The sequence below is a fragment of the Coffea arabica genome, chromosome 5c, assembly GCF_036785885.1.
Source record: "Coffea arabica cultivar ET-39 chromosome 5c, Coffea Arabica ET-39 HiFi, whole genome shotgun sequence".
Classification (NCBI taxonomy): Eukaryota; Viridiplantae; Streptophyta; class Magnoliopsida; order Gentianales; family Rubiaceae; genus Coffea; species Coffea arabica.
This window is the reverse complement of record NC_092319.1, coordinates 6,489,432-6,561,520: the sequence shown is the minus strand read 5'-3', so window position 1 is coordinate 6,561,520 and position 72,089 is coordinate 6,489,432. Positions and strand designations below refer to the sequence as shown.

The following is a 72,089-nucleotide window of genomic DNA, read 5'->3' as shown; positions in this document are numbered from 1 at the left end:
AAAAGTCCCCGCGTCGGCCCCTGCTAAGGAAAACAAAAGGAATGGAGTAAGCTATATGCTTAGTAAGTAAACAGGGGCGAAAACATAAATTTCACGTAACAGTTACACAATAAGAGTAAAGCAAAAGCAGAAAAGTAACATCACATAATAAGGATACAGGTGGCTCCAAAGCCAACTCATATGCCATGCGTGATCTCCTGCCGACACTCCGTCGACTGCAAATAATAGTCCGTAGAACTTCACTTGTACACCCACCGACACCTTATCACCCTCACTGGCCAGTCACCTCACAAACTTGCCCCGGCGAACGAAATCACAAACTTGAGCTTGAGTCACAAGCTCGGATCACAAACTTGGTCACCTTCTCGGTGAACCGGATTCACAAAATTGGTTCATAAAATGAACCTACAAACTTGGTGACCTCAGACTAAGTTGGACTGCCTTCGACCAAGCCCTAACCGGCTCGAATAGTCCAACCAGGTCAAGAGTTCGCCCCAAACTCACAAACTTCACAAAATTATTCAAAATCACAAACTTTGTAAACTTCACAAACTTTATTCGAAAGTCGCCCCGAGCCACAAGCTCAAGGGTTTTGGTTCCAAAAGGTTCATATACATATGCCAAGTACAATTATACATTCAAATTAGGGTTTAGGTCGAGTGCGATAAAGTACACCCTCGCCTAAGTGCCCTTTTCACATATCTCAAACACATAGCAAAGAAAACACACCAAACCGGCCTGAATACTTACACAAAGTACAAAAGTAGTACAAACGTGAAAATCACTTCGTGCGTGTTCGCTAGTAGGGCCCACCAGCTCCGCCTAACTCACCACGATCTGAAATAGAAGATTGCATCACATGATGTCATAAACGGCCACTAACGTGCCCAAAACAAATAAAACAGCAACATCGGCACACGCAAGTACGGAAAGGGCACACGCACGCGTGCGGAAACGGCAAACGGCAGATTTGATACTCATTTCTAGTTCACCCATAAGTTGAGCTACGAATATCGGATTAAGGCGGATGAGATGCCAAATCGAAGCTTAAAGGATGAACAACAACTGTTATGAAGACATCCAGAACTGAAACTGGAGGCTTTAGTCCCAAATGAACCAAACACAATCACTTACGAAATCTGGCCAATGCACAAATGGTCAGTTTTGAGTACGAACTGTTTTCTATGCTACGCATGGTCAAAAGAGCTGAAAATTGGCAGTTAGATAGTTCATTCCAAATGGAACAACTTTCATGAAGGTCGGCAATCCAAATTCGGAACGGAAATTGGTCATCAGGACCAAAACAGATTTCTGGTCATTTTCACGGGCAGGCCTTGTTTGTTCGGCTATATCTCAGGTTTTATAAATCCGATTCATGAAATTCCAAGGGCGTTAGAAAGCTCTGATATAGGGCTATAAGTTTGGTGTTTTGGTCAGAAGCCCAAACAGCTTGTAACTCAGTCAAATGTGAAGCCAAAGTTCCAGCCATAAACTTTCCAAAAACGTACTAGAATCACAAACCGTATTTGACCTCAATATGCGGTAATGGCACCAAATTCACTACGGTTATCGGATGGGGGTGTAAGACCCACCGTTTCGAAGCTAAGGAACAGGGGTACAACAATGTAGAAGGCCACTCAGTCCAAATCCTAGCACAACTAGGTCAAATATGCAAAATACAAATCCAGAATTACCAAAACAGGTTTGCAAATCACATAAAACTGTAATGACTATAACTTAGTCTATACAAGTCCAAATGCTGAAATTCCAAAGGCATATGTTAGATAAGACATCCAGCTACATTGCATCAGAAGACACCAACTTCAAAATCCAAACTAATTCCAGTCAAAATAGCCAAATACCAACGCAGTTTTCGCATTCTGACCAAAGCAGAACAGCTACAGTAATTTCGTCATATCTCATTCTACATTAATCCAAATGACCTGAAATTTTTTAGGCACCTCAAACACATCAATACCTACAACTGTCATGTTTTGAGCAAAGTCAAATTCTGCCTCTAACCCTATGATCCAAAACCGGACAGAATTGGGGATTTAGGAACCCTAACTTTTCAATTTTCACACCAAATCCAAAATTGGTTGCATTTATCCACATTTCACACTCACTAGAGTCATTATAGGCTATTACCATTCATCATATTCAACCACACCATCATAATCCAATTAAACCAGAAAAATCATCATAAAATGGAAAACTTCACCAAATCACTTCAAACCAAGATTAAAACCAGAAATTTCAGCACTCTTATCACTAATAAGCACAACATAAGCATCATTAGGTGTAGTAGGGTGTTTCAAGCTTCACTTACCAAGAACCAAGAGAGAGGAAGATGTTGGGCACCTTAGACCTTCAAACAAACTTCACCACAACCCTTACTAGCACTAGAAGATAAGATTTTATGGAGTGAAATCTAGTCTAAGCTTTTGTTTATGGAAGATTGAAGCTTATGGAAGCTTGAGAGATGGAAAATTTCCTCCCTTCTTTGAGCTTAGAGAGCCGGCCACCAAGGAGAGAAAAATGGTGAATTTTGAATGATTTTTGAGATATTTAACCTTTGGTCAAAAAAGTCAAAATTGTGAATAGTAATTCTTAAAGTCCAACCAATCATATTGTGACACTTGTCACACTCATTAATGCATTCTTATCTTCCTTTTCTCTCTCACATCACTCACTTCACACACTCTACTTATCTCTTAACACCCGATAAATTTTACACAGTATCCGGAATTTAACCTAATTGGCCGAATATTTCCGAACTTTTCGCACTAGTGGGTCCCACGTCCGATATACGTTCTTAATTTCTCAAAAACTAACTAATACTAGAAAAATCATCTAAAAACTCTATTTACTCAATAAAAATTATCTGGGAATTTTCTAATAAAGAAAATGTAGGAAAACGGGTTTTCAATCTTAACCGGAACTGAGGGTTTAAATCTTAATCCCTACTTAGGGTTTTCGAAATACTCCCAAAACCAAACGTTACCGCCCAATTAATGAATATATCAACGTAGAACGAACTGGGGCCTCACAATCTCCCCCACTTAGGACAATTTCGTCCTCGAAATTGCAATCAACGAGCTAAGGGTTGAAAAACTCGAAATAATCAAAAGATCAAAAGGTGTACATATATATACAAGTCACGCCAAAATGTACGCAATATAATGCACCATATACACCAAGAGACATTTCAAGTTAGACAAAGTCAAGTGCAGCAAGTACTATAGATGCAGGTATTAACATACCACAAGTAAATGACATGTAGGGACAATACAAGGGCAAATGAAAGAAACGCGACTTGTCGTCCCACACTCAGTGAAAACCACCCTCGTCCGGTTTCTTACTCCACTTCCCAAAGTGCCCGTTGATCTCTTGTACTCACTCTAGCCAGACAAAGCTTGTTCATGTTCCCCAAAATGCAAATCTCAAGTACTTAGCAGCGCCTCAACTCTGGAGTACTCAGGCACAAGAATCCGAAATAAGATAATTCACATCTCAAGCTGCAGTCCCAAGAGTAAACTATCTACAATCGAAATTCCTACCTGACGAACCTACCTATGGTCCTCAGATACCATGAGAAAGATTTAAGGCCTATAACATTTATGATCCATAACTTATGCTTGACCGAGCATCTAGTCCTTCATACTTATTCACCACTTCATCCAGGCTCACCCCGCGCAGAGACCATGCGAAGCAGCTATAGGTTTTATCCCTCAATTGCTTAACTTTCAAATAAAATCAAATCCCACAGTCCGGCATCCTAAACTTTCAGCCTAGGATACACTACAGAGATCTGAAGCCTAAGCTCTGATACCAACTGTGACGACCCCACTTCTCCCAAGGGCGAACCCAAGGGTATCGGCGGGCCGCCTGCCTAGCTCGCGCCAGGGCTCAAAACTTAAAGTTCGAAAGAGCACTAAAAACAACATATACAATCCCAAAAGAGTTATAATTACATTCTCCAAAAGTATCGAGTCAAACCACCAAAACAAAAACAAACATCCTAAATGTTCAACTATTACAAGCCAAACTAACTATACTAGTATACGAGCCAAAAGTCCCCGCGTCGGCCCCTGCTAAGGAAAACAAAAGGAATGGAGTAAGCTATATGCTTAGTAAGTAAACAGGGGCGAAAACATAAATTTCACGTAACAGTTACACAATAAGAGTAAAGCAAAAGCAGAAAAGTAACATCACATAATAAGGATACAGGTGGCTCCAAAGCCAACTCATATGCCATGCGTGATCTCCTGCCGACACTCCGTCGACTGCAAATAATAGTCCGTAGAACTTCACTTGTACACCCACCGACACCTTATCACCCTCACTGGCCAGTCACCTCACAAACTTGCCCCGGCGAACGAAATCACAAACTTGAGCTTGAGTCACAAGCTCGGATCACAAACTTGGTCACCTTCTCGGTGAACCGGATTCACAAAATTGGTTCATAAAATGAACCTACAAACTTGGTGACCTCAGACTAAGTTGGACTGCCTTCGACCAAGCCCTAACCGGCTCGAATAGTCCAACCAGGTCAAGAGTTCGCCCCAAACTCACAAACTTCACAAAATTATTCAAAATCACAAACTTTGTAAACTTCACAAACTTTATTCGAAAGTCGCCCCGAGCCACAAGCTCAAGGGTTTTGGTTCCAAAAGGTTCATATACATATGCCAAGTACAATTATACATTCAAATTAGGGTTTAGGTCGAGTGCGATAAAGTACACCCTCGCCTAAGTGCCCTTTTCACATATCTCAAACACATAGCAAAGAAAACACACCAAACCGGCCTGAATACTTACACAAAGTACAAAAGTAGTACAAACGTGAAAATCACTTCGTGCGTGTTCGCTAGTAGGGCCCACCAGCTCCGCCTAACTCACCACGATCTGAAATAGAAGATTGCATCACATGATGTCATAAACGGCCACTAACGTGCCCAAAACAAATAAAACAGCAACATCGGCACACGCAAGTACGGAAAGGGCACACGCACGCGTGCGGAAACGGCAAACGGCAGATTTGATACTCATTTCTAGTTCACCCATAAGTTGAGCTACGAATATCGGATTAAGGCGGATGAGATGCCAAATCGAAGCTTAAAGGATGAACAACAACTGTTATGAAGACATCCAGAACTGAAACTGGAGGCTTTAGTCCCAAATGAACCAAACACAATCACTTACGAAATCTGGCCAATGCACAAATGGTCAGTTTTGAGTACGAACTGTTTTCTATGCTACGCATGGTCAAAAGAGCTGAAAATTGGCAGTTAGATAGTTCATTCCAAATGGAACAACTTTCATGAAGGTCGGCAATCCAAATTCGGAACGGAAATTGGTCATCAGGACCAAAACAGATTTCTGGTCATTTTCACGGGCAGGCCTTGTTTGTTCGGCTATATCTCAGGTTTTATAAATCCGATTCATGAAATTCCAAGGGCGTTAGAAAGCTCTGATATAGGGCTATAAGTTTGGTGTTTTGGTCAGAAGCCCAAACAGCTTGTAACTCAGTCAAATGTGAAGCCAAAGTTCCAGCCATAAACTTTCCAAAAACGTACTAGAATCACAAACCGTATTTGACCTCAATATGCGGTAATGGCACCAAATTCACTACGGTTATCGGATGGGGGTGTAAGACCCACCGTTTCGAAGCTAAGGAACAGGGGTACAACAATGTAGAAGGCCACTCAGTCCAAATCCTAGCACAACTAGGTCAAATATGCAAAATACAAATCCAGAATTACCAAAACAGGTTTGCAAATCACATAAAACTGTAATGACTATAACTTAGTCTATACAAGTCCAAATGCTGAAATTCCAAAGGCATATGTTAGATAAGACATCCAGCTACATTGCATCAGAAGACACCAACTTCAAAATCCAAACTAATTCCAGCCAAAATAGCCAAATACCAACGCAGTTTTCGCATTCTGACCAAAGCAGAACAGCTACAGTAATTTCGTCATATCTCATTCTACATTAATCCAAATGACCTGAAATTTTTTAGGCACCTCAAACACATCAATACCTACAACTGTCATGTTTTGAGCAAAGTCAAATTCTGCCTCTAACCCTATGATCCAAAACCGGACAGAATTGGGGATTTAGGAACCCTAACTTTTCAATTTTCACACCAAATCCAAAATTGGTTGCATTTATCCACATTTCACACTCACTAGAGTCATTATAGGCTATTACCATTCATCATATTCAACCACACCATCATAATCCAATTAAACCAGAAAAATCATCATAAAATGGAAAACTTCACCAAATCACTTCAAACCAAGATTAAAACCAGAAATTTCAGCACTCTTATCACTAATAAGCACAACATAAGCATCATTAGGTGTAGTAGGGTGTTTCAAGCTTCACTTACCAAGAACCAAGAGAGAGGAAGATGTTGGGCACCTTAGACCTTCAAACAAACTTCACCACAACCCTTACTAGCACTAGAAGATAAGATTTTATGGAGTGAAATCTAGTCTAAGCTTTTGTTTATGGAAGATTGAAGCTTATGGAAGCTTGAGAGATGGAAAATTTCCTCCCTTCTTTGAGCTTAGAGAGCCGGCCACCAAGGAGAGAAAAATGGTGAATTTTGAATGATTTTTGAGATATTTAACCTTTGGTCAAAAAAGTCAAAATTGTGAATAGTAATTCTTAAAGTCCAACCAATCATATTGTGACACTTGTCACACTCATTAATGCATTCTTATCTTCCTTTTCTCTCTCACATCACTCACTTCACACACTCTACTTATCTCTTAACACCCGATAAATTTTACACAGTATCCGGAATTTAACCTAATTGGCCGAATATTTCCGAACTTTTCGCACTAGTGGGTCCCACGTCCGATATACGTTCTTAATTTCTCAAAAACTAACTAATACTAGAAAAATCATCTAAAAACTCTATTTACTCAATAAAAATTATCTGGGAATTTTCTAATAAAGAAAATGTAGGAAAACGGGTTTTCAATCTTAACCGGAACTGAGGGTTTAAATCTTAATCCCTACTTAGGGTTTTCGAAATACTCCCAAAACCAAACGTTACCGCCCAATTAATGAATATATCAACGTAGAACGAACTGGGGCCTCACAATCTCCCCCACTTAGGACAATTTCGTCCTCGAAATTGCAATCAACGAGCTAAGGGTTGAAAAACTCGAAATAATCAAAAGATCAAAAGGTGTACATATATATACAAGTCACGCCAAAATGTACGCAATATAATGCACCATATACACCAAGAGACATTTCAAGTTAGACAAAGTCAAGTGCAGCAAGTACTATAGATGCAGGTATTAACATACCACAAGTAAATGACATGTAGGGACAATACAAGGGCAAATGAAAGAAACGCGACTTGTCGTCCCACACTCAGTGAAAACCACCCTCGTCCGGTTTCTTACTCCACTTCCCAAAGTGCCCGTTGATCTCTTGTACTCACTCTAGCCAGACAAAGCTTGTTCATGTTCCCCAAAATGCAAATCTCAAGTACTTAGCAGCGCCTCAACTCTGGAGTACTCAGGCACAAGAATCCGAAATAAGATAATTCACATCTCAAGCTGCAGTCCCAAGAGTAAACTATCTACAATCGAAATTCCTACCTGACGAACCTACCTATGGTCCTCAGATACCATGAGAAAGATTTAAGGCCTATAACATTTATGATCCATAACTTATGCTTGACCGAGCATCTAGTCCTTCATACTTATTCACCACTTCATCCAGGCTCACCCCGCGCAGAGACCATGCGAAGCAGCTATAGGTTTTATCCCTCAATTGCTTAACTTTCAAATAAAATCAAATCCCACAGTCCGGCATCCTAAACTTTCAGCCTAGGATACACTACAGAGATCTGAAGCCTAAGCTCTGATACCAACTGTGACGACCCCACTTCTCCCAAGGGCGAACCCAAGGGTATCGGCGGGCCGCCTGCCTAGCTCGCGCCAGGGCTCAAAACTTAAAGTTCGAAAGAGCACTAAAAACAACATATACAATCCCAAAAGAGTTATAATTACATTCTCCAAAAGTATCGAGTCAAACCACCAAAACAAAAACAAACATCCTAAATGTTCAACTATTACAAGCCAAACTAACTATACTAGTATACGAGCCAAAAGTCCCCGCGTCGGCCCCTGCTAAGGAAAACAAAAGGAATGGAGTAAGCTATATGCTTAGTAAGTAAACAGGGGCGAAAACATAAATTTCACGTAACAGTTACACAATAAGAGTAAAGCAAAAGCAGAAAAGTAACATCACATAATAAGGATACAGGTGGCTCCAAAGCCAACTCATATGCCATGCGTGATCTCCTGCCGACACTCCGTCGACTGCAAATAATAGTCCGTAGAACTTCACTTGTACACCCACCGACACCTTATCACCCTCACTGGCCAGTCACCTCACAAACTTGCCCCGGCGAACGAAATCACAAACTTGAGCTTGAGTCACAAGCTCGGATCACAAACTTGGTCACCTTCTCGGTGAACCGGATTCACAAAATTGGTTCATAAAATGAACCTACAAACTTGGTGACCTCAGACTAAGTTGGACTGCCTTCGACCAAACCCTAACCGGCTCGAATAGTCCAACCAGGTCAAGAGTTCGCCCCAAACTCACAAACTTCACAAAATTATTCAAAATCACAAACTTTGTAAACTTCACAAACTTTATTCGAAAGTCGCCCCGAGCCACAAGCTCAAGGGTTTTGGTTCCAAAAGGTTCATATACATATGCCAAGTACAATTATACATTCAAATTAGGGTTTAGGTCGAGTGCGATAAAGTACACCCTCGCCTAAGTGCCCTTTTCACATATCTCAAACACATAGCAAAGAAAACACACCAAACCGGCCTGAATACTTACACAAAGTACAAAAGTAGTACAAACGTGAAAATCACTTCGTGCGTGTTCGCTAGTAGGGCCCACCAGCTCCGCCTAACTCACCACGATCTGAAATAGAAGATTGCATCACATGATGTCATAAACGGCCACTAACGTGCCCAAAACAAATAAAACAGCAACATCGGCACACGCAAGTACGGAAAGGGCACACGCACGCGTGCGGAAACGGCAAACGGCAGATTTGATACTCATTTCTAGTTCACCCATAAGTTGAGCTACGAATATCGGATTAAGGCGGATGAGATGCCAAATCGAAGCTTAAAGGATGAACAACAACTGTTATGAAGACATCCAGAACTGAAACTGGAGGCTTTAGTCCCAAATGAACCAAACACAATCACTTACGAAATCTGGCCAATGCACAAATGGTCAGTTTTGAGTACGAACTGTTTTCTATGCTACGCATGGTCAAAAGAGCTGAAAATTGGCAGTTAGATAGTTCATTCCAAATGGAACAACTTTCATGAAGGTCGGCAATCCAAATTCGGAACGGAAATTGGTCATCAGGACCAAAACAGATTTCTGGTCATTTTCACGGGCAGGCCTTGTTTGTTCGGCTATATCTCAGGTTTTATAAATCCGATTCAAGAAATTCCAAGGGCGTTAGAAAGCTCTGATATAGGGCTATAAGTTTGGTGTTTTGGTCAGAAGCCCAAACAGCTTGTAACTCAGTCAAATGTGAAGCCAAAGTTCCAGCCATAAACTTTCCAAAAACGTACTAGAATCACAAACCGTATTTGACCTCAATATGCGGTAATGGCACCAAATTCACTACGGTTATCGGATTGGGGTGTAAGACCCACCGTTTCGAAGCTAAGGAACAGGGGTACAACAATGTAGAAGGCCACTCAGTCCAAATCCTAGCACAACTAGGTCAAATATGCAAAATACAAATCCAGAATTACCAAAACAGGTTTGCAAATCACATAAAACTGTAATGACTATAACTTAGTCTATACAAGTCCAAATGCTGAAATTCCAAAGGCATATGTTAGATAAGACATCCAGCTACATTGCATCAGAAGACACCAACTTCAAAATCCAAACTAATTCCAGCCAAAATAGCCAAATACCAACGCAGTTTTCGCATTCTGACCAAAGCAGAACAGCTACAGTAATTTCGTCATATCTCATTCTACATTAATCCAAATGACCTGAAATTTTTTAGGCACCTCAAACACATCAATACCTACAACTGTCATGTTTTGAGCAAAGTCAAATTCTGCCTCTAACCCTATGATCCAAAACCGGACAGAATTGGGGATTTAGGAACCCTAACTTTTCAATTTTCACACCAAATCCAAAATTGGTTGCATTTATCCACATTTCACACTCACTAGAGTCATTATAGGCTATTACCATTCATCATATTCAACCACACCATCATAATCCAATTAAACCAGAAAAATCATCATAAAATGGAAAACTTCACCAAATCACTTCAAACCAAGATTAAAACCAGAAATTTCAGCACTCTTATCACTAATAAGCACAACATAAGCATCATTAGGTGTAGTAGGGTGTTTCAAGCTTCACTTACCAAGAACCAAGAGAGAGGAAGATGTTGGGCACCTTAGACCTTCAAACAAACTTCACCACAACCCTTACTAGCACTAGAAGATAAGATTTTATGGAGTGAAATCTAGTCTAAGCTTTTGTTTATGGAAGATTGAAGCTTATGGAAGCTTGAGAGATGGAAAATTTCCTCCCTTCTTTGAGCTTAGAGAGCCGGCCACCAAGGAGAGAAAAATGGTGAATTTTGAATGATTTTTGAGATATTTAACCTTTGGTCAAAAAAGTCAAAATTGTGAATAGTAATTCTTAAAGTCCAACCAATCATATTGTGACACTTGTCACACTCATTAATGCATTCTTATCTTCCTTTTCTCTCTCACATCACTCACTTCACACACTCTACTTATCTCTTAACACCCGATAAATTTTACACAGTATCCGGAATTTAACCTAATTGGCCGAATATTTCCGAACTTTTCGCACTAGTGGGTCCCACGTCCGATATACGTTCTTAATTTCTCAAAAACTAACTAATACTAGAAAAATCATCTAAAAACTCTATTTACTCAATAAAAATTATCTGGGAATTTTCTAATAAAGAAAATGTAGGAAAACGGGTTTTCAATCTTAACCGGAACTGAGGGTTTAAATCTTAATCCCTACTTAGGGTTTTCGAAATACTCCCAAAACCAAACGTTACCGCCCAATTAATGAATATATCAACGTAGAACGAACTGGGGCCTCACAATCTCCCCCACTTAGGACAATTTCGTCCTCGAAATTGCAATCAACGAGCTAAGGGTTGAAAAACTCGAAATAATCAAAAGATCAAAAGGTGTACATATATATACAAGTCACGCCAAAATGTACGCAATATAATGCACCATATACACCAAGAGACATTTCAAGTTAGACAAAGTCAAGTGCAGCAAGTACTATAGATGCAGGTATTAACATACCACAAGTAAATGACATGTAGGGACAATACAAGGGCAAATGAAAGAAACGCGACTTGTCGTCCCACACTCAGTGAAAACCACCCTCGTCCGGTTTCTTACTCCACTTCCCAAAGTGCCCGTTGATCTCTTGTACTCACTCTAGCCAGACAAAGCTTGTTCATGTTCCCCAAAATGCAAATCTCAAGTACTTAGCAGCGCCTCAACTCTGGAGTACTCAGGCACAAGAATCCGAAATAAGATAATTCACATCTCAAGCTGCAGTCCCAAGAGTAAACTATCTACAATCGAAATTCCTACCTGACGAACCTACCTATGGTCCTCAGATACCATGAGAAAGATTTAAGGCCTATAACATTTATGATCCATAACTTATGCTTGACCGAGCATCTAGTCCTTCATACTTATTCACCACTTCATCCAGGCTCACCCCGCGCAGAGACCATGCGAAGCAGCTATAGGTTTTATCCCTCAATTGCTTAACTTTCAAATAAAATCAAATCCCACAGTCCGGCATCCTAAACTTTCAGCCTAGGATACACTACAGAGATCTGAAGCCTAAGCTCTGATACCAACTGTGACGACCCCACTTCTCCCAAGGGCGAACCCAAGGGTATCGGCGGGCCGCCTGCCTAGCTCGCGCCAGGGCTCAAAACTTAAAGTTCGAAAGAGCACTAAAAACAACATATACAATCCCAAAAGAGTTATAATTACATTCTCCAAAAGTATCGAGTCAAACCACCAAAACAAAAACAAACATCCTAAATGTTCAACTATTACAAGCCAAACTAACTATACTAGTATACGAGCCAAAAGTCCCCGCGTCGGCCCCTGCTAAGGAAAACAAAAGGAATGGAGTAAGCTATATGCTTAGTAAGTAAACAGGGGCGAAAACATAAATTTCACGTAACAGTTACACAATAAGAGTAAAGCAAAAGCAGAAAAGTAACATCACATAATAAGGATACAGGTGGCTCCAAAGCCAACTCATATGCCATGCGTGATCTCCTGCCGACACTCCGTCGACTGCAAATAATAGTCCGTAGAACTTCACTTGTACACCCACCGACACCTTATCACCCTCACTGGCCAGTCACCTCACAAACTTGCCCCGGCGAACGAAATCACAAACTTGAGCTTGAGTCACAAGCTCGGATCACAAACTTGGTCACCTTCTCGGTGAACCGGATTCACAAAATTGGTTCATAAAATGAACCTACAAACTTGGTGACCTCAGACTAAGTTGGACTGCCTTCGACCAAACCCTAACCGGCTCGAATAGTCCAACCAGGTCAAGAGTTCGCCCCAAACTCACAAACTTCACAAAATTATTCAAAATCACAAACTTTGTAAACTTCACAAACTTTATTCGAAAGTCGCCCCGAGCCACAAGCTCAAGGGTTTTGGTTCCAAAAGGTTCATATACATATGCCAAGTACAATTATACATTCAAATTAGGGTTTAGGTCGAGTGCGATAAAGTACACCCTCGCCTAAGTGCCCTTTTCACATATCTCAAACACATAGCAAAGAAAACACACCAAACCGGCCTGAATACTTACACAAAGTACAAAAGTAGTACAAACGTGAAAATCACTTCGTGCGTGTTCGCTAGTAGGGCCCACCAGCTCCGCCTAACTCACCACGATCTGAAATAGAAGATTGCATCACATGATGTCATAAACGGCCACTAACGTGCCCAAAACAAATAAAACAGCAACATCGGCACACGCAAGTACGGAAAGGGCACACGCACGCGTGCGGAAACGGCAAACGGCAGATTTGATACTCATTTCTAGTTCACCCATAAGTTGAGCTACGAATATCGGATTAAGGCGGATGAGATGCCAAATCGAAGCTTAAAGGATGAACAACAACTGTTATGAAGACATCCAGAACTGAAACTGGAGGCTTTAGTCCCAAATGAACCAAACACAATCACTTACGAAATCTGGCCAATGCACAAATGGTCAGTTTTGAGTACGAACTGTTTTCTATGCTACGCATGGTCAAAAGAGCTGAAAATTGGCAGTTAGATAGTTCATTCCAAATGGAACAACTTTCATGAAGGTCGGCAATCCAAATTCGGAACGGAAATTGGTCATCAGGACCAAAACAGATTTCTGGTCATTTTCACGGGCAGGCCTTGTTTGTTCGGCTATATCTCAGGTTTTATAAATCCGATTCAAGAAATTCCAAGGGCGTTAGAAAGCTCTGATATAGGGCTATAAGTTTGGTGTTTTGGTCAGAAGCCCAAACAGCTTGTAACTCAGTCAAATGTGAAGCCAAAGTTCCAGCCATAAACTTTCCAAAAACGTACTAGAATCACAAACCGTATTTGACCTCAATATGCGGTAATGGCACCAAATTCACTACGGTTATCGGATTGGGGTGTAAGACCCACCGTTTCGAAGCTAAGGAACAGGGGTACAACAATGTAGAAGGCCACTCAGTCCAAATCCTAGCACAACTAGGTCAAATATGCAAAATACAAATCCAGAATTACCAAAACAGGTTTGCAAATCACATAAAACTGTAATGACTATAACTTAGTCTATACAAGTCCAAATGCTGAAATTCCAAAGGCATATGTTAGATAAGACATCCAGCTACATTGCATCAGAAGACACCAACTTCAAAATCCAAACTAATTCCAGCCAAAATAGCCAAATACCAACGCAGTTTTCGCATTCTGACCAAAGCAGAACAGCTACAGTAATTTCGTCATATCTCATTCTACATTAATCCAAATGACCTGAAATTTTTTAGGCACCTCAAACACATCAATACCTACAACTGTCATGTTTTGAGCAAAGTCAAATTCTGCCTCTAACCCTATGATCCAAAACCGGACAGAATTGGGGATTTAGGAACCCTAACTTTTCAATTTTCACACCAAATCCAAAATTGGTTGCATTTATCCACATTTCACACTCACTAGAGTCATTATAGGCTATTACCATTCATCATATTCAACCACACCATCATAATCCAATTAAACCAGAAAAATCATCATAAAATGGAAAACTTCACCAAATCACTTCAAACCAAGATTAAAACCAGAAATTTCAGCACTCTTATCACTAATAAGCACAACATAAGCATCATTAGGTGTAGTAGGGTGTTTCAAGCTTCACTTACCAAGAACCAAGAGAGAGGAAGATGTTGGGCACCTTAGACCTTCAAACAAACTTCACCACAACCCTTACTAGCACTAGAAGATAAGATTTTATGGAGTGAAATCTAGTCTAAGCTTTTGTTTATGGAAGATTGAAGCTTATGGAAGCTTGAGAGATGGAAAATTTCCTCCCTTCTTTGAGCTTAGAGAGCCGGCCACCAAGGAGAGAAAAATGGTGAATTTTGAATGATTTTTGAGATATTTAACCTTTGGTCAAAAAAGTCAAAATTGTGAATAGTAATTCTTAAAGTCCAACCAATCATATTGTGACACTTGTCACACTCATTAATGCATTCTTATCTTCCTTTTCTCTCTCACATCACTCACTTCACACACTCTACTTATCTCTTAACACCCGATAAATTTTACACAGTATCCGGAATTTAACCTAATTGGCCGAATATTTCCGAACTTTTCGCACTAGTGGGTCCCACGTCCGATATACGTTCTTAATTTCTCAAAAACTAACTAATACTAGAAAAATCATCTAAAAACTCTATTTACTCAATAAAAATTATCTGGGAATTTTCTAATAAAGAAAATGTAGGAAAACGGGTTTTCAATCTTAACCGGAACTGAGGGTTTAAATCTTAATCCCTACTTAGGGTTTTCGAAATACTCCCAAAACCAAACGTTACCGCCCAATTAATGAATATATCAACGTAGAACGAACTGGGGCCTCACAATCTCCCCCACTTAGGACAATTTCGTCCTCGAAATTGCAATCAACGAGCTAAGGGTTGAAAAACTCGAAATAATCAAAAGATCAAAAGGTGTACATATATATACAAGTCACGCCAAAATGTACGCAATATAATGCACCATATACACCAAGAGACATTTCAAGTTAGACAAAGTCAAGTGCAGCAAGTACTATAGATGCAGGTATTAACATACCACAAGTAAATGACATGTAGGGACAATACAAGGGCAAATGAAAGAAACGCGACTTGTCGTCCCACACTCAGTGAAAACCACCCTCGTCCGGTTTCTTACTCCACTTCCCAAAGTGCCCGTTGATCTCTTGTACTCACTCTAGCCAGACAAAGCTTGTTCATGTTCCCCAAAATGCAAATCTCAAGTACTTAGCAGCGCCTCAACTCTGGAGTACTCAGGCACAAGAATCCGAAATAAGATAATTCACATCTCAAGCTGCAGTCCCAAGAGTAAACTATCTACAATCGAAATTCCTACCTGACGAACCTACCTATGGTCCTCAGATACCATGAGAAAGATTTAAGGCCTATAACATTTATGATCCATAACTTATGCTTGACCGAGCATCTAGTCCTTCATACTTATTCACCACTTCATCCAGGCTCACCCCGCGCAGAGACCATGCGAAGCAGCTATAGGTTTTATCCCTCAATTGCTTAACTTTCAAATAAAATCAAATCCCACAGTCCGGCATCCTAAACTTTCAGCCTAGGATACACTACAGAGATCTGAAGCCTAAGCTCTGATACCAACTGTGACGACCCCACTTCTCCCAAGGGCGAACCCAAGGGTATCGGCGGGCCGCCTGCCTAGCTCGCGCCAGGGCTCAAAACTTAAAGTTCGAAAGAGCACTAAAAACAACATATACAATCCCAAAAGAGTTATAATTACATTCTCCAAAAGTATCGAGTCAAACCACCAAAACAAAAACAAACATCCTAAATGTTCAACTATTACAAGCCAAACTAACTATACTAGTATACGAGCCAAAAGTCCCCGCGTCGGCCCCTGCTAAGGAAAACAAAAGGAATGGAGTAAGCTATATGCTTAGTAAGTAAACAGGGGCGAAAACATAAATTTCACGTAACAGTTACACAATAAGAGTAAAGCAAAAGCAGAAAAGTAACATCACATAATAAGGATACAGGTGGCTCCAAAGCCAACTCATATGCCATGCGTGATCTCCTGCCGACACTCCGTCGACTGCAAATAATAGTCCGTAGAACTTCACTTGTACACCCACCGACACCTTATCACCCTCACTGGCCAGTCACCTCACAAACTTGCCCCGGCGAACGAAATCACAAACTTGAGCTTGAGTCACAAGCTCGGATCACAAACTTGGTCACCTTCTCGGTGAACCGGATTCACAAAATTGGTTCATAAAATGAACCTACAAACTTGGTGACCTCAGACTAAGTTGGACTGCCTTCGACCAAACCCTAACCGGCTCGAATAGTCCAACCAGGTCAAGAGTTCGCCCCAAACTCACAAACTTCACAAAATTATTCAAAATCACAAACTTTGTAAACTTCACAAACTTTATTCGAAAGTCGCCCCGAGCCACAAGCTCAAGGGTTTTGGTTCCAAAAGGTTCATATACATATGCCAAGTACAATTATACATTCAAATTAGGGTTTAGGTCGAGTGCGATAAAGTACACCCTCGCCTAAGTGCCCTTTTCACATATCTCAAACACATAGCAAAGAAAACACACCAAACCGGCCTGAATACTTACACAAAGTACAAAAGTAGTACAAACGTGAAAATCACTTCGTGCGTGTTCGCTAGTAGGGCCCACCAGCTCCGCCTAACTCACCACGATCTGAAATAGAAGATTGCATCACATGATGTCATAAACGGCCACTAACGTGCCCAAAACAAATAAAACAGCAACATCGGCACACGCAAGTACGGAAAGGGCACACGCACGCGTGCGGAAACGGCAAACGGCAGATTTGATACTCATTTCTAGTTCACCCATAAGTTGAGCTACGAATATCGGATTAAGGCGGATGAGATGCCAAATCGAAGCTTAAAGGATGAACAACAACTGTTATGAAGACATCCAGAACTGAAACTGGAGGCTTTAGTCCCAAATGAACCAAACACAATCACTTACGAAATCTGGCCAATGCACAAATGGTCAGTTTTGAGTACGAACTGTTTTCTATGCTACGCATGGTCAAAAGAGCTGAAAATTGGCAGTTAGATAGTTCATTCCAAATGGAACAACTTTCATGAAGGTCGGCAATCCAAATTCGGAACGGAAATTGGTCATCAGGACCAAAACAGATTTCTGGTCATTTTCACGGGCAGGCCTTGTTTGTTCGGCTATATCTCAGGTTTTATAAATCCGATTCATGAAATTCCAAGGGCGTTAGAAAGCTCTGATATAGGGCTATAAGTTTGGTGTTTTGGTCAGAAGCCCAAACAGCTTGTAACTCAGTCAAATGTGAAGCCAAAGTTCCAGCCATAAACTTTCCAAAAACGTACTAGAATCACAAACCGTATTTGACCTCAATATGCGGTAATGGCACCAAATTCACTACGGTTATCGGATGGGGGTGTAAGACCCACCGTTTCGAAGCTAAGGAACAGGGGTACAACAATGTAGAAGGCCACTCAGTCCAAATCCTAGCACAACTAGGTCAAATATGCAAAATACAAATCCAGAATTACCAAAACAGGTTTGCAAATCACATAAAACTGTAATGACTATAACTTAGTCTATACAAGTCCAAATGCTGAAATTCCAAAGGCATATGTTAGATAAGACATCCAGCTACATTGCATCAGAAGACACCAACTTCAAAATCCAAACTAATTCCAGCCAAAATAGCCAAATACCAACGCAGTTTTCGCATTCTGACCAAAGCAGAACAGCTACAGTAATTTCGTCATATCTCATTCTACATTAATCCAAATGACCTGAAATTTTTTAGGCACCTCAAACACATCAATACCTACAACTGTCATGTTTTGAGCAAAGTCAAATTCTGCCTCTAACCCTATGATCCAAAACCGGACAGAATTGGGGATTTAGGAACCCTAACTTTTCAATTTTCACACCAAATCCAAAATTGGTTGCATTTATCCACATTTCACACTCACTAGAGTCATTATAGGCTATTACCATTCATCATATTCAACCACACCATCATAATCCAATTAAACCAGAAAAATCATCATAAAATGGAAAACTTCACCAAATCACTTCAAACCAAGATTAAAACCAGAAATTTCAGCACTCTTATCACTAATAAGCACAACATAAGCATCATTAGGTGTAGTAGGGTGTTTCAAGCTTCACTTACCAAGAACCAAGAGAGAGGAAGATGTTGGGCACCTTAGACCTTCAAACAAACTTCACCACAACCCTTACTAGCACTAGAAGATAAGATTTTATGGAGTGAAATCTAGTCTAAGCTTTTGTTTATGGAAGATTGAAGCTTATGGAAGCTTGAGAGATGGAAAATTTCCTCCCTTCTTTGAGCTTAGAGAGCCGGCCACCAAGGAGAGAAAAATGGTGAATTTTGAATGATTTTTGAGATATTTAACCTTTGGTCAAAAAAGTCAAAATTGTGAATAGTAATTCTTAAAGTCCAACCAATCATATTGTGACACTTGTCACACTCATTAATGCATTCTTATCTTCCTTTTCTCTCTCACATCACTCACTTCACACACTCTACTTATCTCTTAACACCCGATAAATTTTACACAGTATCCGGAATTTAACCTAATTGGCCGAATATTTCCGAACTTTTCGCACTAGTGGGTCCCACGTCCGATATACGTTCTTAATTTCTCAAAAACTAACTAATACTAGAAAAATCATCTAAAAACTCTATTTACTCAATAAAAATTATCTGGGAATTTTCTAATAAAGAAAATGTAGGAAAACGGGTTTTCAATCTTAACCGGAACTGAGGGTTTAAATCTTAATCCCTACTTAGGGTTTTCGAAATACTCCCAAAACCAAACGTTACCGCCCAATTAATGAATATATCAACGTAGAACGAACTGGGGCCTCACAATCTCCCCCACTTAGGACAATTTCGTCCTCGAAATTGCAATCAACGAGCTAAGGGTTGAAAAACTCGAAATAATCAAAAGATCAAAAGGTGTACATATATATACAAGTCACGCCAAAATGTACGCAATATAATGCACCATATACACCAAGAGACATTTCAAGTTAGACAAAGTCAAGTGCAGCAAGTACTATAGATGCAGGTATTAACATACCACAAGTAAATGACATGTAGGGACAATACAAGGGCAAATGAAAGAAACGCGACTTGTCGTCCCACACTCAGTGAAAACCACCCTCGTCCGGTTTCTTACTCCACTTCCCAAAGTGCCCGTTGATCTCTTGTACTCACTCTAGCCAGACAAAGCTTGTTCATGTTCCCCAAAATGCAAATCTCAAGTACTTAGCAGCGCCTCAACTCTGGAGTACTCAGGCACAAGAATCCGAAATAAGATAATTCACATCTCAAGCTGCAGTCCCAAGAGTAAACTATCTACAATCGAAATTCCTACCTGACGAACCTACCTATGGTCCTCAGATACCATGAGAAAGATTTAAGGCCTATAACATTTATGATCCATAACTTATGCTTGACCGAGCATCTAGTCCTTCATACTTATTCACCACTTCATCCAGGCTCACCCCGCGCAGAGACCATGCGAAGCAGCTATAGGTTTTATCCCTCAATTGCTTAACTTTCAAATAAAATCAAATCCCACAGTCCGGCATCCTAAACTTTCAGCCTAGGATACACTACAGAGATCTGAAGCCTAAGCTCTGATACCAACTGTGACGACCCCACTTCTCCCAAGGGCGAACCCAAGGGTATCGGCGGGCCGCCTGCCTAGCTCGCGCCAGGGCTCAAAACTTAAAGTTCGAAAGAGCACTAAAAACAATATATACAATCCCAAAAGAGTTATAATTACATTCTCCAAAAGTATCGAGTCAAACCACCAAAACAAAAACAAACATCCTAAATGTTCAACTATTACAAGCCAAACTAACTATACTAGTATACGAGCCAAAAGTCCCCGCGTCGGCCCCTGCTAAGGAAAACAAAAGGAATGGAGTAAGCTATATGCTTAGTAAGTAAACAGGGGCGAAAACATAAATTTCACGTAACAGTTACACAATAAGAGTAAAGCAAAAGCAGAAAAGTAACATCACATAATAAGGATACAGGTGGCTCCAAAGCCAACTCATATGCCATGCGTGATCTCCTGCCGACACTCCGTCGACTGCAAATAATAGTCCGTAGAACTTCACTTGTACACCCACCGACACCTTATCACCCTCACTGGCCAGTCACCTCACAAACTTGCCCCGGCGAACGAAATCACAAACTTGAGCTTGAGTCACAAGCTCGGATCACAAACTTGGTCACCTTCTCGGTGAACCGGATTCACAAAATTGGTTCATAAAATGAACCTACAAACTTGGTGACCTCAGACTAAGTTGGACTGCCTTCGACCAAGCCCTAACCGGCTCGAATAGTCCAACCAGGTCAAGAGTTCGCCCCAAACTCACAAACTTCACAAAATTATTCAAAATCACAAACTTTGTAAACTTCACAAACTTTATTCGAAAGTCGCCCCGAGCCACAAGCTCAAGGGTTTTGGTTCCAAAAGGTTCATATACATATGCCAAGTACAATTATACATTCAAATTAGGGTTTAGGTCGAGTGCGATAAAGTACACCCTCGCCTAAGTGCCCTTTTCACATATCTCAAACACATAGCAAAGAAAACACACCAAACCGGCCTGAATACTTACACAAAGTACAAAAGTAGTACAAACGTGAAAATCACTTCGTGCGTGTTCGCTAGTAGGGCCCACCAGCTCCGCCTAACTCACCACGATCTGAAATAGAAGATTGCATCACATGATGTCATAAACGGCCACTAACGTGCCCAAAACAAATAAAACAGCAACATCGGCACACGCAAGTACGGAAAGGGCACACGCACGCGTGCGGAAACGGCAAACGGCAGATTTGATACTCATTTCTAGTTCACCCATAAGTTGAGCTACGAATATCGGATTAAGGCGGATGAGATGCCAAATCGAAGCTTAAAGGATGAACAACAACTGTTATGAAGACATCCAGAACTGAAACTGGAGGCTTTAGTCCCAAATGAACCAAACACAATCACTTACGAAATCTGGCCAATGCACAAATGGTCAGTTTTGAGTACGAACTGTTTTCTATGCTACGCATGGTCAAAAGAGCTGAAAATTGGCAGTTAGATAGTTCATTCCAAATGGAACAACTTTCATGAAGGTCGGCAATCCAAATTCGGAACGGAAATTGGTCATCAGGACCAAAACAGATTTCTGGTCATTTTCACGGGCAGGCCTTGTTTGTTCGGCTATATCTCAGGTTTTATAAATCCGATTCATGAAATTCCAAGGGCGTTAGAAAGCTCTGATATAGGGCTATAAGTTTGGTGTTTTGGTCAGAAGCCCAAACAGCTTGTAACTCAGTCAAATGTGAAGCCAAAGTTCCAGCCATAAACTTTCCAAAAACGTACTAGAATCACAAACCGTATTTGACCTCAATATGCGGTAATGGCACCAAATTCACTACGGTTATCGGATGGGGGTGTAAGACCCACCGTTTCGAAGCTAAGGAACAGGGGTACAACAATGTAGAAGGCCACTCAGTCCAAATCCTAGCACAACTAGGTCAAATATGCAAAATACAAATCCAGAATTACCAAAACAGGTTTGCAAATCACATAAAACTGTAATGACTATAACTTAGTCTATACAAGTCCAAATGCTGAAATTCCAAAGGCATATGTTAGATAAGACATCCAGCTACATTGCATCAGAAGACACCAACTTCAAAATCCAAACTAATTCCAGCCAAAATAGCCAAATACCAACGCAGTTTTCGCATTCTGACCAAAGCAGAACAGCTACAGTAATTTCGTCATATCTCATTCTACATTAATCCAAATGACCTGAAATTTTTTAGGCACCTCAAACACATCAATACCTACAACTGTCATGTTTTGAGCAAAGTCAAATTCTGCCTCTAACCCTATGATCCAAAACCGGACAGAATTGGGGATTTAGGAACCCTAACTTTTCAATTTTCACACCAAATCCAAAATTGGTTGCATTTATCCACATTTCACACTCACTAGAGTCATTATAGGCTATTACCATTCATCATATTCAACCACACCATCATAATCCAATTAAACCAGAAAAATCATCATAAAATGGAAAACTTCACCAAATCACTTCAAACCAAGATTAAAACCAGAAATTTCAGCACTCTTATCACTAATAAGCACAACATAAGCATCATTAGGTGTAGTAGGGTGTTTCAAGCTTCACTTACCAAGAACCAAGAGAGAGGAAGATGTTGGGCACCTTAGACCTTCAAACAAACTTCACCACAACCCTTACTAGCACTAGAAGATAAGATTTTATGGAGTGAAATCTAGTCTAAGCTTTTGTTTATGGAAGATTGAAGCTTATGGAAGCTTGAGAGATGGAAAATTTCCTCCCTTCTTTGAGCTTAGAGAGCCGGCCACCAAGGAGAGAAAAATGGTGAATTTTGAATGATTTTTGAGATATTTAACCTTTGGTCAAAAAAGTCAAAATTGTGAATAGTAATTCTTAAAGTCCAACCAATCATATTGTGACACTTGTCACACTCATTAATGCATTCTTATCTTCCTTTTCTCTCTCACATCACTCACTTCACACACTCTACTTATCTCTTAACACCCGATAAATTTTACACAGTATCCGGAATTTAACCTAATTGGCCGAATATTTCCGAACTTTTCGCACTAGTGGGTCCCACGTCCGACATACGTTCTTAATGTCTCAAAAACTAACCGATACTAGACAAATCATCTAAAACGTATATTCACTCAATAAAATTATCTAGGGAATTTTCTAATAAAGAAAATGTAACTAATTCCAATCGTGGGATGTATACTTACATCCGTTTCAATTCCAAATATTGATACAAGCCCAAGTCGTACATAAAATAAATCCAAATCTAAACTGTACAAGAGATAACTCATCCGGTCACATGAACAAGTACTACAAGCCTTTCCTTCGCCACGAGCCCTGTGGAGGGGAATAAAAACATTTTGGGGGTGAGCTAAAAGCTCAGCGAGTAACCAGTAAAAATCAGTAATCAAATATATTTCACAATCGTTCATTTCAATGATGTCATGAATCGGTAATCACATGTACGTTTATTGCTCTCTTGAGCCAGTGAAATCGTTGTACTTAAACACCCAACGCTCCAAACAAACATTTAACAGTAAACAATCAGAGGGGGAGCCATTTGCTCCAGACGAACAGTACACAGAGGTGGAGACGTTGGTGTTCAGCACACGAATTCCAAGTACTCATTTAAGCCAAAACATGTCATGGGCCACATGCAAGCACTCGTGATATGCAATCAAGTAAATAGTGCAAGAAACGGTTCATAAATAACTTTGGAAACAGTTTAGGGTCACTCACCTCCACGGCTCAGAAACCATCCATCATGTAACATTGCCTTGCTCAACTCCAAGCCTTAGATCACAAACCCAATGCAAACAAGTCCCTTCAAAGTTCGGACAGCACTTCCCCTACATTTGCTAACTTTTCCAGCCATCATGGCTTCATTATTACTCCAGCCAGTTCCAAAGTCACACAAATAAGTTCATCTAATATCCATTCAGCAAGCTCCAAGTAGTACAAAGACAAGTCAAGCTAGAGAAAAGTCAGGAAATGAAGGTTAAGCTCAAAACCAGAAAAACAGTTTTGACGTCATAATGCGGTAATGGCACAACTCTCACTACAATTATCGGTTGGGGGTGTAAGACCCACCGTTTCGAAGCTATGAAACAGGGCTACAACAATGTAGAAGGTCACTCAATCCAGTTCCTAGCCCAACTAGGTCAAAAATGCCAAACACTAAACCAGAATCACCGAAACAGGTTTGCAAAACACAGAAAACTGTAATCGGTATATCTCAGTCCATACAAGTCCAAATGCCGAAATTCCAAAGGCATAAGTTAGCTAAGACATCCAGCTACATTTCATCAGAAGACACCAACTCCAAAATCCAAACCAATTCCAGTCAAAATGGCCAATTACTATCGCAGTTTTCGCATTCTGATCAAAGCAGAACAGCTACAGTAATTTCGGCATAACTTACTCTACACATATCCAAATGACCTGAAATTTTGTAGGCACTTCAAACTCACCAATACCTACAACTTTAATGTTTTGAGTAAAGGCCAATTCGGCCTCTAGCATAGTGCAATAAATTCGGGCAGAATGAAGAACTACAAAACCTAATTTTCTGAAATTTCTTCCAAAACAGAAATTGATTGCACTTAATCACTTTTTCCACCTCCTAGAGTCATTAAACATCATTTCCAATCATCATACATGACCACAACACCATGATCACATTAAACCAGAAAATTCCTCAAAAAATTAAAAAACTTCACCAATTCAACCAAAATCAAGTTTTAATCCATAAACTTGCATCTCCTACTATCACCAAGCATGAATTTAACATCATTAGAGGGAGGAGAGGGGTCCTTCTCAACTCACCTTAGTAACCAAAGAGATGGAGCAACCTTGCACTTAAATCTTCCAAATCACTTCACCAAGAACCTTAATCCAACCAAGAGAAGAGTTTTTATAGAGTAAAACTAAAATTAAACGGTTAAAAGTGAAGATTAAGCAAGCTTGGAGCAAAGAAATTGGAGAGCTTCTCTTCCCTTATTGCTTGAAGGTGGCCGGCCATATGAAGCTTAGCAATGAAGATATTTTGGTCAATTTTTGAAGTTATTATGGTAAATGGTAAAAGGTTGAATAGTAAGTCAAAGTCCAAGACTTAATCTTATGGTGACACTTGTCACCCTTAGGTTTAAAACTTATCTTTTGTCTCTCCAATTACAAATATCTTAACACCTTGTAAAATAATATCATTTAATACAAAATTCCAACAAGTTGTAAAACAAATATAATGCATTTACCGCACTTGCGGGTCCCACGTCCAAAATACGCTTTTAATTTCTCAAAAACTAACCGATACTAGAAAAATCATTTTAAAACTATTTTTGCTCATAAACTTTATCTGGAAAATTTTTCTAATCAAGAAAATGTAGAAAAGGCGGGCAATTAAAAAAAATAAACCCTAGAAAATTAGAAAATTTTCGGGTTCTCAAACTCAGTTTTTTTTCGGGGCGTCACAATCTCCCCTCCTTAAAAGAATGTCGTCCTCGACATTCCCTCTTGTACCAATCAAGTCAAGACATCCTGCACAAATCTCTCAAGAGTCAAATCAAACCCACGGTCCGGCATCCTAAACTTCAAGCCTAGGATACACTACAGAGATCTCAAGCCTAAGCTCTGATACCACTTGTGACGGCCCCACCTCCCCCTAAGGCGAACCAGAGGGTTCGGCGGGCCGCCTGCCCAGCTCTCGCCGGGACTCAGTCGTTCACTACAATTCTCAAATATATTACAATATAACTCTCAAAATTACATCAAATTCTCCAATAATTACATATCACAAATGCAGCGGAAACTAATTCCAATCGTGGGATGTATACTTACATCCGTTTCAATTCCAAATATTGATACAAGCCCAAGTCGTACATAAAATAAATCCAAATCTAAACTGTACAAGAGATAACTCATCCGGTCACATGAACAAGTACTACAAGCCTTTCCTTCGCCACGAGCCCTGTGGAGGGGAATAAAAACATTTTGGGGGTGAGCTAAAAGCTCAGCGAGTAACCAGTAAAAATCAGTAATCAAATATATTTCACAATCGTTCATTTCAATGATGTCATGAATCGGTAATCACATGTACGTTTATTGCTCTCTTGAGCCAGTGAAATCGTTGTACTTAAACACCCAACGCTCCAAACAAACATTTAACAGTAAACAATCAGAGAGGGAGCCATTTGCTCCAGACGAACAGTACACAGAGGTGGAGACGTTGGTGTTCAGCACACGAATTCCAAGTACTCATTTAAGCCAAAACATGTCATGGGCCACATGCAAGCACTCGTGATATGCAATCAAGTAAATAGTGCAAGAAACGGTTCATAAATAACTTTGGAAACAGTTTAGGGTCACTCACCTCCACGGCTCAGAAACCATCCATCATGTAACATTGCCTTGCTCAACTCCAAGCCTTAGATCACAAACCCAATGCAAACAAGTCCCTTCAAAGTTCGGACAGCACTTCCCCTACATTTGCTAACTTTTCCAGCCATCATGGCTTCATTATTACTCCAGCCAGTTCCAAAGTCACACAAATAAGTTCATCTAATATCCATTCAGCAAGCTCCAAGTAGTACAAAGACAAGTCAAGCTAGAGAAAAGTCAGGAAATGAAGGTTAAGCTCAAAACCAGAAAAACAGTTTTGACGTCATAATGCGGTAATGGCACAACTCTCACTACAATTATCGGTTGGGGGTGTAAGACCCACCGTTTCGAAGCTATGAAACAGGGCTACAACAATGTAGAAGGTCACTCAATCCAGTTCCTAGCCCAACTAGGTCAAAAATGCCAAACACTAAACCAGAATCACCGAAACAGGTTTGCAAAACACAGAAAACTGTAATCGGTATATCTCAGTCCATACAAGTCCAAATGCCGAAATTCCAAAGGCATAAGTTAGCTAAGACATCCAGCTACATTTCATCAGAAGACACCAACTCCAAAATCCAAACCAATTCCAGTCAAAATGGCCAATTACTATCGCAGTTTTCGCATTCTGATCAAAGCAGAACAGCTACAGTAATTTCGGCATAACTTACTCTACACATATCCAAATGACCTGAAATTTTGTAGGCACTTCAAACTCACCAATACCTACAACTTTAATGTTTTGAGTAAAGGCCAATTCGGCCTCTAGCATAGTGCAATAAATTCGGGCAGAATGAAGAACTACAAAACCTAATTTTCTGAAATTTCTTCCAAAACAGAAATTGATTGCACTTAATCACTTTTTCCACCTCCTAGAGTCATTAAACATCATTTCCAATCATCATACATGACCACAACACCATGATCACATTAAACCAGAAAATTCCTCAAAAAATTAAAAAACTTCACCAATTCAACCAAAATCAAGTTTTAATCCATAAACTTGCATCTCCTACTATCACCAAGCATGAATTTAACATCATTAGAGGGAGGAGAGGGGTCCTTCTCAACTCACCTTAGTAACCAAAGAGATGGAGCAACCTTGCACTTAAATCTTCCAAATCACTTCACCAAGAACCTTAATCCAACCAAGAGAAGAGTTTTTATAGAGTAAAACTAAAATTAAACGGTTAAAAGTGAAGATTAAGCAAGCTTGGAGCAAAGAAATTGGAGAGCTTCTCTTCCCTTATTGCTTGAAGGTGGCCGGCCATATGAAGCTTAGCAATGAAGATATTTTGGTCAATTTTTGAAGTTATTATGGTAAATGGTAAAAGGTTGAATAGTAAGTCAAAGTCCAAGACTTAATCTTATGGTGACACTTGTCACCCTTAGGTTTAAAACTTATCTTTTGTCTCTCCAATTACAAATATCTTAACACCTTGTAAAATAATATCACTTAATACAAAATTCCAACAAGTTGTAAAACAAATATAATGCATTTACCGCACTCATTTACAGATAATCTCAAGTGACGACCCCACTTCTCCCAAGGGCGAACCCAAGGGTATCGGCGGGCCGCCTGCCTAGCTCGCGCCAGGACTCAAACCTTAAAGCGATAAAAACTAGAAAATCCAAAAGAGTACCTTACATACTATATACAAATCCCAAAAAGAGTTATAATTACATTCTCCAAAAGTATCGAGTCAAACCACCAAAACAAAAACAAACATCCTAACTGTTCAACTATTACAAGCCAATCTTACTATACTAGTATACGAGCCAAAAGTCCCCGCGTCGGCCCCTGCTAAGGAAAACAAAAGGAATGGGGTAAGCTATATGCTTAGTAAGTAAACAGGGGCGAAAGCATAAATTTCACGTAACAGTTACACAATAAGAGTAAAGCAAAAGCAGAAAAGTAACATCACATAATAAGGATACAGGTGGCTCCAAAGCCAACTCATGTGCCATGCGTGATCTCCTGCCGACACTCCGTCGACTGCAAATAATAGTCCGTAGAACTTCACTTGTACACCCACCGACACCTTTTCACCCTCACTGGCCAGTCACCTCACAAACTTGCCCGGGCGAACGAAATCACAAACTTGAGCTTGAGTCACAAGCTCGGGTCACAAACTTGGTCACCTTCTCGGTGAACCGGATTTACAAAATTGGTTCATAACATGAACCTACAAACTTGGTGACCTCAGACTAAGTTGGACTGCCTTCGACCAAGCCCTAACCGGCTCGAATAGTCCAACCAGGTCAAGAGTTCGCCCCAAACTCACAAACTTCACAAAATTATTCAAAATCACAAACTTTGCAAACTTCACAAACTTTATTCGAAAGTCGCCCCGAGCCACAAGCTCTAGGGTTTTGGTTCCAAAAGGTTCATATACATATGCCAAGTACAATTATACATTCAAATTAGGGTTTAGGTTGAGTGCGATAAAGTACACCCTCGCCTAAGTGCCCTTTTCACATATCTCAAACACATAGCAAAGAAAACACACCAAACTGGCCTGAATACTTACTCAAAATACCAAAAGTAGTACAAGATTGCTTCGCGCGTGATCGCTAGTAGTGGGCCCCACCGGCTCCGCCTAGCTCACCACTATCTGAAATACAAGATTTTATCACTTATGTCACAAACGGCTACGAACCGATCCAAAACAAGTAAAACGGCAAAATTGGCACACGTAATTTGCGGAAACGGCAAAAAGGGGCGCACGCGCGCGCGCGGAACGGCAAACGGAAACGGCCACAACTGCCATCTCAAACCGTTTTGGTCAAAAGTTAGGCTAGGAGTATCGGATCAAGGTACATGAGGTACCGTTGCGAAGCTAAGAGGAAGGGCTACAACTTCCCTTTAGACATCTCAACCCAGATCTCAATAGGTATAGGTCAAAAATGCACGAAATAGTGCCAGCTGTTTCATTGCGGTTTACCACACAGGCCCTGTTTGCAAGGCCATAACTCACGGCTCAGGAATCGAAATCAAGAAATTCCAGAGGCGTTAGAAAGCTGAAATATAAGGTTAAAACTTTGATGTTTTGGCCAAGACTTGAATCCACTCAGAACAGAACGAAAATCGAGTGCCAAGGTACCCGTCAGAACTGTCCAGATACAAGGCAGTTCTGACGAGCGATATTGTTTTCATCATAACAGGGGCTACGGAACTCGGATTTCGGCGTACTTTATACCGTTTCGAAGCTAAGATCAAGATCTAAATTTCTTATGAAGGGATCAGCACCCAGTTCGTACGGGATCAAAACCGAAAAATCACGGGCAGAAGCTGAAATTCAAAACGTACACAAACCAATGTCTAAAACAGGCCTGAGGGTTTTGTCTATAACTCAGAATACGCTAACTTGTTTGACCTGAAATTTTACAGGCATACTCAGGACTCAAGGGGCTACATTTCCTAAGAAGGAACCAAAACCCAAATCAGAAGTAATCCCAACCAAAATAGCCAATTACTGAAGCAGTTTTCAAGTTCGGGTAAAAACAGGACAGCAAGGGTAATTCCGTCTTTTCATGAGCTACGCTACTCCGATTGGCCTGAAATTTTACAGGAACCTCAAACACATCAATATATACAACTTTAATGAAGACAATACATTCCAGTTCTCATCCTAACTAGGTCAAATTTACCAAAACAACCCCAGATTTTCCAGTTCAAAGTGTACTGCAGCAGTCCTGACTTATGCAGTCATATCTCAGCACCTACAACTCCAATTGAAGTGATTCCAAAGCCATTGGAAAGCTAAGATACAAGGCTATAAATGTTAAGAAGACGTCAACAACCAAATCAGTAGTATTCCTGGTCAAAACAACCAATTACAGAAGCTGATTATCATTCTCGGATAGAAACAGGGCAGCAGGGGTATTTCGGTCTTTTCACAGGCTACGTTGCTCCGATTGGGCTGAAATTTTACAGGCAACTAGAAAACATCATTCTCTACAACTTTCATGTTTTGTGCTAAGGCCAATTCGGCCTCTAACCTGGTCGAACAGAAACGGACAGAAAGGGGAAAAATGAAACCTTAAACTGGAATTTCCATAATACTACTTCCAACTATGAAATATACTCATAAACTACCAAAACTACAACTTTCAACCACTAATTACCAATTAATTGAAGTAAAGAAGAGGTTCTTGGTAAAATACCTTGAAAACTCAAGAAAAATGGTAGCTTAGGCTTTGTCCTCCAAAAATCCTTCCATAAACACCTTGGAAACTACTTGGAAAGCAAGTTTTATGGAGTAGTTTGCAAATTAATCGGTTAAAACTCAAAATTTGGACAAGAAATTGAAGTGGAAGATGAAGGGATTTTCTCTCTTTTCTCTCTCTCTAATTCAGCCAAGGAAGACAAGAAAATGAATGAATTTTGGTCAATTTTTGATTTATTGGTAAAGTTGGTCCAAAGGTCAAAGTCCAACCCAATCACAAAGTGACACTTGTCACTATAATTATTTCATGCCTAACTTTTTGTCTCTCTCACACTAATCCATTTGATACCAATAAATATCTCATCACACCCGGTAATTTAAACCCGGTATTCAAAACTTAACCTAGTTGGCCGAATTTTTCCGAACTTTTCGCACTAGTGGGTCCCACGTCCGACATACGTTCTTAATGTCTCAAAAACTAACCGATACTAGAAAAATCATCTAAAACGTATATTCACTCAATAAAATTATCTGGGGAATTTTCTAATAAAGAAAATGTGGAAAAGACGGGCGATAAACAAAACTCCATTTAAGCTTTCTAATATTGTAACACTAGAGGTTTGCTAATCCAGAGTTTACTAACCATTTTCAAACTTGTTAAACCTCTGTAAACTATAACGAATCCTATTTTTTTCTTGTGCCAAAACACACACTAGAATACCGCATAAACTAGGGTTTTATCGTAAGCAAAGTTAGGGTGTTCAATCTTGGCCGAGATTAGGGTTTCTCCTTAGCCCTAAAACCTTAATTTAACCGTACAAATAATGAATAACCCTAATCTCAACGTACGAACGGACTAGGTCCTCACAATCTCCCCCACTTAAAAGAATTTCGTCCTCGAAATTCCAACTTGCACTAATCAGATCAAATAATCCTCAAAAGCAGTCAAGTACACAACAGGTAATTCCTCAAAAGTTCAACCACACGAGTAGTAGCCGGTCTACAACCACACAAGTACTCAAATAAGTTCAAAAGCCGGGTTCAAACAAATAAGCTCAAAAGATTATACTCAAATATACATATTTTAACAAAGTCACACTAAAAATATACAAGTTATCCGACATCCGGTTGGTGCAAAATCCATTATTTACGTGAGCACTACGGCTCCAAAAATGTAGTCAATCACCGGGTAACAAATGAAACCAGGCCTACTGGTTACAACAAAATAACATGGCAGATATAACAAAATAAACATATCAGATAGTCAAAAGGAAAACCCATCAACGGCCCTACGCGCCTCCCCTACGGAACCTACCTAATCCACTAGCACCGCCCCGGCAGCCCTAGGGTGCAAACCTAAAGAATAGGTCCAAATAGCTAACTTCAATATTAAGTAAGAACCAAATCGATTCACACTGGGACTGGCCATCTCCAAGTGCAATCAACTCAATCCCCACTTTGCCTTATGGAAAAAAAATACAAAAGTCAATATCAAAATCTTAGCATTCAATATTTACCTTAATAGCCAAGTATCCCACAGTCCGGCATCCTAAACTTCAAGCCTAGGATACACTACAGAGATCGGAAGCCTAAGCTCTGATACCAACTGTGACAGCCCCACTTCTCCCAAGGGCGAACCCAAGGGTATCGGCGGGCCGCCTGCCTAGCTCGCGCCAGGACTCAAACCTTAAAGCGATAAAAACTAGAAAATCCAAAAGAGTACCTTACATACTATATACAAATCCCAAAAAGAGTTATAATTACATTCTCCAAAAGTATCGAGTCAAACCACCAAAACAAAAACAAACATCCTAACTGTTCAACTATTACAAGCCAATCTTACTATACTAGTATACGAGCCAAAAGTCCCCGCGTCGGCCCCTGCTAAGGAAAACAAAAGGAATGGGGTAAGCTATATGCTTAGTAAGTAAACAGGGGCGAAAGCATAAATTTCACGTAACAGTTACACAATAAGAGTAAAGCAAAAGCAGAAAAGTAACATCACATAATAAGGATACAGGTGGCTCCAAAGCCAACTCATGTGCCATGCGTGATCTCCTGCCGACACTCCGTCGACTGCAAATAATAGTCCGTAGAACTTCACTTGTACACCCACCGACACCTTTTCACCCTCACTGGCCAGTCACCTCACAAACTTGCCCGGGCGAACGAAATCACAAACTTGAGCTTGAGTCACAAGCTCGGGTCACAAACTTGGTCGCCTTCTCGGTGAACCGGATTTACAAAATTGGTTCATAACATGAACCTACAAACTTGGTGACCTCAGACTAAGTTGGACTGCCTTCGACCAAGCCCTAACCGGCTCGAATAGTCCAACCAGGTCAAGAGTTCGCCCCAAACTCACAAACTTCACAAAATTATTCAAAATCACAAACTTTGCAAACTTCACAAACTTTATTCGAAAGTCGCCCCGAGCCACAAGCTCTAGGGTTTTGGTTCCAAAAGGTTCATATACATATGCCAAGTACAATTATACATTCAAATTAGGGTTTAGGTTGAGTGCGATAAAGTACACCCTCGCCTAAGTGCCCTTTTCACATATCTCAAACACATAGCAAAGAAAACACACCAAACTGGCCTGAATACTTACTCAAAATACCAAAAGTAGTACAAGATTGCTTCGCGCGTGATCGCTAGTAGTGGGCCCCACCGGCTCCGCCTAGCTCACCACTATCTGAAATACAATATTTTATCACTTATGTCACAAACGGCTACGAACCGATCCAAAACAAGTAAAACGGCAAAATTGGCACACGTAATTTGCGGAAACGGCAAAAAGGGGCGCACGCGCGCGCGCGGAACGGCAAACGGAAACGGCCACAACTGCCATCTCAAACCGTTTTGGTCAAAAGTTAGGCTAGGAGTATCGGATCAAGGTACATGAGGTACCGTTGCGAAGCTAAGAGGAAGGGCTACAACTTCCCTTTAGACATCTCAACCCAGATCTCAATAGGTATAGGTCAAAAATGCACGAAATAGTGCCAGCTGTTTCATTGCGGTTTACCACACAGGCCCTGTTTGCAAGGCCATAACTCACGGCTCAGGAATCGAAATCAAGAAATTCCAGAGGCGTTAGAAAGCTGAAATATAAGGTTAAAACTTTGATGTTTTGGCCAAGACTTGAATCCACTCAGAACAGAACGAAAATCGAGTGCCAAGGTACCCGTCAGAACTGTCCAGATACAAGGCAGTTCTGACGAGCGATATTGTTTTCATCATAACAGGGGCTACGGAACTCGGATTTCGGCGTACTTTATACCGTTTCGAAGCTAAGATCAAGATCTAAATTTCTTATGAAGGGATCAGCACCCAGTTCGTACGGGATCAAAACCGAAAAATCACGGGCAGAAGCTGAAATTCAAAACGTACACAAACCAATGTCTAAAACAGGCCTGAGGGTTTTGTCTATAACTCAGAATACGCTAACTTGTTTGACCTGAAATTTTACAGGCATACTCAGGACTCAAGGGGCTACATTTCCTAAGAAGGAACCAAAACCCAAATCAGAAGTAATCCCAACCAAAATAGCCAATTACTGAAGCAGTTTTCAAGTTCGGGTAAAAACAGGACAGCAAGGGTAATTCCGTCTTTTCATGAGCTACGCTACTCCGATTGGCCTGAAATTTTACAGGAACCTCAAACACATCAATATATACAACTTTAATGAAGACAATACATTCCAGTTCTCATCCTAACTAGGTCAAATTTACCAAAACAACCCCAGATTTTCCAGTTCAAAGTGTACTGCAGCAGTCCTGACTTATGCAGTCATATCTCAGCACCTACAACTCCAATTGAAGTGATTCCAAAGCCATTGGAAAGCTAAGATACAAGGCTATAAATGTTAAGAAGACGTCAACAACCAAATCAGTAGTATTCCTGGTCAAAACAACCAATTACAGAAGCTGATTATCATTCTCGGATAGAAACAGGGCAGCAGGGGTATTTCGGTCTTTTCACAGGCTACGTTGCTCCGATTGGGCTGAAATTTTACAGGCAACTAGAAAACATCATTCTCTACAACTTTCATGTTTTGTGCTAAGGCCAATTCGGCCTCTAACCTGGTCGAACAGAAACGGACAGAAAGGGGAAAAATGAAACCTTAAACTGGAATTTCCATAATACTACTTCCAACTATGAAATATACTCATAAACTACCAAAACTACAACTTTCAACCACTAATTACCAATTAATTGAAGTAAAGAAGAGGTTCTTGGTAAAATACCTTGAAAACTCAAGAAAAATGGTAGCTTAGGCTTTGTCCTCCAAAAATCCTTCCATAAACACCTTAATCTCAACGTACGAACGGACTAGGTCCTCACTAAAAATTGAGTATATTGGTAATTACATATGCAATTATCTGTAATACATCCTAAACTAATTATACAAGTGCGGTAAATAGAGTAATATTACCGATAATTATCTACAAGTGCAACGATGTTAATATATAATGTAGATAATGTAACTCATTAGGTCAAATATATAACTCATCCGGTCACATGAAATTATATTGATACAAGGGCGAACCCAAGGGTATTACTCAAACTATTATAAGATACTTTATAAAACCCAATGTGAATCTAGAAAATTTATGAATCGGTAAATTTATGTAGTTTGGTGCCTTGTTGGTGAAGACAATGTATTAAAAACTGAATACAATGTAGTAGATATTACAAAATTTTTCAGAGTTGGCTTTTGTTTATAAGTTAGCACAATGTACTGAATCTCTACTGGTGATCTTTCATAGTGAGACGATGGGAGTAGAACTTAAGAGTTTGCGCGTTGGAGATGAATGTACTTGTGATAATCACTTGTTTATTTTTGTTATTGACTTTGACTTGGTATGAACTTTACCTGGCCATAATTTGTGTTATGATTTAATGAACTCTAGTTTGTGTTTACTTGCATAGTGATAATGTTATTTGTGAAAGTATCTTCATCCTCTTTAAATGTTGCTACTGGTATATGAGTGTAGTTCAATTTTAACTAAGTGTAAGGGTTATGCATGTGCGTATAGATTAGTTGTGGACATGGAAACTAGAGGACAACGAAAGGGACGTCAACCTAGACAACCCCGAAATGAAAGAGTAGTTAATGGGTCCGATATTGATCAAAACGTTGAGCCAAGTGCTGGGAGAGGAAATGACCAGATAGGACAAGTTTTAACTCGCATGACGGATATCCTAGAGCTCTTGGTAGCTCAACAAGGTCAAGGTGTTGGACAAGGGAACCAACGTGGAAACCAAGAGATAGGGGAGGATCGAGCTTTAGAGCGGTTTCAGAAATTTTCCCCACCTAAGTTTGCTGGAGGACCTGATCCAGAGGTGGCTGAAAATTGGTTAGAGAATATAAGAAATATATTCGATGCCTTGGATTACACAGAGGAGAGACAAGTCACCTTTGCTGTATTTCAACTTGAAGGAGCAGCCCGAGCCTGGTGGAATGTTATAAGAAACAAGTGGGAAAGAGATCAAACTCCGAGAATTTGGATAAACTTCGTGCGTGAATTTAATGAGAAATTTCTTCCTCCACTTGTCCAAGAAAAGAGAGAAGATGATTTTATAAAGCTTCGTCAAGGAACTTTAAGCGTAGCTGAGTATGAAACACGCTTTACGAAGTTATCTACATATGCCCCAGAATTGGTGGCTACTGAACGGAAGAGAATAAGACGGTTTATCCAAGGATTAGATTTGGAAATCCAAGATGCCCTTGCTGCAGCACAGGTTGAAACATTTAGTGACGCTCTTGAAAAAGCGCAAAGGGTAGAAAGCACAAAATCTCAACTGAGAGCTTTTCAAAAAAGGAAAAGAGATACATCTGACAGTACACTAGGAAAAAATGGACCACCATCCAAAGTTAGAAAAGAAATGGATGGAGTAGGACTGTTACTTCCTGCACCACTCATGATAAAGGAACCAAAAGGAACTATGTCGCGAGGGACTTCAATAGGACAGACACGATCGAAGAAAACCTTACAAGCAAGTCAGGTCACAACACCTCGTCCGAATTGTGGATATTGTGGAAGAACGAATCACACTGAAGAAAACTGTTGGCTAAAGGGGCGAAAGTGTATGGGGTGTGGGAGTACCAACCATAAAGTTCATGACTGTCCAAGGAGGTATCCGCGAGAAACTACTGCTCAACAAGGAAATGGAACTGTTCCTCGACAAGTCAATGGAAGGAGAAACCGACCAATGGCATCTGAAAGAACGCATGACATGAACACACCACACGGTTCAGAGTTGTCTGAGATTACAGAAGGTATGAATTTCGAGGACGAAATTCTTTTAAGGAGGGGAGGTTGTGAGGACTCGCAAAATTTACTTATTTAATCTCCTATTTCTAGCTTATTTAATTATTTATTTGGTCTTTTACTCCGAATATTATTTTCTAAGCTCTTGAGACCTAATTACATGGAAATATAGTTTCATTATATTTTTAAAATGACTTGTTTCAAAAATTAATTTCCGAAAGCCCGATAAGTGAAATAGTGCACGTGCATTTGGAACGATAGCCGATTTGAGGATACACTGAGCTCAGAAAAATTGGAGATACGTGCCTTAGTCTTAAAATAGGAATTTTAATGTTTAAATACTCAAGTGATGGTTAGTAGTACGGACGTTATAAGAATTTCTCGGAGGTTTCGCGTTATAGCGATAAAATTGACGGTACACGTTTCCACACGCGTGACTTTATTTGAGGGACTTTAGACCCTTATTTCGGGATAATTAAGAGTGAATATTATCTACATGAATATAAGTGCATTAGAGGTTTAGTGCACTAGTGAACCAAACGCGCGAGAAATCGAGCCGAAACGCACCCAAACGCACCCTAGTGAGAGTTGACTTTGGGGATGATTTTTGCACCACACATTGTGTCTTCCTTAAGAAGCTAAATTTAGACCAAACACTCTCTCTCTTAGTCTCTCTCTTGGCCGAATTCTCTGCAGCAAAAACACAACACAAAGTTGCCATTTTCATCCTCAATTCTTGCACAAAAACTTCATGGATTCACACCAAATTTGAACTACACTTAGCTTGTCACGTGGAGAGATCATCTAGCTAGAAAAAGGAGGAGTTTCTCACGGTTTCTTGGAGCATCTTGAGGACCGAAATTTCTGGTTTAAAGCAACAAGGAGGTATAACCTCATCCTACACCTTAAGCTTGGTTTATGATGGTAGAAATGCATCCTTAAGCTATTGCATGTGTATGGGTATCTTGATATTGTTGGAAAAATGTGAAAGTGGGCTCTATGGATTCCCACACTTGGGTTGTTGCTGATTTGATGATTGATAGTGGATATATTGTTGGTTTAGTGGTTAAAATGATGGATTAATGGTGTGTAATTGATAGAAATTTCATTGGGTGCAAGAGGCAAAAGTTTCCGATTTTACCCCTGCCTTGTCCGACCACTTTTGTGCAAAATTTTGAAGTTCTAATGACTTGATTATGTTGTTTACATGTTATTGTGAGTGTGTACAAAATTTCATTGAAAAATAACATGATTTGGTTGGTCAAATGAATTGATTTCGAAAGTTAGCAAATCTGGAAAATGATTCCCGTATTGCCCAGGCAGTCATTTTGTATCGGCTATAACTCTTTACTCCGATGTCGAAATCAAGTGCCGTTTGCGGAATTGGAAACTAGACATTCTCAGCTTTCCATTGGTACCAAATTCACGTTCTGGTTCCACTTGAGTGAGCCACACCATTCGTTTGAAAATCACTGCCCTGTTTCGTTGCTCTCCAGGAGACAGGACAGAAATTGCTTCTTGATGCTCAAAAACGAGCTGTTTGTAGATAGAATTTGAAAATGGTTTCTTCTGAGAAAATTCAGCTTTATGAGAGAGCTTTCTAACGCCATCAACCACGCTCAATTCCAAGTTGAATTGAGTGAGTTGTGGCCAAAGTTTGAAACTGCTACAGTGATAGAATTTTCCACTTGGACAGATTTGTAACTAACAATGATTTGGGACTTGTTGTTTTGGAAAATTTGATGTCCAACATCTACCAAACTTTAGATTAGATGTTCCTTGGACTTTGTGTTACAAATAAACCAGATTTGGGTTGGTTGCTTTGGACAAAATATTTAAAAAGGAAAGAAGAGCTAGAAGACAGTTTTACCTTGGGAAATTTCCTGAACTTTGATGGTTTAGTTAACTACCTTCCCGTGTGAATTTTCAAATGAAATTTGATAGAAGAGTAATCCTCATATGGAGGTTTAATTGTACAAAATTTGGTAATATTCTAAGACCATTTTGATATGCAAATGATGTCACAAAATTCGCTCATCGAATCTGGAAAACTTTTCGTTTTCTCTTAGCCAAATGGTCAAATCTGATTTGGAGAGTTTTATTTCTAGAATTTGGATGTCAATGGTCTTTAAATTGCTCAGTGGATGTTTATGAACTCTTGGTTTCAATAATGGAGAGATTTGAAACTGATTTCATGGTACAAAAGTTTGTAAACAAAAGAAAAAGTGAGAAGGTAGTTTAGCCTTGAAACTCTTCATAAACTTTGGTTGTTTTAATGACTACCTTACCGTGTGAGTTTTCGTATGAAACTTGGTAGAAACGTTGTTCACACATGGAAGATTTAGTGTACCAAGTTTTATGTATTTCCACTGCCAACTCGGTGACCAAATGATGCTTCGAATTTAGTTTTTAAACCTGGAAAATAGCCCAACAGTCTTAACTTTTTCAGCAACTTGGAGCTACTATATCTTGGTGCTCGAAACTCCGTTTCTCATTCCGCTTGTTTTGTTATACTCGTGGATTGCAACACTAATTGATTTCCAAATTTCAAAGGTTAGTTCAAAACAAGTGAATTTTGCCGAATTTCCAAAATTGGCCAAAAACCAACCTTGAAACTGTCTTAGTATTCTACAGCAGTAACTTTGATCCAACTTTTGAATACCTTCCATTTGGGATCATGGAAAAGTGTCTTCTAGAAACTTGTAGTACTCGGAATGTAGTTTCCAATGGTATCAAGCGTTCCAATTTTGGACCTACGTAGTGCAAGATACGATTTTTCTAAAATTGACACCCAAAGCTGAAATTTGGCAATTTCTTAGAAAATGAGATTTTGGAAACTTGCCTTCTTTTCTCGATACCGATTGAACATTTCGAACTCGATTTCATGAAAAATGTTAGTCTCTCTCTTTAAACTTTCAAACTCTACTCTTGAGCCTCGATTATTAATAATTAAGGCCCAATTTATGAATTCCCCTTAGATTGTACAACCTTCTTTGATAAGTAGGAGTTCTAAGTGATAGTGCATAATAGTTAATGGTTATTTGCTCAGGCGCTCAAGGGGACCTTCAAGAGGAACTCGAAGTGGACGCCTAGACACTTGTTTGAGTATTTACTCTCTTGTTGCAATAGGTGAGTGTTCCATATAGGAATACGTAATTGGAATAAGTCCATGACATGCTTAACTCCTGGTCATTAGGTGTTAAGTGCTATATGTTAAGTATTTACCACACTCATGCATATTTGAATAGTGTATACTTGAATTACTCGACATGAAACACCTGAAGTATGTATATTTGAACTATTCGATATGAAACCCTTGAAGAGCATATTTACGTGACTACTTGAACTATTCGATATGAAATGCTTAAAGAGCATACTTATGTGATTACTTGAAATACTAGATATGAAATGTTTGGAGAGCATATTTACATGATGTGTTTAAATGATTAATTATGCTATGGAAGCATAAGTCGGTTGGAGTGAATCTCCTCGACTCTTACGTGGTGAAAGTGAAAAACGGCCAATGGCGGCCTATTGAAATGACATATGTCTACCAATTAACCGTAATTACTACCGTTAACCGTTTACCGTTTACCGTTAACCGTGTTTACTTACCGTTTTCTAATCTATTTGGTTACTTGCTTACTTGGTTATCTGCTTACGTGATCACCAACTTACTTGGTTACTTGACCACCTGATTACTTGATTATCATGAATCACATGTTATATGAAGCTGTCCATCATTATTAGGCGAGTGTGTACTTTACCTCACTCGACCTACTCAAATGATGAATTTTACCTTTTGTCGAATTACTTGGTTACTTGTGCATGTTGTAAGCTCTAAGCTGAACTTGGGCCCCGCCTCGGTTACTGACCTACTCGAGCCAGGACTGGGCTCGGTCGGGTAGGTTGGAACCCTGGACAACCGTTTCGGTATACTCGAGTATTACCACTGGAGGGATAAGGCGATGGCCAGACCGTACCGTGGGGATCGGAAGTCATAAGGTGCAGATGACCGACAGAGTTCCACTGGAACACCGTATCCTACCGTATATGTTTACCTTGTATCATGATAATTGTTTCATGCTAAAATGTCAACATGAAATCCTGAACTATGCCTGTGATATGCTCCATACCTGTTACCTGACCAATGTACTTATATCATGATACCTGTCTCATGATAAATGTCTCATACCATGATAAATATCTCAAATTACTCGTACAATGATTATCACTTCATGATAACACGCCATTGTGTAACATTGAACCATGCATATGATATGCCCAACTTACTTGATTTATTTGAACTGTTAGAGTGTCTTGGAACCTCACTGGGCTGTGTAGCTCATCCCACGTTGTGGTTTTCTTTTACAGGGTTCGAGACCAAGGGTGCTCGTGAGTAGTACTAGATTGTTTTCTTTTGAAAACTTTAAGTTATATTATAACGGATGGCTATGGTACCCTTTTCCGTTGGGTTGTATTTAAGCTTGGAAGCTGCATAATTGTAAGTGTGAGATATTTGGAGTACTTTAATTATGTATTGAAGTTACTTAAAGTATTTCGAGCTTTTGAATGATGGATTGTAGTGAGTCCTGGCGAGAGCTGGGCAGGCGTCCCGCGGATACCCTTTGGTTCGCCTTAGGGAGAAGTGGGGGCGCTACAGTTGGTATCAGAGCAACTGTTAATTGTGACCCATGTGATTAGCTTCGTATACAAGTGACGATCCCTAATGGCTCATTTCCTGACTTATTACAGATAAATGAGTTTACTGATTCAAATATATTATGCTTCTGTTTATCTGTAATTGCATAAAGTGAGTTTATCTGGTTCACAAACTTTATTCGAAAGTCGCCCCGAGCCACAAGCTCAAGGGTTTTGGTTCCAAAAGGTTCATATACATATGCCAAGTACAATTATACATTCAAATTAGGGTTTAGGTCGAATGCGATAAAGTACACCCTCGCCTAAGTGCCCTTTTCACATATCTCAAACACATAGCAAAGAAAACACACCAAACCGGCCTGAATACTTACTGTATTTCATTTATATTATGCTTTGATTACTGATTTTTACTGGTTACTCGCTGAGCTTTTAGCTCACCCCCAAAATGTTTTTATTCCCCTCCACAGGGCTCGTGGCGAAGGAAAGGCTTGTAGTACTTGTTCATGTAGATAATTAATTATAGCTTCACCAAATCGTTTCCCAACATCTGAGGGAAATACATTTACAGATAAATGAAGGTTAATAATGAGCTTCACCAAATCACTTCAAACCAAGATTAAAACCAGAAATTTCAGCACTCTTATCACTAATAAGCACAACATAAGCATCATTAGGTGTAGTAGGGTGTTTCAAGCTTCACTTACCAAGAACCAAGAGAGAGGAAGATGTTGGGCACCTTAGACCTTCAAACAAACTTCACCACAACCCTTACTAGCACTAGAAGATAAGATTTTATGGAGTGAAATCTAGTCTAAGCTTTTGTTTATGGAAGATTGAAGCTTATGGAAGCTTGAGAGATGGAAAATTTCCTCCCTTCTTTGAGCTTAGAGAGCCGGCCACCAAGGAGAGAAAAATGGTGAATTTTGAATGATTTTTGAGATATTTAACCTTTGGTCAAAAAAGTCAAAATTGTGAATATTAATTCTTAAAGTCCAACCAATCATATTGTGACACTTGTCACACTCATTAATGCATAATTGTATAATTGGTAATTATACAATGTTACAGATAATTATGACTGGATTTGTATATAATTATGAGTACTATAAAAGTGGGGTCGTCACACTTACAATTGTGCGGAAATGAAAGGTGACGCCCCGAAAGGTTGAGTGTGAGGACTGGCAAATTCCTTATATTTTCTCAAAAATGCCCTTTTATTTGGAAATTATTCTTTTACTATGGCCCTACTACTCAATCACCCCACGATAAGTGTAAATGAACCTGGAAAGTAGGGTTTCACTTTTCATTTTCAAGTTGGAGCAAGTTAGGGTTTTCACGTGTATCCGTAGTGTAATTATTCGGTACCGAGTGAGGATCAAATTTGGTGTTTAAGAGTGAATTTTGGGTGAGAAATAATATGTGATTAGAAACAATGATATAAAGTTAGTGAATAGGAAGTAAAAACCCTAGTATGTGTGATTTAAGGAAAAATGGTGCAAACCAACGGGTATCGATCACTACCGATTGACCGCACCACTTGACCACCACTTTCTTACCACATGAGCTCATTAATATTTGAACAAAATATCCCCTCAATTCCAGCTAGCTTTGACCAAAATTATGGACCAAAATAACAAGGAAAAGAAACAAAAAAAATGAGTGGAGGGTGGTGAGGACACTTGTCGGCCACCTAAGGGCCCTTGACCAAGACAACTTGTCTTACCTTCTTATCACCTTGGACAACCTTTCTTCTTCATTTTTCTGCTACTTGGCTGAGACAAGAGAGGAGAGAAAGAGAGCAAGAAACCAAATTCCTTCTTCTTGAGTTGAGCCATCCAAGTGAGGAATTAAAATTCTAAACCGATTAAAGTGTGAGTTGTGAGCTTGAGAAGCTAGGGGAACCAAGAATTCCAAGAGGAGGTGAAGTATTACTCTTGCAAGCTTCATTTGTTAAGGTATTTGCTGCCTATACTTGCTATATGGATGATGTATGTTGTATCTAAGCTTATATAAGTGGTTGTAGTGATGATTGAAGCAAGAAATGAAGAAAGTTTCATTGAATCCCAAAAATTACAGGTTTCTGGAAATTTTCAGCTCTATTCTGTCCGGTTTTGTAGCCCTATGTTAGAGGCCGATTTGGCCTTAGGTCAAAGCATGAAAGTTGTAGATAATGGTATTTTATAGGTTCCTACAAAATTTCAGCTCAATCAGAGCAACGTAGGATGTGAAAAGTCCAAAATACCCTTACTATTTTAAGTATTTCCCAAGCAGTCCGTGTGATCAGTTAAGTCCAGTTTATCACGTTTTTCGACTAGGATCCATTCTGATATAGCTTTTTGCCAAAACATAAAAGTTGTAGTATTCTTACTTAGCTTTCAAACGCCTCTAAGAACACCTGAATCGGACTTTTGTAACCTGAGATATGACCATTACAGTACAATGCGGTTAGACAGCCAACGAGTGAGATTTTGGTTCTGTAAATTGAGGATTTGACTATGTTGCATTGGAAACTGGACTAAGTGATCTTCATGAACATTGTAGCCTTGTGTCTTAGCTTCAAAACGGTATATGTTTCACCTCAATCCGATAAGCGTAGCCTCAGATGTACCCATTCCGTAAAAACCCATCAAAACTGTCTTTTGTAAACTTCGTTTCCACACTTGTTGTTAGCTTAAATTTTGTCCTTGTATTGTTATGAGCCTATGGAACGGCTATTGACTTGCATTATGATATATATGACTTTGGGATTGGCTGAGGAAAAATAATGAAGCCTAAAAGGCTGGAAAATTAGGTAAACACAAAGGGCATGCTGCCCAAATTTACGCTTGAGGGAATGAATTCCGGTTTCTAGGGTTTAATTGGGGGTTTTTCTAATGGTGGCTTTTAAGCTTCTAATTAGCTTTGATTGAGGGATATTGTGACCTAATTGGATATATTTTATTGCTTATTAACCGTATGTGTGATCGGTAATATATTGTAGGTTGGAAATGAAGCATTTATGGGGAAATGTTGTCCGAACTTTGAGAATGTATGATTGTTTTGAGTTTGTGATTTAGAGCTTGGACTCGGGCAAGGTAATGATATATGATGGATGGTTTCTGAGCCGTGGAGGTGAGTGACCTCAAACTACTTCTAAAGTTATTTATGAACCGTTTCTTACATTATTTACTTTTAAACTGTTTCCAAAGTTACTTTTGAAATGTTTTCTTGCATATCATGCGTACTGGCATGTGAGTGTGCCTTGTTTCCTATATTTCTTGACTTCATGACTTGTATTTTGGTTGATAACGTGTTAAGCGCTTATAATGATTTCCAAAACGAGTTTTCGAGGCGAGTGTGTACTTTATCGCACTCGACCTCGATAAATGTGAAATTTTCGATTGAAATGTTACTTGCGCATGAATGTAAGCCTTTTGGGCTGAACTGGCCATTGCCCCTTGTTACCGGTCGTCTTGAGCCAGAAGCGGACTCGGTCAGGCGATTAGGAACTTGGGTGAACGTTTGGTATACTCGAGTATTACCTATGTAGGTTGGTGGAGCCTGGCCAAAAGCCAGGGACGGGGTGAATGAAATGAAATGAATGACCAAATGAGCGAGGAAATGTCAGGAGAATGAATGTATCCTTTCATGAATGTTACTATCGCTTTCCATTGTAAATGTTTCTTGAATTATTGATTATTGATGGTTAATGTGTTGGCTTTGTTATGTAATTTCATGTTCGGAACCTTATTGAGATTTTAGCTCATTGAGCTTTGTGGAATTACCATGTGGTGTCATTTTCTGCTTTTGTTTTACTCTCACTGTGCAAATGTTGACCTGTAACAAAATTACATTTTTACCCCCAGTTACTTATTGAACTTCTAAAACATTACAATGATTTCACTGGCTCACGAGAGCAAAAATACGTACATCTGATTTCTGAACCATGACATCAATGAAATGAACTATTGTGAAACCGATTTGATTAATGATTTTCTGGTTACTCGCTGAGCTTTTAGCTCACCCCAAAAAATGTTTTATATTTCCCCCCCACAGGGCTCAAGGCGAAGAAAAGCTTGGAGTGCTTATTCACGTGATTGGATGGCTTATATCGTGTACAATTTAAGTTTGGATCTATTTTATGTATGAGTTGGTCTTGTATAAATATTTGAAATTGATATGGATGTAAGTATACGTTCCACGATTGGAATCAGTTTCCGCTGCATTTGTAATATGTAATCATTGGAGAATTTGATGTAATATTTGAGGTTTATTCTTGTAATTCATTTGAGGACTGTAGTGAGCGACTGAGTCCCGGCGATAGCTGGGCAGGCGGTCCGCCGAACCCTCTGGTTCGCCTTAGGGCATAGTGGATATGTTAGAAAAGATACTTAAACCATAATAACTTCAAAAATTATCCAAAATTTATTCGAAATTACTGTAGCTGTTCTGCTTTGGTCAGAATGCAAAAACTGCGTTGGTATTTGGCTATTTTGGCTGGAATTAGTTTGGATTTTGAAGTTGGTGTCTTCTGATGCAATGTAGCTGGATGTCTTATCTAACATATGCCTTTGGAATTTCAGCATTTGGACTTGTATAGACTAAGTTATAGTCATTACAGTTTTATGTGATTTGCAAACCTGTTTTGGTAATTCTGGATTTGTATTTTGCATATTTGACCTAGTTGTGCTAGGATTTGGACTGAGTGGCCTTCTACATTGTTGTACCCCTGTTCCTTAGCTTCGAAACGGTGGGTCTTACACCCCCATCCGATAACCGTAGTGAATTTGGTGCCATTACCGCATATTGAGGTCAAATACGGTTTGTGATTCTAGTACGTTTTTGGAAAGTTTATGGCTGGAACTTTGGCTTCACATTTGACTGAGTTACAAGCTGTTTGGGCTTCTGACCAAAACACCAAACTTATAGCCCTATATCAGAGCTTTCTAACGCCCTTGGAATTTCATGAATCGGATTTATAAAACCTGAGATATAGCCGAACAAACAAGGCCTGCCCGTGAAAATGACCAGAAATCTGTTTTGGTCCTGATGACCAATTTCCGTTCCGAATTTGGATTGCCGACCTCATGAAAGTTGTTCTATTTGGAATGAACTATCTAACTGCCAATTTTCAGCTCTTTTGACCATGCGTAGCATAGAAAACAGTTCGTACTCAAAACTGACCATTTGTGCATTGGCCAGATTTCGTAAGTGATTGTGTTTGGTTCATTTGGGGCTAAAGCCTCCAGTTTCAGTTCTGGATGTCTTCATAACAGTTGTTGTTCATCCTTTAAGCTTCGATTTGGCATCTCATCCGCCTTAATCCGATATTCGTAGCTCAACTTATGGGTGAACTAGAAATGAGTATCAAATCTGCCGTTTGCCGTTTCCGCACGCGTGCGTGTGCCCTTTCCGTACTTGCGTGTGCCGATGTTGCTGTTTTATTTGTTTTGGGCACGTTAGTGGCCGTTTATGACATCATGTGATGCAATCTTCTATTTCAGATCGTGGTGAGTTAGGCGGAGCTGGTGGGCCCTACTAGCGAACACACACGAAGTGATTTTCACGTTTGTACTACTTTTGTACTTTGTGTAAGTATTCAGGCCGGTTTGGTGTGTTTTCTTTGCTATGTGTTTGAGATATGTGAAAAGGGCACTTAGGCGAGGGTGTACTTTATCGCACTCGACCTAAACCCTAATTTGAATGTATAATTGTACTTGGCATATGTATATGAACCTTTTGGAACCAAAACCCTTGAGCTTGTGGCTCGGGGCGACTTTCGAATAAAGTTTGTGAAGTTTACAAAGTTTGTGATTTTGAATAATTTTGTGAAGTTTGTGAGTTTGGGGCGAACTCTTGACCTGGTTGGACTATTCGAGCCGGTTAGGGCTTGGTCGAAGGCAGTCCAACTTAGTCTGAGGTCACCAAGTTTGTAGGTTCATTTTATGAACCAATTTTGTGAATCCGGTTCACCGAGAAGGTGACCAAGTTTGTGATCCGAGCTTGTGACTCAAGCTCAAGTTTGTGATTTCGTTCGCCGGGGCAAGTTTGTGAGGTGACTGGCCAGTGAGGGTGATAAGGTGTCGGTGGGTGTACAAGTGAAGTTCTACGGACTATTATTTGCAGTCGACGGAGTGTCGGCAGGAGATCACGCATGGCATATGAGTTGGCTTTGGAGCCACCTGTATCCTTATTATGTGATGTTACTTTTCTGCTTTTGCTTTACTCTTATTGTGTAACTGTTACGTGAAATTTATGTTTTCGCCCCTGTTTACTTACTAAGCATATAGCTTACTCCATTCCTTTTGTTTTCCTTAGCAGGGGCCGACGCGGGGACTTTTGGCTCGTATACTAGTATAGTTAGTTTGGCTTGTAATAGTTGAACATTTAGGATGTTTGTTTTTGTTTTGGTGGTTTGACTCGATACTTTTGGAGAATGTAATTATAACTCTTTTGGGATTGTATATATTGTTTTTAGTGCTCTTTCGAACTTTAAGTTTTGAGCCCTGGCGCGAGCTAGGCAGGCGGCCCGCCGATACCCTTGGGTTCGCCCTTGGGAGAAGTGGGGTCGGAGCGTTGGGTGTTTAAGTACAACGATTTCACTGGCTCAAGAGAGCAATAAACGTACATGTGATTACCGATTCATGACATCATTGAAATGAACGATTGTGAAATATATTTGATTACTGATTTTTACTGGTTACTCGCTGAGCTTTTAGCTCACCCCCAAAATGTTTTTATTCCCCTCCACAGGGCTCGTGGCGAAGGAAAGGCTTGTAGTACTTGTTCATGTGACCGGATGAGTTATCTCTTGTACAGTTTAGATTTGGATTTATTTTATGTACGAGTTGGGCTTGTATCAATATTTGGAATTGAAACGGATGTAAGTATATAACCGTTTTGAGTAACAGTTATAAGATACTTAAATATAATATTAAATATATATGATGCACCAAATAATAATACAACTTTGTAATCACATTATAATTAATACATTGTGGACTACATTGGCCCTGTTTATTATATCAGTTAATGTAGATATATTCAATAATTAATTATAATTATGCATAATTATGAATTACGAGTGCTTCACATATGCAAGTGCGGTAAATGCATTATATTTGTTTTACAACTTGTTGGAATTTTGTATTAAGTGATATTATTTTACAAGGTGTTAAGATATTTGTAATTGGAGAGACAAAAGATAAGTTTTAAACCTAAGGGTGACAAGTGTCACCATAAGATTAAGTCTTGGACTTTGACTTACTATTCAACCTTTTACCATTTACCATAATAACTTCAAAAATTGACCAAAATATCTTCATTGCTAAGCTTCATATGGCCGGCCACCTTCAAGCAATAAGGGAAGAGAAGCTCTCCAATTTCTTTGCTCCAAGCTTGCTTAATCTTCACTTTTAACCGTTTAATTTTAGTTTTACTCTATAAAAACTCTTCTCTTGGTTGGATTAAGGTTCTTGGTGAAGTGATTTGGAAGATTTAAGTGCAAGGTTGCTCCATCTCTTTGGTTACTAAGGTGAGTTGAGAAGGACCCCTCTCCTCCCTCTAATGATGTTAAATTCATGCTTGGTGATAGTAGGAGATGCAAGTTTATGGATTAAAACTTGATTTTGGTTGAATTGGTGAAGTTTTTTAATTTTTTGAGGAATTTTCTGGTTTAATGTGATCATGGTGTTGTGGTCATGTATGATGATTGGAAATGATGTTTAATGACTCTAGGAGGTGGAAAAAGTGATTAAGTGCAATCAATTTCTGTTTTGGAAGAAATTTCAGAAAATTAGGTTTTGTAGTTCTTCATTCTGCCCGAATTTATTGCACTATGCTAGAGGCCGAATTGGCCTTTACTCAAAACATTAAAGTTGTAGGTATTGGTGAGTTTGAAGTGCCTACAAAATTTCAGGTCATTTGGATATGTGTAGAGTAAGTTATGCCGAAATTACTGTAGCTGTTCTGCTTTGATCAGAATGCGAAAACTGCGATAGTAATTGGCCATTTTGACTGGAATTGGTTTGGATTTTGGAGTTGGTGTCTTCTGATGAAATGTAGCTGGATGTCTTAGCTAACTTATGCCTTTGGAATTTCGGCATTTGGACTTGTATGGACTGAGATATACCGATTACAGTTTTCTGTGTTTTGCAAACCTGTTTCGGTGATTCTGGTTTAGTGTTTGGCATTTTTGACCTAGTTGGGCTAGGAACTGGATTGAGTGACCTTCTACATTGTTGTAGCCCTGTTTCATAGCTTCGAAACGGTGGGTCTTACACCCCCAACCGATAATTGTAGTGAGAGTTGTGCCATTACCGCATTATGACGTCAAAACTGTTTTTCTGGTTTTGAGCTTAACCTTCATTTCCTGACTTTTCTCTAGCTTGACTTGTCTTTGTACTACTTGGAGCTTGCTGAATGGATATTAGATGAACTTATTTGTGTGACTTTGGAACTGGCTGGAGTAATAATGAAGCCATGATGGCTGGAAAAGTTAGCAAATGTAGGGGAAGTGCTGTCCGAACTTTGAAGGGACTTGTTTGCATTGGGTTTGTGATCTAAGGCTTGGAGTTGAGCAAGGCAATGTTACATGATGGATGGTTTCTGAGCCGTGGAGGTGAGTGACCCTAAACTGTTTCCAAAGTTATTTATGAACCGTTTCTTGCACTATTTACTTGATTGCATATCACGAGTGCTTGCATGTGGCCCATGACATGTTTTGGCTTAAATGAGTACTTGGAATTCGTGTGCTGAACACCAACGTCTCCACCTCTGTGTACTGTTCGTCTGGAGCAAATGGCTCCCCCTCTGATTGTTTACTGTTAAATGTTTGTTTGGAGCGTTGGGTGTTTAAGTACAACGATTTCACTGGCTCAAGAGAGCAATAAACGTACATGTGATTACCGATTCATGACATCATTGAAATGAACGATTGTGAAATATATTTGATTACTGATTTTTACTGGTTACTCGCTGAGCTTTTAGCTCACCCCCAAAATGTTTTTATTCCCCTCCACAGGGCTCGTGGCGAAGGAAAGGCTTGTAGTACTTGTTCATGTGACCGGATGAGTTATCTCTTGTACAGTTTAGATTTGGATTTATTTTATGTACGACTTGGGCTTGTATCAATATTTGGAATTGAAACGGATGTAAGTATACATCCCACGATTGGAATTAGTTTCCGCTGCATTTGTGATATGTAATTATTGGAGAATTTGATGTAATTTTGAGAGTTATATTGTAATATATTTGAGAATTGTAGTGAACGACTGAGTCCCGGCGAGAGCTGGGCAGGCGGCCCGCCGAACCCTCTGGTTCGCCTTAGGGGGAGGTGGGGCCGTCACAAGTGGTATCAGAGCCAGGTTTCATATTTTGATCACAGATCACTCAAATTAACTCAGAATTTGGCATGGTTTAAGGCGTTGGAAAATACATTCATAGAGCTATAATTTCACAGAAGAAATCATTTTGAAATTCGGAACACAACTAGCTCGAATTTGAGTCACAAGTTGCAGCCTCAGCATTTTGTTCTTGTAAAGCAGAGAAACAGAACAGCCGACTTAAAATAGTTGGTTTGGCTCACATACATGGAACCAGAATGTGAATTTTATATCGTCGGAAAGGTTGGAATGTCTAGTTTCAAATGCCGCTGACGGCACTCGATTTCGACATCGGAGTTCAAAATTATGGCCGAAATACGAAAGCTAATTACAGTCCGCGATTAGTTGTAATTTGATAATCACCAGGGCTTGGTCGAAGGCAGTCCAACTTAGTCTGAGGTCACCAAGTTTGTAGGTTCATTTTATGAACCAATTTTGTGAATCCGGTTCACCGAGAAGGTGACCAAGTTTGTGATCCGAGCTTGTGACTCAAGCTCAAGTTTGTGATTTCGTTCGCCGGGGCAAGTTTGTGAGGTGACTGGCCAGTGAGGGTGATAAGATGTCGGTGGGTGTACAAGTGAAGTTCTACGGACTATTATTTGCAGTCGACGGAGTGTCGGCAGGAGATCACGCATGGCATATGAGTTGGCTTTGGAGCCACCTGTATCCTTATTATGTGATGTTACTTTTCTGCTTTTGCTTTACTCTTATTGTGTAACTGTTACTCTTATTGGATATATATACCAACATGCAAATGAATCAGTACCTTGAAGTGATTTGGTGAAGCTCATTATTAACCTTCATTTATCTACACTACAAATGTAGATATCGCCTTAGGGGTAAATGTAGCTAATTATAATGAGCATAGTTGTTATTACTATCTTCAGCATGCGTCGTTTGGCTACAAAAATTCTTTGGATAGTGATTTTTACAACGACCATCCTTCATACAAGGGCAAGTTCTATCCATATCACCACAAGGACCATGAATCATATGCTTCACAATAAGTGAATATAGATGAGGATGCTTAGAACGATCAGGTATTTTAGCGCAGACCACTCTATCATATGACTCTGGATTTAGGAGTTTGTATTCAAGCTTCAAAATTAGTAGCATATGCGCATGTGGGAATCCACGTTTTTGGAACTCAATCACATAAACATACGCTGCAACTTCTCCAAAGATTTGTTTGTTCAAAACTTCTGATTTAAGCAATTCAAACTTGGCTCTAAAGACTCTAGCCAAAAGGTCCGGTCTGTCTTGAGGTTTTTCATGATACTTTAGATTATCCTGAATTTCTTTTCATGCTGGGTTGCAGGTCATAGTAAGAAATATGTCCGATTTGCCATACTTTTGCACAAGGGACATTGCATCAAGATATCGACGTCTCATGTCCCTTGGTCCACCTATAAAGGAAGCTGGTAATATGGTTCTACGGCCAACTTTAGAAGCATTGGTCTGGCCTATAGAAATACTGTCTAGGACTCCTTGAAGAACCTCAGAACGAATGTTGTTCTGTCGGTTTCTATGAAAGTCAAGCCTAGACGTTTCAATCTTAACATAACCATCTACTGCATATTGTTGTAATAGTCTAAGTGAGTGCAGCAACATCGATTCATCATCATCCCTGATCTAAAATCTGTAACAGTAGTATTCCCTAGCTGATACAGTGTCTTCTTCATTTTTTGAACGATCAGCAGCTAGAGAAAAATGATGAGTAGTTGTTTAGGCTGATGGTATCTTATAATGTAAGAAGAATGGGTAAAAGCAATTGGGTAGAAGCGGCAAGAAATAACTTGCCTCTTTGTTCATGATCCAATAAACTTGATGCAGAATCGACCGAAGAAGGATGAATATTGATATCTTCATCACAGGAATCCTCTCTTCTCTTTCTTTTTCGAGCTCTTTTAACTCCAGGGTGCCACCCGCATTCACCGCGGGGAAACAGAATAGGGTATTGCAATGGATCATAGCAACCATAGTAATGTTTAATTCTATAGCTGTTATTTGAATGAGTATACACTTGAATATGAGCTCCCGTATGGTCTGATTCATCTTGATTTTCAGTCCATATTGCTGCAACTTGGGACGCAGAAGGAAGGTTATAAACTCGCTGATCAAGGGCGGGATAACAACAAAGTACAATGTTCAAGTTGTTAATGTTTGGAATATGGCTAAGGTTTCTGAAGAACTTAGCATAAGGATTGTCACTAAGAATGCGCATTAGGAGTCTTAATGTGGTTGCTCGCAACTTATCAGAAGCAGCAACCCTCTTTGCTAATTCTTCATCAGTGTCGAAGAAGTATAGTTGAATCCTAGATGCTCTATCGTCTGATCGGAGAAGGCCATTAAGAAAATGATAAACCTGACCTTGAACACGAAAGGTGTAAACACCTTTGGTGTTCTTTGTTAGTTCAGAATCATATTTAGCAGCAAATGATGTGAAGCCTAAGTTATTGTTGTAAGTGCGAGCATTATTCCTAAAATGGAAGCTCTCCTCATCGCTACCAATGAATAAGCGCTTCAAATCATAAGGCATAGGAGGAGCGACAACAGAAATTTCTCCTCCTGCGCAGCAAAAATTAGGCGGTTCCAAATGGAATCTTTTCGCCCCACAATGGCCACAAGGAGGAGAATCAGGCAAAGCCAAAGACTCATTAGGAATATTGTTCACGAGGGAAAGATTTGGCTGGCCACGCCTCCGTTTTCTCCCTGTGGTTGTTTGCATGCGGTTTGTAAACAAGTTGAGTTAAGACTGTGTATAAACAGGCAAGAAGGAATCCTGAACACAGGCAGAGATAAGCGAGAAATAGCACTGAACCTGCATTTTCTGTTCTCATGGTGGAAGAGTTACAACGTTTCTTGCTATGGGCAGAAATTGCAGAGGATGGATGAAGAGGAGTATTCCTATTTTTTTTCCTTCTCTGGCGAGCAGAGGTTGCTGTAGGCTGGTTAAAATTGCTTGCTGGAAAAGAAGAAGTTTCTGTGGATAATAAAATCCAATAAGACAATTGGTAAAGTTGTGCAGGGCTTTGTATATGCACATTTAATTATTAACAGGAAAAGATGCTCAGGAGGTAAAGAAGCAAGTAATGGGGCTGCAAGTTATAGCGAAAAAAGAACTAAACAAGGATCATTAGAGAGAAGAACTACACTAAAGGAAAGTCGAATCTGTGGAAGCACTCGGTAATGGAGGATGCATTTTTTTGCAAAGTGGCCAATATATGGAAAACAAAATTTGCGGCTGGGAGGAATATAAGGTGAAGAAGACGCAGCTGGTATAAGCTAAAACGGGCATAACTCATCAGAATCTAAATCTGAATAGGAAAGGCTTGCAAGGTTCCAAATACTAAATAGGAGCACTGCACGGTTCAAACAAAAGGGAACTCATTTTTAGCAACACAGAGTGCATAGTAAGCAATAGCAAGGCAGAGGAGTAGCAATAAGATGGAAGAGGAAATTTCAAATCCAGCAGAAAATAAGCTAATTAAGAAATACCTTCATTAACATATGATGCAGACCTGGGAGGCATATTTGTTTTAGAAGACGGTGAAGCATGATCACTGAGCAAATTAGATACATCAGGAGTGTAGCAGAACTCTCCACGCCCTGTAACAACACTCTCAACTGGAAGCAAGCACTCTCGATTTTCTAGCGTATTAGAAACGACAGGAGGTTGATCCTCATTACCAGAAGGTCTATCATGACCATACGCAAAACAGACAGTAGATTCCACACAAGCAGGAGGAACCTTGTGAATGTGAGAGCGAGGATTTTTTTGTTTTTTCTTCTCAGCTCTAGCCTCTCGTAGAGAACGCAAAAATTCAGCTTTCTTGGCAGGTGCCATTTCTGCATATTTTTTTCGGCGCAAGGTGTTTCTATCCATCTAATTCCAATACTAAGTAAGGGAGTAGCTACGTGAGAATAAGACAATAAAGGCTACTAAATAAGCAGCCACCAAGCTAGGGAGCAGCAACTAAGCAACGAAGCATGGCAAGGTGAAGTTTACTCATAAGGGATAAGTTAATAAATGCTAGGTAACGAAATATCATATAGCTGGTAAGCATAAAAAAAGCGTAGAGAAAAGAAGTGCACAAGCAAACGAATAAGGTGGCCGAAGAGAACTACAAGCACAGTAGCATGCAACAAAGGAAGAAAAGAAAAAAACTGCATAGTTGATGGAAAAAAACAAGCTAGCACAAACTAAAAGCAAACAAAGTTATAGAATAGGGAGATAGCAAGAAAAAGGCAAGGAAAAAGGAAAAGAAGGGAAGAAACGCCACCTCAGGCAAACGGGCAAACAGGCACACCTCAGCGAATGGAATGGCAACAACAGGGCGCACAGGATCTCTTGCTGTCAAAACAACAGACAAAGAATTGAGAAGCAAGCATGACATGAGGCAAAGTACAACGGAGAGAAGGGAAAATTTTGGGAAATGCAGACAAAGGATAAAACAAGAAAGATACTAACCTGAACTAAAAGAGGAGGAGTTGACAGGAGAATCCGAAGAGAACAAAAGCTACAAAACAACAAAAGAATTCAGAAGTCGTGCACAACAGAGGATATTCTAAGCAAGAGAGAGAAAAAGATTCCAAAAAGCAATACAAGCGTAATATAGAATCGTAAGGAAGGGAAAAAAAAACAAAGCAATGGGGGAAAAAACAACGGGAAGTTCATAATGCAGGGCGAGCAAGCATGCCTACCAGCAGCGAACCAAAAGTTGCAGAGGTGCGAGCAAGGTTCTAAGCAGCAAGGCAGCAACAAAGCAATACAAAGGAAGGCGAAGGAAATAAGCTGGAAGAAGCTTATTTCAAACAGCGCTGATCATAATGCAGGCCCTCCAAAATCCAACCAGAGACTTGTGATAGCCTCACCAAGACTGGACGGAAATGTTTCAATCAATCTTGTCATCATCAGCCAAAAGCAAAGAAGGAAGAGCTGAAAGTCATTCTGTGTCATCATTGCACAGCGCGCAGAGAAGAAAAATTTACACCAGCAGTCCATTGAATATAACATAATCTTTAGTGCACATTTCGTAATTGCGGCAAAATAGTCAGGGTAAAATTGTCATTTCAATTTCCCTTTATTCAGCTGACCACCTAACGCTTGACATTGAAGAAGAGACATCACACCTGCTACAATGTTACAATGCGTCATAACAACTACTCTTGCCACTCTATTCACCCTAACATTATCAAGTACTATCTTACAGTTCTAGTGTTAGTTGTAGTCCTTTATGTTTATATTATATTATATTACTATTAATATATTATTATAGTAGAAAGCAAGAAAGAAACACCGCTGAAAACGAGGCCATTTAGTCTTAGTCTGCTAAGAACTAAGAAATAAGAAACAAGGACAGAATGAACGAAGCAAAAAAGGAACGGAAAGCAAACGAATTGGAGAGAAAGTTGGACGAACACTCTCCAACCAATCACGTTTGGCCACATCACCAAAAGTACACAATCTTGAGGTATGGCATTCCCTCTTTTATACCTATTGTTAATTGTTAATAAAGGTATATTTCAGCATGAGTCGACTAGTATCAAAAGTTAAGAATACATATTCATGAGTGTTAAATTGGTACTCCCTAATGAAAGCCATTAGTATCAAAATGACAAGGAGAAAAAAGTTTGGGTTCGAATTTAATGATCGGGTAATAAGTCAATGGTAACATTTAACTTTTCAAGTAGTAACAGGGTGTCGAGCCTGTGCAATAATAATTACCTACTCAAGAAAAATATAAATTTTGTATATAGCGGTGAGCAGGGTCGAATCCACAGGAACTGGGGATAATTCGTTTCTTCTAGAGTTCAGCGCATGGGGGATTTTTGAAAAATATAAAATAACTAATTAACTAACTAATGAAACAACTAATAGAAATAAACAAGAATTAATCAATAATCAATACAACTCTTGCCAAAGGTGCAACTTTTCAGACACGGTCCATTCAACTTATCATCGATGCAAAGATAATTCAATTATTCATTACTAGATTGGTTATAGTTGTTATACACGCGATGAACAACCAGCCTTTTCTTAATGTCTCGATAGTTAAGGTACGACTGTTAACTATTTCTCTAACCAAGAAATAACCCTAGGTACAACCGTAGGATTTAATTACTCGATTGCATTAATAATTAGAAAAACCCAACCCTAACCAACAAACACGCTACGAGGGTTTGTTTAAGTTAAATCATACGTTTCCCTAACATGAAACCAATCACGCTAATCGCCACTGGTATTAATCGATTGAACAATTACGGATTCAATTAATTAATTTGGCATTAGATCATTAGGTTAATTCGAATATCGGGCCCTTGACATTCAAATAACATAACAAGCATAAGCAATTAAATCAGGAAATGTACAAATACCAATGAATAAAAAAAATAAAATTAATTTGATTTCACAGATATTTGGAACCACGCCTTCAAGTTGGCCTTTGACTAAATGTAAAGCTTAACCACGCCGCATAAATAAATCTCCACACAAAGTAATTGATCCACAAGGCATCGGGCTCTTGCTATTAATCCAGATTGAGAATTTGTTTTTCTGTCGTCCAATGGAAAAGAAAACAATAAGCGATACCATCCCCAAAGAAAAAGCCGCGGCCAATGAATAATTGCCCGACCAAAGGAAAAGAATTGTTTCCTAATCTAAAACAAATTGCCTAACTTCTCTTCGTGGTCCCGCCGGATAAGGAACAAGCAACTGCCAAAGCTTCCTACGTTTTTTCCTTCCAAAGCTAAAAATGACTCAATGCCCCCTAGTTGTTTTTGCCGAATTAAGAGAAAAGGGTACCAAAGGTGGGACCCTGCCGAATTCCTTCTTGTTTCCTATTGACAGTAGGACTCCTAGTACGAGCCCTCTCCTCGGCCAAAAAGGTAGGAAATCAATTTGTTCTCTTCTTGTGGGCCACGTTGATGGAGCTTTGCAGAAGATTTCCACGTGTGAAGTAATTTGCTTCAGAAAGTCCCTCCTTTTTTGTAATTTTTTGCTCCATTCCCTGAAATTAAGTCTAAATACCAAATATAAGTAGATATTAACAATTAAAACAATATTTAGCAGGGACAAAGGGGAAATTAAAAATAAAATAACCAACAATTAACACCCTATCAAGTAGTCACTTCTTTTATTTTGATGATAAGTTCCATTAAAAAAAAAGATTTTCAGTTTTTGAATAGGAAATGTCACAACTTGCCAAGCAAATCTTACTATATCTTGTGTAGAACTAACTTTGAAAAATTTTACTATTGCTTTAAGATAAAGTAACTTATTTTTCAGATTCAAATTGGATATCGATTCGGCCAAATTCAGAGATAAAAAATCAATGAGTTTGACTGGGGTTTGAATCGAATATTGTCATATACACACACACCCATCCATTCATTTTTTCTACAAATCAAATTTATAAAATATAACTAAGAATCCATTTAGAATTCATTAATAGAGATCCAAATCTATATCCAACTCATCAAACTCATCCAAACTCCCAAAATTTAAAAATAGAAATTGTATACATGTTCAATCCTTGACAAATATAAATCCAAATAAAGCAACAAATTCTTTCATAATATTTTGAAATGACACATTTTAGGACTATCTAAACCATGCTTCATCTTCATCTTCATCTTCATCATCCTTTTCTCTAATTTCATAACTTTCTAAGTCAAAATTGTCAAGATCATTCTTATCATCAAGTTGCACAATATTTGTGTCTTTCTTACTTAAAAATCATTTAAGCACTCATAAAAAAAATATTTAAAAATAGACAAGAATTAAGAAGATTACTAAATAAAATAGGAAAAATTACATTTTACCCCTTGTGGTTTAGTATTTTTGTACATAACCCCCCTATGGATTCAAAAACTATATGTAACCCCCTCATGATTTGGATTAAAGTGTCAAAGTAACGAAATTTACAATCCATAATGAAGTCACCTAAAATATCAAAAATACCCCTATGTAAAGTTGAAAATTATTTATTAACTACAATGGGGGTTGTGTGTATATTTTAAAAACTATAAAGGGGTTATATGATAAAGCATTAAACCATAAGGGAGTTATATGATAAAACATAAAACCATACAAAATTAGTGTGTCATGTATATTATGTTTATATAATTTGGGTGCTTTAGCCATTTTAATTTTTAAATAAGGATAATTTCAATATTTGTAAAGGTTCCATTACGAATGACTATTTTTGTCACTTTGACACTTTATCCAAATCATGAGAGGGGTATGTATACCTTTTGAAATTATAAGGGGTTATGTACAAAAACACTAAACTATAGGGGGTAATGAGTAATTTGCCCAATAAAATATCATTTAAATGTACTTTAAATCAATGAAATTTTACTCCCATTTTTGCCTTCAATTTTCTTCACGCATATCTTATAACTCAAAAGCCTTTAAACTTAACTCCAATTTGATGTTTTTGAAACTTCAAGCATAAGTAACATAAATTGGTGAATCTAGAAGTAAGTTATTAAGACACATTTAAAGAAAACTAGACTTTCAAGCAACAAATTTAAATAATAAAAAGTTTATGAGACAATACATAGTTAAAACATATAGGATCAAAAAGGAAGTATTATAAAAGTTTTGGATATGAGTGCAAGAGTCCTATCATTTGTTTCCTACTTTTAAGCAGCTTTCCATCGTCACTGTTCCTTTCAGGCGAAGCTCTACATCTCCTGCAACTTCATGTTCTCCAATTATTACTCTTTGTATTGTCAGTTTTTTCTTCTAATTTTTTTTTTATTTTAAAAACACTCAAGAACAGATTTCTTAATTCATCTTTCTATTGTTAGTTTTTTCTTCTAATTTTTTTTCTTTATTTTAAAAACACTCAAGAACAGATTTCTTAATTTATCTTTCTCTTAACTCCTTTGAAATCTTTCAATCTCTGGCTCATTTTTCTATCCTTTCAATTCTTGGTCTTCCTTTCTTGCTTTTTGTTTTTAATTCAGATATTTCATTGGAAATTATTTGAGAGATGAATGGATATGTGGAGATCAATTCTTCTTCTTCCTTTTTTGTTCTTTGTTTTCTATTCGAGAGATGAATGGATGTGTGTAGATCTACAAGTAGTTAAACAAAAATCAAGAAACGATAAAAAAAAGAAGTCCAGGTCCAGTGAAAGAAACAAAATGAAAAAAGCCGATTTTTGGCATTTTCCTTGTTCCTTCTCAAACTTTGATTTTGACCGGATTTGACTGTGTTTCTATTAGACGGTTTTTTAGGTGAATGCGGATTGAACTCTTACCCAATTCTCAGTTCGATCGATTGAACCGATCAGTTCGATCCAAGTTTGAAAGCATTGGAAGTAACAACTTCTTTTGAAGAGTTTAGAATCAATGTTTCCCATACATTCAATGTAAAAATATATTTGTGCTACACATACAAATGCATGGTATATCTACACTACTCAGACTTTTTTTTCCCAGAAACAATAGAAATTTTATTTCTAATAAAAGGGTAGTTCAATAAATGAGCAAGGGCTCAAACTTGGATTTTACAAAAGTGTACTAAGACACCGAGGGTCTAGAAACTCCTCATCAAAGTGAAAGTGCATTGCTATCTTACTTAATCTATTACTTTTTCTATTACCTTCAACAGGTAGACTATCAAATGAGTGGTGAGCGCAGGGTATACATATCAATTTAACCTCATTCTAATCAAGTTTTATATTTATAAACTCCTAAACACCCCACACGCGATTTATCGCAAGTATACGAATCGTGAGCGAGTATAGGGTATTAAGGGTCGATCCCACAAGGAAGATTGCAATTACCGGTACTACTAAAGCTTCTCTATTATTTAGACTATCAATGAATTATAACAAATTTTACCTACTCAAATTATACAAAAGCTCCTTAGGTTGTGGTATCCCTAACTACTCATGCAAGTGCTATATTTGGATCATTGAGTACTACAATCTAGGCTAGTTATAGTGTAATTTCCTTAAACATGTGAAACCTACTTTCGTAGTGAATCAACTATACTCATAACTAATCCATACCTATTTTCATGGTTATGAAATTAGCTACAAGTTCATTTTTTCAATGAAATTACATGAAATGAATCACTAAAAACCACATAAGTGCACCTCTACTTCCGTGAGTGTACTCCCTATGTTTAGCACTTCTTGAACTAGTGTTAAATCTCAATTTTCATTGCAGAAACAACACCTTAGATAATCACAATTAATGGTACCAGATTAATCATGATTTAAAGAACCCAAGTGCTAAATAACTTGCTCAAATCTTAGCAAACAAATAACCAAATAATAAACACTAACAATCATAGAAAGTTCAACCAAACCCAAGGTATAAACTTTAAAAACACATATTACACACAAAATCCAGAACTTGTATATTAACTAAACTTGGAATCAAGTACAAAAGATAAAGAGTTTGGAAGGAATGTAACCCTTGTCACATGAGTTCATCTCCTTGCCTTCTTCATCCTCCATCTTCATCTTTGCCTAGCTAATAAACAAGAATGGATGAACTATCCTACTCTATACTAAGCTAAACTAACACTTAGGAAGATGAAAGAGCTACATTTCTGCAGACTCCAAGCTTCTCCCGTATGTCTCTCTATCTCTTACTCTATCATCCCCTCTTTTCCATTTTGCAATGAATTTGGCTATTTAATGATGAAAGGTTGGTCAAGAAATGATGTTTTCAACTCCCTTTTACAGCTGGTAATGTCTCTCACATGTCTAGCATCATATGTGAGTTGGTGGAGGTGAAATTGAGTTTTACGCGTATAAAGCAGCCTTTTCTGACCAGTGATCCGAGCTGCTACAGTGCCTCGGATCCGTATGGATCCGAGCTCGGATCCACTAACCCAGAAACAGCCGAGGGTTCGGATGAATAGTGGATCCGAGTGTGGATCACTTGCTCTGTTTTTGGCCCAACTTCAACCGATCGTTTCTTGATGTTAGAGGCTGAACCAGCTCATGCCTAAAACACGAAAGTTGTAGCCTTTTGATTTATCTTTTCAATGCATCAAGAATCACCTCATTTGGATCTGTGTAGGCTGAGATATGACTGAAATACCCTTGCCTGCTCCATGCCTTGTTCCAGTTTCGACCAATGGCAATTGACTTTGTACTTCGGCTTTTTGACCTGGAAAACCTTCAAACTGGATTTGGATGTTTTCACCAAAGTTGTAGATCTATCTCTTATCTTCAAATGGGTTCAAGAATCATCCCAATCCGATCATTGTAGCTCAAGTTATAGCCGAAATACGAAAATGTGTCAAAACTGTCAAAATACACAAAATCCAAGTGAAAAGTGATAAAAACCTCATTTAATCACTTAAAAGCATTTTTCACCAATTATAACCAAAATGATTCATATTCTTCCAATAATATAACCAAAGTGACTAAAAATAATATAAAATGTCATACAATTATTACGTAAATTAGTCACTTATCAAACTCCCCCACACTTAAATCATTGCTTGTCCTCAAGCAATTCACACATAATCAAATGCAATGATTCAAGAGGTGAAATAATATATGCACTTTGTCCAATTTAATTCCTCAAGACTTGGAAAATAATCATTATACAATTATTCAATTTACACTAAATACTCATAATATCAAGTAAAGGAAAGATAATTATACCCTAAATTCAACAAGTTAAATTTAATCTCTTACCCTAACTTAATTTTACAAATAAGCGAATCACATAGTCAATTTATAGCTTTCCTCCTCCTATAATCATCTTTTTCTCAAAATTCTATAACTAAAAGGGATTTATTCACACAAATTTTACTTAAATAGTGAGAATGCCTTTTTACGCGAAAATCGACACTTTTAGGTGAAGATCCCCGGTTACTCAACATTTCACTTATTCAAGTTGCTATGCATACTCTTAATTCAAGTACCTTTTTACGCGAATGTCAACATTTGTTGATGCCAACTCCCGGTTACTCGGTACATGAATCATTGGAGTAGAACAATTTTTATTTACTTTCTCTTTTTTCTTTTTTTTTTCTTTTTTCTCTTTTTTTTTCTCTTTTTTTTTTCTTTATTTTTCCCTCATAGAAAAAAAAATATTTATAGAAATAATCAAAGGAGGAGTATAACCTTTATCGACTATATCAATCACTTACTTGCAAAATTAAGTAAAGAGAAGAAATCTCATTAAACATGTAAAATTATAGGCATAATTTTCCTTACTTTACCAAATATACTTTCTAAAATGTAAAAATTCTAATTGCATAATACTATTTCCAAGTTAAATGAGGACTAAACCTTCCAAAATACATATAACATTTCAACAATTGGAAGAATAAGGTTGGAACAATTAGCCCTTTTTGAATGAAAATGCAAGAATTTGAAGAACTTTTGGGCCATAGTGAAATATTGGAAAAGATTTTAGAAAAAATTTCACAGAGTTTCTCCTTATAAATGGATGAAAACTCCCTGCCAACAAACCCAATTTCAAGCAAATTATCCACATGGCAAACATTTCAAACACAATTCCAACATTTCTAAGCATTTAAATCCACAAAATATCATCACATAGGCTTAAAATGCAAGTTCAAATATTTTCCTCCCCCACACTTAAACTTCACATTGTCCTCAATGTGAGAAAAGGAAAATAAATAAAGAGTAAAAGAAAATACTGCTCAATTGAATTTGCGCAATCCGAATCCATGTCCAAGTGATGAATTTTCAACTGTATTTAAGAAAGAGTGGAGAGTTCACTTATTGCACCCTGAAAAAGACAAAATCAAAACAAATAAATTTCTTAAAAATAAAAGGTTGCAATCAACAAAATCATGCAATTCAAGGAAAAAGGAAAAATGATCAAGCATGTGGAACCATACAATGTTCAAGGGATAAAAACATGAAATGAGCTAATCTTTGCTAATCAAATATATGCATTAGACGTATGAAAGGCTGAGGATAATGGAGAATTGGAGCTATTTTGCTTTTCAACTAAGCACCAAACATTTCTGGTTCATTTGTTGTCTTTATAGTTCAATCCTGTACTTCAAAATGGTGTTTCTTTGTGTGTAACAATTATTCTCATCAATAAAAGACTACAATTTAAAAAAATATATATATATATGCATTAGTATCCAAAGCAAAGGGAAGCTAATTTCACACAAAAAATCCACAATCATGAACAAAATAAGTTCCATTTATACATTTTGTCATCAATGATCAAATCCCCGCAAGTACAAAAGCAATCTCAAAATGGAGGCGAACACACCAAGCCAAAATATAAATGACCTTCTTGAGAATTCATGAAATACTAGAAACCATTGAACCACAAGGATTATAAGCGCATTTATGAATTTCATCAATTAAGGTCATCTTCAATTCACCTTTTCTTTTAGAATTACCTAAGAATTCAAGAAATTATTCAACCAAGCCCCTTTTCATTCATTAGGTAATCTAAATTACTCACATGAATATCATAAACTCCCACAAAGCTAATTAAAATGCTACATTGGCCACTTAATATGCAACTTTGTCACCAAGCCAAATTAGGCATAAATTTAGCAAAAATTCACCAAATAATTACAAACTCATGAGTTAAACATCACCAATAATCATCAATAAGTTCAATAAGCACAATGTAAAGCACCAAACTTCACAAAATGAAAAAAATTCGAAATTGCCCCAAAAATAAAAAAAAAATAAAAATTGGCAAAATTCAAATGACAACATTTGGTGAAGATTTGTTACCTCAAACTTGTTGGTTGATGATTATGGATGCAAATGGTGAAGAAACCCCCAAAAATTTCACTCCAATTCGGCCTCAAATGGATAGTTCAAAAATTTGAAACCCTTGTTCTTGCTAAGCTCAAATCCGAATTTAGACTTGTTTTTGAAGAATTTTTAGCTATGAAATCATCTCTCAAGTGAAAAAGGAGTGTTTTGGTATACTTGGTTTGAAGATTGGATGGTGAAAAGAGTGAGTTTAGTGAGTAGTGTGTGTTTTAGGTGTGAGTGCGTGTGTAAGTTGAAGAAGAGAGGAAAAAAAAATTTCTGATTGTAGAAGTGGATCCGAGGCCTCGGATCCATATGGATCCGAGCTCGGATCCGTGGCACGAAGTTTTCTCTGATTGCAGAAGTGGATCCGAGGCCTTGGATCCATATGGATCCGAGCTCGGATCCGTGGATTCTGCATTTATTGCAGAAATTTCTGCAATTTTTAGTTTGGCCCCAACTTGAAACACACTCTCTAATTCGTGCTCTACAATAAAATTTTGAACAATTCAACACTTTACACACATGGAAAGTGACTTAAACATGAATCTCAATACCTCAAATCAAATCAAAAACATGTAGAATCCAAATTGAGGGTTGAAGTTCTTGGATCAAATAGTCCCCTCGACACTTCCAAAGCACATGATGGTGCTCAAATGGTTCAAAAGAGTGCAAATAGGTCATGAACACATTTAAACACTTGAATGCACTTCAACTTCATTCAAATGACTAACTTAACCTCATAACATAAAATTAAGCATTGTAAAACTCAAAAAAATAAAGGTTAAGCTTCCCTTTTTCGCATTAGTCTCCACTCCTTATAAACTCCTTTGCACTTGAAATAATTCGCATGATTCCTTGTCATTGCTACCTACAAAACACACAAAAACATTAATCAAACAACCAAAACTTACTAAAAACAAGAAATCGTTGGGTTGCCTCCCAACAAGCGCTTCTTTATAGTCATTAGCTTGACTATATCACCTCATTTTTCAAGGAGGTTTAGTTAACGAATAATCCACCATTTTAGGCCTTGGTGGATCATTAAATGGTGACTTTATAGCAAAAGCCACATGATCTAATGATGTGAGAAATGGAAATAACTTACCTATCCCAAGTGATTCATAGACATTACCTTGAATATGCACCACTTGAGAATTTACCAAAGGGAATGCCATGAGAGTATCTTGAGCAGGAATACCTTTAGAACCTATACTTTCAATGCACTCCTCAAGAGGGGTGAAAATTGAGTCATTAAAACTCACCTCTTGAGGTTCAAAGTTAGTTCCAAAGATATTATCATGTGAAATGGATATTTGCTCATTAAAACACTCTTGAGATTCATCATTTTCATCAAAATGCAACCCATTTTCACATACAACATTCCCACCATTCATGCTAGGATCATTTTGCACATCATTAGAGGAAATAACTTCACACAATGCACTCAATTGCTCATGTATATCACCAAAGTGAGAAGCTAATTCATCTAACCTTTCCTCAATCCTATCAAAACGGTCGGAAGTTGCATTTGCTAGCTTTTCTATTGCTGAATTAAATTGATTAGAATAATTTTCTACAGCTAGCTCCCAAGATGCATTAGAATCATTAGCTAATGGTTCATTCTCTAATTCCCAAGGTAGAGGTGTATTAGCTAACTTCTCTATTGCCAACTCCCAAGATGGTTTTGATTCATATTGGACACTTTCAGGTTGGTAATCATAAAAACATGAATTATCACTATAAGTACATTGATTATTCCAACCATAAGCAGGAGAATTGCTCCAATTAGCACTATATTGATCAAAACAAGGATTGTAATGCTCTAATTCATCATAATAATCCACATTTTGTGCTTGCATACATGTATTAGTAGCATGATAACCTCCACACAAGTCACAAATCACATGATAAGAATTAAAAACATTAACATTCCTCCTCTGCTCAATTTCATGCATAATTGCGTCCATTTGAACTTGTAACATCATAACATCAAATTTAGCCTTTAAGCACCTTAAACCATTTTCAAAAGACATACATTCAGTAAATTTTTGGTTACCTCTATTGAAGGAGCTTTGCACTTGGTAACCATCCATTTCCAATCTTCCACTTCTCAAGCATTGTCCTCCCCTGTTTTCTACTCTCCTTGATCCCCTAAACATGCTCTCAAAGTAGCTCAAAAACAAGTTTAGTCAAGAAGAATAGATGACTTTAAACATACAAAAACAAGACATTAAACATAAAAGACTCAACAAGACTCAAAACAAACAAGACACTTAACCAACAAAAACAAGTGAAATTGTCTAAATTAATAAAGTTGCTTTTCACACCGATATTGCCAAATCTTCCCCGGCAACGGCGCCAAAAACTTGGTGAGCGCAGGGTATACATATCAATTTAACCTCATTCTAATCAAGTTTTACATTTATAAACTCCTAAACACCCCACACGCGATTTATCGCAAGTATACGAATCGTGAGCGAGTATAGGGTATTAAGGGTCGATCCCACAAGGAAGATTGCAATTACCGGTACTACTAAAGCTTCTCTATTATTTAGACTATCAATGAATTATAACAAATTTTACCTACTCAAATTATACAAAAGCTCCTTAGGTTGTGGTATTCCTAACTACTCATGCAAGTGCTATATTTGGATCATTGAGTACTACAATCTAGGCTAGTTATAGTGTAATTTCCTTAAACATGTGAAACCTACTTTCGTAGTGAATCAACTATACTCATAACTAATCCATACCTATTTTCATGGTTATGAAATTAGCTACAAGTTCATTTTTTCAATGAAATTACATGAAATGAATCACTAAAAACCACATAAGTGCACCTCTACTTCCGTGAGTGTACTCCCTATGTTTAGCACTTCTTGAACTAGTGTTAAATCTCAATTTTCATTGCAGAAACAACACCTTAGATAATCACAATTAATGGTACCAGATTAATCATGATTTAAAGAACCCAAGTGCTAAATAACTTGCTCAAATCTTAGCAAACAAATAACCAAATAATAAACACTAACAATCATAGAAAGTTCAACCAAACCCAAGGTATAAACTTTAAAAACACATATTACACACAAAATCCAGAACTTGTATATTAACTAAACTTGGAATCAAGTACAAAAGATAAAGAGTTTGGAAGGAATGTAACCCTTGTCACATGAGTTCATCTCCTTGCCTTCTTCATCCTCCATCTTCATCTTTGCCTAGCTAATAAACAAGAATGGATGAACTATCCTACTCTATACTAAGCTAAACTAACACTTAGGAAGATGAAAGAGCTACATTTCTACAGACTCCAAGCTTCTCCCGTATGTCTCTCTATCTCTTACTCTATCATCCCCTCTTTTCCATTTTGCAATGAATTTGGCTATTTAATGATGAAAGGTTGGTCAAGAAATGATGTTTTTAACTCCCTTTTACAGCTGGTAATGTCTCTCACATGTCTAGCATCATATGTGAGTTGGTGGAGGTGAAATTGAGTTTTACGCGTATAAAGCAGCCTTTTCTGACCAGTGATCCGAGCTGCTACAGTGCCTCGGATCCACTAACCCAGAAACAGCCGAGGGTTCGGATGAATAGTGGATCCGAGTGTGGATCACTTGCTCTGTTTTTGGCCCAACTTCAACCGATCGTTTCTTGATGTTAGAGGCTGAACCAGCTCATGCCTAAAACACGAAAGTTGTAGCCTTTTGATTTATCTTTTCAATGCATCAAGAATCACCTCATTTGGATCTGTGTAGGCTGAGATATGACTGAAATACCCTTGCCTGCTCCATGCCTTGTTCCAGTTTCGACCAATAGCAATTGACTTTGTACTTCGGCTTTTTGACCTGGAAAACCTTCAAACTGGATTCGGATGTCTTCACCAAAGTTTTAGATCTATCTCTTATCTTCAAATGGGTTCAAGAATCATCCCAATCCGATCATTGTAGCTCAAGTTATAGCCGAAATACGAAAATGTGTCAAAACTGTCAAAATACACAAAATCCAAGTAAAAAGTGATAAAAACCTCATTTAATCACTTAAAAGCATTTTTCACCAATTATAACCAAAATGATTCATATTCTTCCAATAATATAACCAAAGTGACTAAAAATAATATAAAATGTCATACAATTATTACGTAAATTAGTCACTTATCAATGAGCATCTCCTAAACATTGAACTTATGTCTCTTATGTCCTCTAGGTGGGCTGCTAGACGTATGTCTCTTGAAGCTTGACTTTTTATCAGTTGTAACACCTGAGAGCATGATGTTTGGATCGTAATGTACAGCCAGCCTTGTGCCATTGTAAAGCCAAAAAATGATCCAACGTAACTGATCCAGTGCTTCTCTCCTTCAAAACCCAAGCTGCACATATCTGGCTTTGTGTGTTTTGTGCTGTGATGCCAATGCCCATATTCTCACCTTCGATATGTTGCCCCACTTCTACTGAAATGATCAGCATGTTGTCACTTTCCTCCACCATTTCCTCTTGTACTTTTGCTATATCTGTTTCTGAGATGCTCAGCAGCTGCTCTATCCGTTAGGATTGTTGGTATTCCTCCCACTCTTTTACTGCTTTTCTAATTACTGCCATTGGATGCTTGACTTTGTCTTCAAACTCTGCTTCGTTCCTGGCTTTCCAGATCTGCCAAAGAATTTCCACTATCAACGCTATATGCTCCATGCCATCCTTTCGGATCTTCAAATCCATTAGCATACTCCACCACCTCCTAAAGTCACCTGTATATTCCTTAAGCCTATCTCACTGTAATGGAGCCATTTGCCATATCAGTCTTGCCTTGCTGCAGTGGAAGAAAATGTGTTCTGTTGTCTCACTGTTTTCTCCGCACGTTTTGCATATCAGGTCACCTTTCCCTGTTCTTCTAAAAATGGCTTCCCTTCCTGGTAATGTTTGGTGTAAGTTGTTCCATAGAAACAATTTTTTGCTTGTGCTTAATCTTGATTTTCCATAGCTGCTTCCACACTCTATCACTTCCACCTGCCCAGCTTGTTTCCTCCATTAACCGCACTTGTGCTGTCAACTGCCTATTCTCTCTTGTCATTGCTTATAGGCTAAAACGACTGTGTAATGTCCATTGTTGCTATGGCTCCAAAAGTAAGTGTCAAGCCGGCCTGTTATGCTTATAGGCATTTTGAGTATTGTCCTTGCTTCCTGTTGGGTAAAGGTCCTAAAAATGAGTACTGAGTTCCATCTAAAATTGGATATCAATTCACTTGCAACCTGGCGGTTTAGGGGACTGTAATTTACGATCCTTGCCCTCCTGTAGCCATGCATCCTTCCAAATTCTGATACTCTTCCCATTTCCAAGTTTCTTCCTTGCTCCTCTCTGCACACCCTTTCTTGCCCCCATCAAACTTTTTCATATCTAGGATGAGTTGCACTTTACTTCACAGCTCAATGGTGATGCCGTAGGATAGTATCTAGCTTTCAGCACTTTACTCATCAGTAGATTTGGGCTTGTGAGGAATCTCCAAATCTGTTTTCCCAGCAGAGCTTTGTTGAAACCTTTGAGGCCTTTGAAGCCTAATCCACCAGTGTGCTTTTCAGTAGTTATCTTTTTCCAAGAGCACCAGTGAATTTTCCTTTTCCCATTGTCTTCTCCCCACCAAAATCTTGCCATCAAGGCACTGATATCCTTGCATAACTTAACTGGGAGTTTAAAACACGACATGACATAAGTTGGCATTGCCATGGTTATGGCTTTCAGCAAGATCTCTTTCCCTGCTTGACTTAACTGTTTGTTGCACCAGTTAGAGACCGTCTTCTAGCATTTATCTCTAATGAAGCCAAATATTTGGTCTTTACTTTTTGTGATAACCATCGGCAACCCCAAGTACTTTGCTTGCTTCACCACATTTATTTTTCCTAGTCTACTGCAAATCTCTCCTTGTTTGGCTTGCTCCACATTCTTGCTAAAGGAAACTGATGACTTATCCATGTTGATCATCTGTCCTGAGCCTCTTTCATACATCTTTAGAATTCCTATCACTTCTTCAGCCTGGGTTTTGTCTGCTTTGCAGAAAATCAAAGAGTCGTCTGCAAAGAAAATGTGAGTTATTGATGGTCCATGTCTGCTGATCTTCATCCCTATCAGTCTTTGGTTCCTCTCTGCTTGAGCTAGCAAATTTGAAAAGCCTTCTGAAATGAGTAGGAATAGATAAGGTGATAATGGATCACCTTGTCTAATTCCTCTTGAAGGTATCACATAACCTTTAGGTTCCCCATTTATGTTAGAGCGAATTGCGCGAAATGTCACTAAACTATTTCAAAGTGCCGGTTCTGATCACTAAACTTTTTTATTAGCGCGAAATGTCACTGAACTCATAAATCTGTACCGTTTTGGTTACTCCGTGTATTTGTGCCGTTAGGAGAGACGGAAATCATCTTTTTGAGGGGCAAATTCGTCTGTAGAGCCTTTTCTTTGAAACTCTCTAACCTAAATGGTTTGCAGGAGGTGGGTTAATTCATAAATCTACAAACACAAAGAACTTTGGAAATGGGGGAGGTAATGGGATCTTCTTCGAGGTCATGGAGGGAGGAGTTAGCTAGTTTAGTTGAAGATACTAGGATAAGATTCAATAGCGAAGTAATTGGAATTTCGACGCCAGCATTTGAGACCAAGAAATTTGGGGTTGATTCATCCGGGAATGAAACATCGACGGAGCCAGAGAGCTTCAAGGATCAAATCAAAGGTTTTGCCAGCGCTTGGGGCGAAATGGTGGTGGAATTTGGCAGAGGCTGTAAGGATGTATTTCAGGAGACCTTATTGACTGACGACTCCTAGATCGTCAAGAAAACTAGAGCCCATTTGCAGGTACAGGAACTTGAAATTTAAATAACAAAAATCTTGCAATTTCGAATCATAGGAGCTGAGAACTCTATTTGAATGGTTCATCAAAGAAGATGTTAAGGAAAAGGCCTCAGTATCTGCTCTTGCTAGTGGTGGTGATGATTTCGGTTGGTGGTGATGATTTGGAGGGAGGGGGAAAAAAAGGAGGCCGGGTGATTTGGATGTTGATTATAAGAAGGAAATAGAAGGAAATATAAGTAAAAAGTGCCGTTGATGCTAATGATGTTTGAGGTGAAAGTTCAGAATGATCTGGAAATGAATAATGGGATCTGCAAATATCTTCCAAGGAGGAGAAGAGCTAGGCCTCCGAAAAATTTGGGTAAACCCGGTCTACAGGCCCACCGGTAGACCGAGTGACTTAGAATTTGCCATGTCATCATTATATCTTCTCCTCCTAAACACACACCCTGCATAGAGTTGCATTCAGTTGGTCATAGAAGTCCGCAATGGACTTCCCACCCGCTATCCTCAAAATTCATCACAATCTTTCTACCTATTACCATATTCCAAAACAAACGTATCCCTTAG

General features: G+C 38.7%; 1 protein-coding gene and 2 long non-coding RNA genes across 3 annotated transcripts; all 3 read right to left on the bottom strand.

Moving 5' to 3' along the window:
• Nucleotides 1–28,097: 28,097 nt before the first annotated feature.
• On the bottom strand, nucleotides 28,098–30,827 carry LOC140007422 (uncharacterized). The gene is made up of 3 exons (XR_011814731.1): nucleotides 30,637–30,827; nucleotides 29,001–29,084; nucleotides 28,098–28,273 (listed from the first exon to the last, which is right to left on the bottom strand). It is a non-coding gene; the product is annotated as an uncharacterized lncRNA (long non-coding RNA).
• Nucleotides 30,828–32,346: 1,519 nt separating this feature from the next.
• On the bottom strand, nucleotides 32,347–34,950 carry LOC140007421 (uncharacterized). Its single transcript, XR_011814730.1, has 3 exons — nucleotides 34,886–34,950; nucleotides 33,250–33,333; nucleotides 32,347–32,522 (listed from the first exon to the last, which is right to left on the bottom strand). It is a non-coding gene; the product is annotated as an uncharacterized lncRNA (long non-coding RNA).
• A 16,836-nt stretch (nucleotides 34,951–51,786) lies between these two features.
• LOC140007177 (uncharacterized) lies at nucleotides 51,787–54,784 on the bottom strand. Its single transcript, XM_072049865.1, has 5 exons — nucleotides 54,436–54,784; nucleotides 53,759–53,920; nucleotides 52,738–53,649; nucleotides 52,289–52,508; nucleotides 51,787–52,192 (listed from the first exon to the last, which is right to left on the bottom strand). The coding sequence occupies exons 1-5, from the start codon at nucleotides 54,782–54,784 to the stop codon at nucleotides 51,787–51,789; spliced, it is 2,049 nt and encodes a 682-aa protein (XP_071905966.1).
• Between the last annotated feature and the right edge of the window lie 17,305 nt (nucleotides 54,785–72,089).

Coding starts and splice junctions, on each gene's coding strand:
- LOC140007177 (XM_072049865.1), bottom strand. CDS start 54,784: ATGGCACCTGCCAAGAAAGCTGAATTTTTGCGTTCTCTACGAGAGGCT. Junction 53,650..53,758: donor CATGAGAACAGAAAATGCAG/GTTCAGTGCTAT, acceptor AAACAACCACAG/GGAGAAAACGGAGGCGTGGC. Junction 52,193..52,288: donor GCAATGTCCCTTGTGCAAAA/GTATGGCAAATC, acceptor ACCTCAAGACAG/ACCGGACCTTTTGGCTAGAG.